We start from the raw sequence: 72,089 nt of genomic DNA, 5'->3' as shown, positions 1-72,089 counted from the left end.
TTAGTCTAGAGTTGAGCTTCTGTTTTCTGCACTTCAATGTTGTACGAGGCTTCTCCGCCAGAAGGAGTTTTTAAGTGAGCTTAATCTTCCTTGGATTAACAACCACATCGGTTATAACCAAGTAAACCTTTTGTATCTCGTCTTTTTAATGCTTTATTTATTTGCTCTGCTTTATTTATGCAAGTGTCAGCTTAAAGAGTTCGAGAAGGGTTGTTTTGTTTTTTATTTTATAGGACTATCAAACAACCCCCTTCTAGCCGGCCGCAACGGTCCTACAAGTGGTATCAGAGCTGAGACGCCTCAGAAGGACTAACCGTGGTCTGAAGTAACAAAACGATGGTCGGAGCTAGCGACTACCCACTAGCATTCGAGGGGGAGTTTTCTTCCTGGAAACAAAGAATGGAGGTATACCTAAACTCAGATATTGGTATTTTTCTAATAATGAAAATAGGTTATGAAGCACCAAAGAACACGAACGGAGAAAAAATCGACATACGCCTCTGGAACGAGAAGCAACGTGACGAGTCTATGGCAAATGCTTGGGCAGAGTTTCACATTCTAAGCGCAATACCAACTAAAGATTTTGACAGAGTCGGAGAGTATAAAAGCATGAAAGAACTTTGGGAAAAGTTCTTAAAGCTCTACGAAGAATCGGTTGAAGCTGTCTCCTCAATAGACATCGAGCCGTCATCAGAAGAATCTGAGATGGAAGAAATTACCGAGACAACCCCAACAAACTCAATGGTCGAATTCCATCCCGAAGCCACAGAAAGCCCATCCCAGCAACGATGAAGGGGGAGAGACTTCGGAAGAAAGCAACTCGACAGGGGGAGAATCAACTATCGAAAAGGTAAGTCAGGTATGGACTCGAACCTCTGATCAATTGGTTCAATCAATTGAAAAATTGCCTGAAGACATTTTTGAATCAGAAATTGAATCTTCGAAAAAGTTTTTTAGATTAAGAAATCTATTATTAATAGACTCCTGCAAATTAGAATTTTTGTTAAAAAATTCCTGCAAACTACAAAATATTTTTTCGAACAAATCTTGCACATTGCCGAAAGAATTTTTTATATCGTCGGAAAAATTTTTCGGATTAAAAAATCTTTTGTCAAACGAATCTTGTAAAATATAAAAATTGCCGAAAGATTTTTTACCTATTATTTTGCTGAAAGAATGTTGCCAAATAAAAGTATTGTCAAAAGAATCTTGCAAAGTTGAAACATGTTTGAAAGACCTTTTACCAAATATTTCGTCAAAAGAATTTTCTGCATGTTTAATATTTGTTGCTTTAAATCTGAATAAATGTGACTTAAGAAATTATGATAAATTTAAATGGAAATTTAAAACTCTTTGATAAAAGCATTAGAATAAAATATATAAATAAATAAATGCATAGAAAATTTCTTAATGTTATCAACTTTTCTTAAATTTTCTTGCATAAAGTTTTGGACTTAGAAAATTTTTCTTGATGGCAAAAACTTGGAAATATTTTTTTTGAAAATCATTGAAATAGATTTTTATAATTTTTCTAAGTGTCAACCCTCAGATTTCTCTTTCAACCCCATTTTTTTATGTGATCAAAGGGGGAGAATAAGAAGTATAAGTCTAGGGGAGGTAAAAAATGAAAATTGAAAATTAAAAATTTTAATTTTTTCTATCTTTTTGCACTGAATTGAAAATCAGTTAGTTTATTTTTTTTTATCTATGTTAACCCTAACTTAACTTGGGTTGATCACACCAAAAAGGGGGAGATTGTTGGAACCCCAAGATTATTTTGGTGTGATCAACAAGTTAAGTTAGGTCCTGTGTGTTTTAACCTTATATCTAAGTGTGCAGGAGCTTAGGAGCATAGATACTCGAGCGGAAGACGTAATTAGCGAGAAGGACGGCAGTCCGAGGGACGAGGTGCTGCGGAAGAGTACACCGGCGGACGAGAAGGAAGCGTGCGGTGGTTCCGAGGGACGAAAGTCGGAGCGGAAGATTGCTCGGGGAGCAAGAGACGTAGTTAGCGAGAAGGACGGCACGCGGTGCGTCCGAGGGACGAAGATTGTGGATGAGTACGCCGGCGGACGAGAAGGAAACACGCGGCGATTCCGAGGGATGAGAAGCCGGAGGGAAGCTCGCTCGAGAAGACCGGAAGTTGGGTTCGGGTGAGCCCTTTTCCGGATGGCAGAGATCACCCAAGCTAGCGGATCCGAAGGAGAAGAACCGGACCGAGGCGGGACTGGACCAGAGAAGAGGTCCCGGATGAAAAAGTCAATATCTGTTGACTTTGGGCTTCGGAACGTCCGGAGCCCTCCGGGGCGACCGAAACCCTCCGGGAGCCCGGACCGTGAAGTTTGACCAGATTGAGTCAATCTCGATCTGGACGTTGGAGGATAAAGTTTTATCCCCCCAGAGCTCCCGGAACCCTTCCAGGCGCCCCAACCAAGGCTACAAATATAGCTTTGGTCCAGAAGCTTTTTCAACGAACTCTGAATTGTAATTCCAACGCTTGTAAGCTTTAGTCTAGAGTTGAGCTTCTGTTTTCTGCACTTCAACGTTGTACGAGGCTTCTTCGCCAGAAGGAGTTTTTAAGTGAGCTTAATCTTCCTTGGATTAACAACCACATCGATTGTAACCAAGTAAACCTTTTGTGTCTCGTCTTTTTAATGCTTTATTTATTTGCTCTGCTTTATTTATGCAAGTGTTAGCTTAAAGAGTTCGAGAAGGGTTGTTTTATTTTTTATTTTACAGGACTATCCAACAACCCCCTTCTAGCCGGTCGCAACGGTCCTACAATATAGTCCTCTGTTGGAAGGCGCAGGACAACCTTTATGACGCGGCGTCCGCCTGGCGTCGTATGAGCGGACACCGAGGGACCAGACGGTTGGTCGGACGGTACTGAAAGTATGCCTGAGCGGCGAATCCTTGGAGGCACTGGAGGTAAGGAGTTGACCAGCACCGCCTCGAGGGGATCTGTCGGTACGTCCAGTTGAGAGGGTGTCCGGTTGGAGGAAAGGGCCTCAATTGATGGAGTCTTGCCTCTGGGAGAAAGATCCCCTGTCCGCTCGGGCACTTGTATGGCTGAGGTGGCTGAGCGCAGAGGTGCTTCCGTCCGGCGTCTCTTCCGGTTAAGGGGGAGATCGTCCTCTGGCTCGGAGTCCCCTTCCCGAGCGGCAGGCTCCCGGCTGGAGGTTGCTTCGCCCATTAACTCCATGGGAGAGGTTTGAGCGGCAAACTCCCCAACACCCGCCTCGCTCTCACCCTCGTGAGAGCCGACTGGAGCGATGTCCAGTCGCTCCATTTCTTTGGCCGCTGCTGCCTCAATCGCTTTGGCCTTCTTCTTCAAGATGCCGAACAACACAGATTCCATCACGATGCTAGCTGCGAAAGAAGAGAAAAAAAAATCAGTTAGACGCAAAGTAAAAAAACCAATAAATTCCTTACCAAAGCTATTCGGGAGTTTGGTTCGACTCGGGCTCAGACCGAACATGTACATGAAACCCTCCGGTAGTAGTTTGTTGATATCGAGCTTCAGGCCGGCCAGCATATTTGTGGCTTGGAGATAGTCCGGCCGGATCTTGTATCTCTTCAGCTCGAGAGAATTAGGGGGTCCGACCTGCCACTTCGCTCGGAAGGGAAGCCGCCCGGGGAGACGCAAGAAGAAGAAGTACTCCTTCCAATGTTTATTGGAGGAGAACATTTTCTCAAAAAACACTAAGCCGATCCGAGACTGGAACAGATAAGTGCTCAGCTCGGCCTGCTTGGGATAGTAGAAGTAGTAAAAGACCTCCGGATGGAGGGGAATGTTGTGGATCTTGAATAATACAACAACTCCACACAGGAGGCGGAAGGAATTCGGTACGAGCTGGGCGAGCGGATTGCCAAAGAAATTACAGACTTCAACGATGAAGGAGTGGAGAGGAAACCGTAGCCCGACCACAAACTGATTGCGGAAAAAATAAATCACGTCGCGCTGCGATTTGTGTGGGCGGTTGGAAGGCGAAGCCAAAATAAGTTCGAAGTCGGAAGGGAGGTCAAAGGCGTCGACCAGGCTCTCCGCGTCCCGCGTGTCGAACCGCGACTCCATGGTCGTGTACCATGGGCCAGGAGCGAGCTCAGGGGAATGAGAGGTACTGGCCATCGCCGGAACAGTAGGGAAAGCGAGGGTCAAAGAAAAACGGAATGGCCAACAAGGAAAACGATTAGAATAGTAGTAAGGTGCAAAGATGCAAAGAAAAACATGAGAGATCGCAGAACCGAAGAGGGGAGAGTTCTTACAGAGGAAGGGAGGATCGAAGAAGAAGGCGAGCGACTGGAATGTTGAGGAACAAGTTCGCCGGAGCACTGAACAGCATGAATGCGATGACGCGGAAGTGGCGGAGGAAAAGAAGACGGTCTTATAAAGGTTGGGCTCGACCGAGCGGAACCGTCCGATCCAGGTCACAGGATCCGAGGAGCAGATCCGACCATAGAATTCAAAAGGCCAAAAGTCACATCAACCTTGATAGCGTGAGTAAGCGGTGACGGCTGTATGCCCATGTGGTGTCGACTCATGGGTCGCATTTAATGACCCCCATTACGCCGGCGTGGTCGCATGCTCGGCCTTAATGGCGGAGATTTGCACACATTCCAAGGAGATTCTAAGGACCGGCAAGCAAAACTTTCCAAGGGCCAGCGGGTGTCATGCCGAGCGGCAGTGCCCATTCGCGAGGTGCCCGATCGAATAAGACATTTACATCAGTGACAGAACGGTCGTCGCGTCGCCAGGCCGATAGTCCAGTCAGTCGGACTTGCAGCCTCCTTCGACTAGACTTGAGGGGGAGGCACGTGATCCGGTGGTAAGAGTGGGGTCCCGTACGGGGAGTTATCAAGGACACGTGGAAGGCGGTCAACTCATGCTGGTGGTTGGGCGGAAGATCGCCTGGCCAATCGGGGATCAAACTTAGGTAGCGCCCGATCGGCGCGGAGATAGTCCGACCGCGGGTCGGGTTTTCGACGCTCTTGAGTTCGCATATGATGGGTGATACGCCGAGCGTCTGATCCGCTCGGCATAGCCGCGGAACAATGGAGTCCACATTTTGTCCGAGTATAGGGTCAAGCGGACTACTCGCTCGGTCCGATATGCGTGCCCCCCCCGGACGTCAGCATGGCCGAGTGGCTCTCCCGCTCGGCACGGTAGCAGACAAAAGATGCGGAAGAAGACAAAGGGGGCAGCCGAAGATGTCCTTCTCGAGACACACGCCGTCGACAAACAGCATGGTCAGCGGCCAGACCGGACAGAGGATCGTACTGTGGAAGTTTCCACTGTCACGTCAGGGATATGCTCGGACAATTGAGGTATGACATCAAGTGCACTTTTCTGACACGACCATTTCCAGGTATGCCTTAAGGGTCGTGCATGCCTTGGAGAGCATGCACGCGCCCTCGCGGAGCCCTATATAAGGGCCCTCAACCTTTGGTAGAGGTATGCATTCTCATCTACAGTAGTTCTTGGTCTCGTTGCTTTGCTTTAACTTCATCTTGCCGTTACCTAACTTGAGCGTCGGAGGGTCGTCGCTGGGAACCCCTTCCCGGCTCGGCTTTGTTGCAGGCTCACCGGAGGTCCACGTCGTCAGCTGGAGACAGCAGAGAGCGCCACATCCCCAGCGTCCGTCGACTCATCGCCCAGACAGGATCAAATTCATGTGATCCGGTGGTAAGAGTGGGGTCCCGTACGGGGAGTTATCGAGGACACGTGGAAGGCGGTCAAGGCGGTCAACTCATGCGGGTGGTCGGGCGGAAGATCGCCTGGCCAATCGGGGATCAAACTTGGGTAGCGCCCGATCGGCGCGGAGATAGTCCGACCGCGGGTTGGGCTTTCGACGCTCTTGAGTTTGCATATGATGGGTGATACGCCGAGCGTATGATCCGCTCGGCATAGCCGCGGAACAATGGAGCCCACATTTTGTCCGAGTATAGGGTCGAGCGGACTACCCGCTTGGTCCGGTATGCGTGCCCCCCCGGACGTCAGCATGGTCGAGTGGCTCTCCCGCTCGACACGGTGGCAGACAAAAGATGCGGAAGAAGACAAAGGGGACAACCGAAGATGTCCTTCTCGAGACACACGCCGCCTACAAACAGCATGGTCGGCGGTCGGACCGGACAGAGGATCGTACTGTGGAATTTTCCACTGTCACGTCAGGGATATACTCGGACAATTGAGGTATGGCATCAGGCACATTTTTCTGACACGACCATTTCCAGGTATGCCTTGAGGGGCGTGCACGCCTTGGAGAGCATGCACGCGCCCTCGCGGAGCCCTATATAAGGGCCCTCAACCTTTGGTAGAGGCATTCATTCTCATCTACAGTAGTTCTTGATCTCGTTGCTCTGCTTCTACTTCATCTTGCCATTGCCTAACTTGAGCGTCGGAGGGTCGTCACCGGGAACCCCTTCCTGGCTCGACTTTGTTGCAGGCTCACCGAAGGTCCACGTCATCAGCTGGAGACAACAGAGAGCGCCACATCCCAGCGTCCGTCAACTCATCGCTCAGACATGATCAGTTACGTTACAAAGATACGTTGAATATAAATGAATGGAGAAGAAGTAGAAAAGGGGAGAAGTTACATTATGAATAAGATTTTAGTTTCATATTACGAGTTTTAAGTTATTTTGGTTGGTTTATATTGATTCATATACTTTGATGATGTGAACAAATTCTTGGGAAAATGCTCTCTCTCACACGTGGGTGCGTAGGGGTGCAAATTCAGGTCTCGGATTGTACTGAACTAAGTTAACTCGTGTGCGAGCATGACCTATGCACGCCAAATGCCAGATCGGTCGAGGTAAAATTTGTCCAAGTAGAACCATCAACATTTTACCACATCCACGTAAATCTTTTTACTACTTGACGAATTCATTAAAGAAAGATTAATATAGCTTGGTCACAAGCAACAAGTTAAACGCTCAAAGAAAATGAAGTTCTCCACCTATGTTCCCTTTCTCCTCTGTCGTGCATTTTTTGCTCGGAGGAGTGCCCGTGATAGCACGGTTCAACGACCGTTGTATCTTGGGAGACAAACGACCCGAGAAATTCTTGAAGTATAGTCGGAGATAGGACGAATCTATTTTCAAGGAAATTATGTTCATCGCAGGCCTCGGTTCGCTTAGTGCGCTCGCGCGACCGCTCTCTCAGTGCGCTCGCCCAACCAATTTCTTTGCTTCCCCCGCCTGGTTGTTTCGTTCGTCCGGCCTCAAGCTCGCCCGATCGGCCTCTCTGCCCAGCCAGTCTCAAGCTTGCTCGGTCGGCCTCTAACCTGGCCACTCACTGATAGCCCGTTCGGCCGCTCGCATCACACGTCCGGTTGCAGCGCTCACCCGGACTCATCGTCCGCTTGGCCGCATAGCTCGGTCGGCCGCTCTCATCGCTCGCCCGGTTGTAGTGCCCGATTGGCCTCTCGCCCAGCCTTTCTGCTCGCCTAACCGACCACTCGCTCGGCATGCTCGCCTGACCTATCGTCCTCATTGCCCGGTCGGCTACTCTCTCCGGTCGAACTTGCTCGGCCTTACTACCCGGTGTCGTGCGACTCAGACGCGGGGTTGATCTTTCACTCGCTCGGTCTAATCGCCCGCTCGACCTATCTGTCCGGCCAGTCAATCTATTGCTTGCCCACCCGACCCTTTAATCTGCTCGGACTTGAAGCTCGCTCTACACTCAGTAATTAGCAGAAACCAACCTCTGCTGTCAGTATGAGATTATCTGCTCAAATCATTTCGACAGATAAGTAAAAACTTATTCAATCTAGCAAAAACTTATTTGTTGTTCATCCTAAGATTTTTTTTAAAACATAACATATTAGAACATATTAGGTTAAAATTAAACTAAGTTAGAATCGAATTAATAAATTTTTTTTTTCAAACTAACCGAATGGACCGAAATTTTAATAAAATTTGAGCAAATTAAACCAATAAAATATCAGTTAAAAATTTTAAAAAAATTAGTTAGATCTAAAAATTCAATTCGATTTAATAAAAATTAAAATTTGATATAAAAATTATAGTCTAATTGGATTTAAAAATTTGATTTACTCAGTCTATTCTACTTACCCAAATAAGGCCTTTTAAAATCGAATAATCCAATAAATTAATTTTTTAAAATAAAATTTCAAACAAATTGATTGAAATTTTTAACAGCTTAATCACACTTTTACTCACCCATACAGGTCGCGACAATTGTGATAGATAATTATCGTCATAATTGATCATTTGTGATGACAAAAAGAACCATTACAAATGTCATTTTATTGTAGTGGCTTAGTGTGACATGCATGTTGTGTTGCATTGAGTGCAATTGTAGAACAAAGCAAACGAGACTTCTTTTATAATTCAATTGTCTCTAGAACACTATCACTAATATCAACATTACAAACAATACAATCCGCTAACAATAAAACAAATACCCGCTAATGCACTAAGCCCATAACTAAAAATAGCCCACCTGTGCTAGTGAATCAGAATGAGGCAAATGATTCAAAAATATGTATGAGAGCCTACTATGGACGACAAAATGCATTTTTAACGTTTTAAAGAATAAAAACACCCTTTAATGTTTTCTATTTTTCATAAATAAATTAAAACAAATTATAAATGTAAACTGACATCCTGCAGAAACACACCGGATGGATAATGACAATCAAAATAGTTCAACTCATGTTGGAGATTCTGCTGGAGGGGAAACAAGCAAACAACATTTGCAATACAGGTTTTACAAGACCTGTTCAGATATTTCTGATACGAATGAAGGAATCCAGAAAAGACCACTTTAAAGAGCCAAAACTAAGTGGCGACATGTCATTATAGTGAGCAGATACATGATTCATTTGAACTTTCATTGAGTGCCCGTTTCTGGTTTGTCTCTATATATCATAGAGTCCTGGCAAATTCTGCGAAAAAAAATGTTCAATTGTTATAGTTGCAATGCTAATTCCCATCAGGCAATACTTCACTAAACCAGCTAAACACTGATACATTCACCAAAAAGATCAAGTATTCAAGAAAACTAAAAGACATTTTCGCATATACTTGATTTCCCTTAAACGAGATAATTCCTCCATAATTGTGATTAGCATGATAGAAGAAACACCATGATTAATAGGAGGTTTGGACACATGGTTTACCGTGGAAGAAATTCCATGATTACATGAACGGTTATAGGTCCACTCATTTCATTTTTAATCGCCCAAGTGTTAGCTCAACTAGAGCTAATACAAAATCAAAGAAGCTTTTCTAATTTGTTGACGTCTTCTTTAGTATTTGGTACTGATGCTAATTTATCTCAATCTACTTTGGCTTTGGCCATATCCATATATTCTTTCACATAATGTCCCTAGCAGATATTTTTAATTTGCTAATCATATACTTTGGGGACAAGTTAGATTGCCCCATCTCCAGCCTCCCCTCCACTCTCTCAATTAGAGCAGTATCTTAGGAACTACCCATGAAGCATGATGTGATTTGTGTACAGCTAATCACGAAACATGCCAGTGGAGGGAAAATTAGTGCTTTGAGAAGAAAAGAAAGACAAAGACAAGGGTATCATATCTATCAATCACCAATAACTATCCTCATATTCAACATGTCAACATTTTCTAAGTCTTTCAGCTAAAGAAACCAAATCAAAGATGGATGGTTACTATGAATGGGCATCTCGAACATAGAAAATGCAATTGGTAGATAAACTAAATTGACCAAAAGCATATAAAGATCAAAGTTTCTATAAGGGTATCATATTTATAGAAATCTTTAAACAAGCTTTTGGCTTCTGCATGATTTCTCCGTTATTAATAACCTGACTTCAAATTTAATATCCTTTCATATAGGTCATGAAATTTGCATGCTAATATCAACTAATCCACTCACAATTTGGTCATAATCTATTTGTTTCTTAAATTCTGAAGCCTTGAAGCAATCTATCACTTGATGTATTCTTTTCATTATTTTCTTTCTCAAAATTTTAAGAAAAAAAATTCAATATTACCATCAAGCACTTGATTTGCCAACAATATATTCGAGAATACTTTAACAAAACTTTCTTTTATTTCCAATAAAAATAGAATATGTAACCTTCTCTTTCTTGATGTAGCATGAGGTCTCATCCTCAGTAGTTTCGGTCAGAGGTAGATTGTGAGGTTGACACACGATATGCCAAATATTGGTAATCATGCCAAATTATCTTAGTTAGTAATGACTATTATCAAACCAAGGCATGTGCCCTGTTTTTTTAAAGAGAGTGTGCTTCAGAAAAGGGTTGGATGATTCAATAGGAACAATTTAGCTAATTCACCTAGTAAAAAAACTGTTTTGGAAAATACACGTTAAGATACAGTTTTTTTTTTTAAAAAAAGAATAATTAGAAATTTATCTACAAAAAAAAAACTTATTGAATCGGCTCAGTGTTTGTGCCCGTGTCGCATTCCATCTAGTGCCCAGACCAAGTTAACCATCAATGCACGTATGGTTAGCCAAGTTAACCATTACCATGCTTGCCTACATCTGTGCAAGAGGAACTTATAAGGGGTTGTTTATAAACCCATTCATTCCTCCTTAACTTGGGGAAGTGAGAGTAAAGAGCAAAAAAGCAAATATAAAGCTTAGTAGAAATCTCCAACAAAACCAACGTATTTCTTCTCAAATTATTGCCTAATCTTGAAATGTGAACCAGTCCATGGGAATATAGTACCCAGTTTCCACCAGCAGCGTGGCATGGACGAAGTGTTAGGGCTTAGATGGTGCGAAGGAAAGAAAGGGAAGGGCTTAGATTTCCTTGGTCGAGAAGCATATCATAAAGGATGAGGAAACCTATGCATCTACTTCCCTTCTTATCCATTTACAAATGCATGTTGTTATTCCTTTGAATAGGTGGGCTTCCATTTTACCTTCCCTCCTCTCCCCACCCCAGTACTTGCAAGCGATGCAACGATCGTTTTGACAAATCATTTGCTCATCGAGTAACATGAAGCAACAAACATAAATCAGACAAGTGAAAACAAACGAGAATCACCTTCGGAAAGCCATGTCCAACTTCCAGATCGGGCGGAGAGCATTGAAGTGAGCAATGCAGTGGCAGTAGCGCTGTGGAAGGGCATCAAAGACTGCGCACAACCCAATTCAATAGGCAACCTGCAGATCTTAATCGTTCAGTTATCCGCACAATTCCATCAGTTGATTGGGAAAAAAAAGACGAAAATACGAAGAAAAAGTAGAATTTCTGAACTCGCAGTCCAGTAACAAAAAAACAAACAAACGACCTCGAGATTCCGAAACGAAGCTTTCGGCGAGAGAGCCCAGCAAAGGCAGTAGCTGGAGAAGGAGAAGGAAAAGGCCTGGAAGAGGCGGAGAGAGGGAGCGAATGAGAAGCGACGCATCTGCTAGCAAAGGCCCTGCGTGCTCCCGCAATCGCCGCCGCCATGGCAACTATCTGGAATCGAAAACCACAGCGAAACACCGGAGCCAGCTTTTAACCCTTCAGACTTCTTTCAACGCAGTGCGAACTGAGCCAAGGGTCGAACCATGTTCTCGTGATGGTTATTTTGAAATATTATCGTGTTTAACTGTAAATTTGACTTATGAAATATTTATTTATTCTTTTGAAATAATCACTTTAAATTTAAAGGAAATAGTTGTTCTCTATTTAAAACTAAATTATTTTTATAAATTCATTCTTTCAAATAATATATTCAATTGAGTAAATCGAATTTACATGTTTGATGTGCGACTCGTGAGAGTAGGTCTCGAATAAGTGGTAAAAGATGAAATGCTCTCTTAGCATCACATAAGTTAATTTAAAGATGTTGGAAACAAACGTATTCATCTTTTGTCACAATAAATTTATTTAAGGATTAATATTAAATAGATAAATTATGATGACAGAGGAAATAAATAAAAAAAAGATAAGTTATATAGGATACAAGGATATATGTTTCATCAATCCTGAGATTCCATCCCTCGATTTTAAGTGACAAATCTTTATTTATTTATTACCTGAACTATGCTCGTGATAACAAGTTGGTCTCAGATACATTCTATAAAAGATAAAATTTATCATCCTAACAGTCTCTATGACTGTCTCATATCATTAGAAGAGAGTAAATCAGAAAATTGAAGTTAACCATCACATGCGAGAATAATTTCTCAATATTTATCAAGATTTGATTCTTATTCAATTTTATAAATTTATAATGTATTATCAATTCGGCCATACCCTAAGGCTAGTAAATCTAGTATAAGGCTAGATTAGTTGGTAGGTTGATGAGGGCAAATAAACTTCTCAAATTGAATGGATTAATCTAGTTCTATGGTTAATCTAGCTAGCCAAGTGGTACTTAACTATTAATTATATCTGTTTTTGGCTTAACAAAATAAGATTAATAAAAAATGAAATAAACAAGAATTTTTAAAAATTGATTACCTAGCATCCATGATGTTAAAATTCTATTTAGGAATAGATGTAAATGTTAGTGCAGTTTGTACTACCGGTTTAATTGAGGTTTTGATAAATGACAAGTGAGTTAAGTTAGGTATTTTGTGATCTAATTGCGTTACCAAGTGTGCAAGTATTGACAAGTCCAAAGGACTGGATACCAGACTGAAATCCAGCTAGATCTGCGGGACTGAATAGCTGATGAGAAGTCCAAATAGATCAATGGGCTGATCGGATATTTGGCAGGAAGTCTGGTTGGGTTCGCGGGACCGGACAACTAGCAGAAGTCTAGTTGTGTCTGCGAACTGGAAAACTAGCATGAAGATCTGGTGGGTCAGAAGACTAGTCAACCGACTACAAGATGGTAAGTAAAGGTGTGCAAGAATTGACAAGTCCAAAGGACCGGATACCAGACTGAAATCCAGCTAGGTCTGCGGGACTGAATAGCTGATGAGAAGTCCAAATAGATCAACGGGCCAATCGGATATTTGGCAGGAAGTCTGGTTGGGTTCGCGGGACCAGACAACTAGCAGAAGTCTAGTTGTGTCTGCAAACTGGAAAACTATCATGAAGATCTGGTGGGTCAGAAGACTAGTCAACCGACTACAAGATGGTAAGTAAATGTGAGTCACTAGAAGAAAGTGACTTTGTGAGAACGCGTCCTGGTTGAGGGACAGTAGGTGTCGGCCCAAGTTAGGTCCATTTTGAATCTCTAATCTGAGACCTTGAGTAGTTCTGGTCTTGGAAGGACAAGAGCTAATTACTACTTCTTATTTTCACTGTGTTAATCTTATTTTGCATGTTAGATATTTTAGTTTTGGACTAACACAACTTGCAAGGCTAAAGAAGCAAAAAGCCTTTAGATGAACAGTACCCGAAGACACCTTCAAGCAGTGGAAGGCACCTTCGCACTGTTCATGGAAGGCGCCTTCAATGGCTTGAAGGCGCCTTCCAAGAGATAAAATTTGGACATCGTCGCAGATAAGGCATGGCGACTTCGGGATCAAATTTGACCCATTGGAGGTGCCCTCAATGCCTATGGAAAGCGCCTTCCATGCCCTATTTAAGGTAGTCTCGATCAAGCTTGAATCAACAACTAATATATGAGCTACTACACGTCCATTCAAGGTTCCGACTACTTCGACATCCTGTTGCTAAGGTGCTGCGCTCGACTAATGCTCTAAGAACTTTCAATCGCGGTTGACACATCGATACTGACACTCGAGCGCTCTCACTTTGATTCATACATGTCAGTAACAAAAGCTATTTTTTTGTAATTAATTATCGCAAAAGAACAAGTTTAGGGTGTTACACTTGTTCTAACTTTTTTTTTACTTGATTACTGTTAGTTAGAGCCCTAGAGCCAATCATATGATGATTGTTGTATGGACTCATTGTATCATATTCTTATGTATACAAAGGTGTTTGTTTTGGTTATTATACTTACTTGTATTGGTGCCAAATAACTAAGTATAATAGCGTCCTTGAGTAGAAGGTTCTTATCTATATCAATCGATTGGTTGAATCGATAGTGAGATTGTATAGAGAACACTACTCTTAATCATTCCTAGTCAAGTATTAGCATTCAGGGACAATGTTAATGCGACGAGACTAGCATGTAGGTCAACTTGATGACTTGATCTCACAAGTCATGGATATAGAGATATCAAGTTGACACATGGGCATGCATTAGAGAATGTATACTGAATGACCCGCCATGAGAAAGTATCATGGATCGTTATATGAGTGTCATATACTTTTTCATGTTGCTATTAGTATGACTATTAGTCCTTGGACCTGAAGTCACCATGGTTCCCTACATAAGGAGTTACATACTTTGGCTTCGTCAAACGTCACCCGTAACTGGGTGGACTATATGTTGGTGCAACCTTAGGTCAAGGTTGACCTGACTCGAGTTGTGTTTTGATGTTTGACGATGTTTGACGAGAAGAGAGTTGTATTCTTGATGTTTGACAAGAATAGGTGTTTGGGAGATTGTAGGTGCAACCTTAGGTCAAGGTTGACCTGGTTGATCTGATTCGGGAAAAGTCCAAGCAGGGAGCTTGGCACGCGAAAAGTCCAAGTATGGAGACTTGGCACTGGAAAAGTCCAAGTACGGAGACTTGGCACGGGGAAAAGTTCAAGCAGGAGCTTGGCACGCGGAAAGTCCAAGTATGGAGGCTTGGCACGGGGAAAGTCCAAACAGGGAGTTTGGCACGGGGAAAAGTCCTGGTGAGTGAAGCCAGGCAGTCGGGAAATCCTGGTGAGTGAATCCAGGTGAAAATCCTAGTGAGTGAAGCTAGGTGAAGGTGAAAGTCCTGGTGAGTGAAGCCAGGCATTCGGGAAAATCCTGGTGAGTGAAGCCAGGTGAAAATCCTAGTGAGTGAAGCTAGGTGAATGAGAAAGTCCTAACTGGGATGTTAGGCGGTTGGAAAGTCCTGGTGAGTGAAGCCAGGCAGTTGGAAATCTGGTGAGTGAAGCGGTGAAAACCCTAGTGAGTGAAGCTAGGTGAAAGTCTTGGTGAGTGAAGCGGCAGGGAAAATCCAGATGGATCAAGGGTGATCGGACATCGGTGATGGGAAGTTCAAGTAGGTCATAGGAGTGACCGGACTTGGCACGGAGAGAAAGTCTAAGTGGGTCAAAGGATTGACCGGACACTTAGCGAGGAGTAGCAAGTCAAGGGTGACCGGATGCTAGGCGAATGTACCAACAGTCAAGATTGACCGGATGTTGGTTTGGACTTGGTTTGGGCGAAAACCATGAGTGGATCGATCGGTGATCGATCCGGTGATCTGAAATATTCGATCGATGCGGTGACCGATCGATAACACATCGATAGCATCGTGTGTTAACTGATCGATCGGTGACCGATCGAGTCGATCGAGCCGAGCGAGGCGGGCGCAGAGGGCGATCGGTCGGGGACCGATCAGGTCTCCTGATCGGTCCCGGACCGATCAGGAGGTTCCTGATCGGTCCATGGACCGATCAGGGACCAAACAGCGAAGGAGGAGGAATGGATCGGTCGTGGACCGATCCATAAACTGATCGGTCCGAGCCGATCGAGGCACTAACGTGCGACATAGCGGCTGATTTCTTCCGTGTTTCTTCATTTTCTTCGCAGGTTATAAAAGGGCTGCTGCTGCGAGCCTCTTTCTTCTTCTTCTTCTCTCTTCTTCTTGGTGCCGCTAAGCTTCATTGAGCTTTGTTGAGTGCTTTGAAGCTTGCGTGAGCTTCCATTGGGTCACCATTTGTTGTAGGCGCTTGGAAGCGGTTGCTTCTTCCAGTCGAAGAGAAGGCAAGAAAGTTTACATTTGTATTGTACTTTATTTCTTGTTCTCCTTGTACTCTTTTCTTGCTGTTGCAAGAAGTTTCTGTGGCGAGGTTTCTCCACCCAGAAGGAGAGTTTTTATTAGCCGATTTTCCGGGGACTCATCCACCGACGGATTGATTGGGTTCGTCCACCTTACGGACACGCCGAGGAGTAGGAGCATCATCTCCGAACCTCGTACATCGCTGTGTTAAGGTTTGATATTCTTCCTTTCGTTTCTAGTTTATTTTTCCGCTGCGCTAACGAATTGTAGGAAGAAACGAGCGATTTGGGGCGGCTATTCACACCCCCCCTCTCTAGCCGCGTACGAAGAGATCCTAACACTATAAAGGCGATTACTGAGTATGTAACAAATTATGCGGAGGGATGTGAGTGATGTAGATGAGATCTATCCCTCCTATATAACGGGAGTGACATCGTTATTTTTGATAGAGTGAGACCACTAAGTGCATGATCATGCCCAAATGAGTCAATATGAGATATTGAGCTCATTTGATTAGAGTGAGTCTACTTGGAGTTCAAGATTTATATTGATCAGAGGATGACACCGTCTATGCCTTAAATTGATCAATCTAGATGTCAAGGATAGAAGGACACTTTTCATATATTGTGAAAAATCACAATTAGTAGTCACAAGGTGATGTTGGATCTCAACATTCTTGTAACTTGGGTAGTAATGATGTGTTGCTAGATACCGCTTATTACTTATGCTTCTAAATGGGTTTAGGAGCATTGCCAACGTTACAAGAACCTATAGGGTCACACACAAAGGGCAATTAGATGGAGATTAGGTTCATTTGATGTACCTAGAGGATTAGGTTCATGTGATGAACCAAATTGGATTAAGAGTAATCCAAATTAGATTAATTGAGTAAAACTCGATTGAGTTAGACTTGAGTTAGACTCAAGTGAGGTTAGACTTGAGTTAGACTCAAGTGAGGTTAGACTTGAGTTAGACTCAAGTGAGGCTAGACTTGAGTTAGACTCAAGTGAGGCTTAATGATGATATTCATTGAATTTTGAATTCAATGATAAATGAAATTCAATTTGAATTTTAGATTCAAATTTCAAATGAGTTTCAAAATGGTCATTTAATGAAGAATATTAAATACTCATTAAGGCTCATTAATGATATTAATGAGCATTAAGTATTTTCATTAGATGAAAATACTTAAGCCATTTTTTACTCTTATTTTCATAATCGATCATCATTATTCCTCCTTGCTTCTTCTTCTCTCCCTCTCCTTCTCCTTGGCCGAACACCTTTAGAGTGCTAGCACACTCTAAGTGTTTTCTCCATCTCTATTGTTCATGTGGATACGTATAGAGGTGTGTCCACTTGAACACACTCGAGATCCGGCAACTTTTGGGCGAGCGGGATTCGCGAAGAGCTTCGCTACAAGGGTAATCTCTTAACCATGTAGATCTAATGTAGATCTAGGATAGAAAAACATGTACACAAAATTTTTGTTCTTTTAATTTTCGCACGGATCCGGTGGCATGGGATTTCGAGGTTTCCGCAACACAAAAAACGATTTTTACGGCTCGAAAATCCCAACAATTACCTCTTTCGAAGGTACCGGAAGAGGCATTTTAGTGGATTACCCATCAATAGGTTCACGGGACCTGGATCTTGGAGTAGGAGTCGCTGAAGGCTTTGAACCAAGTAAAACTGACTGTGTTTCCTTATGCTCTCAATTTTTTGCTGCGTACTTAAATTTTGAAAAAAAAAAAGTTTTCAAAACCATGTGATCCCCCCCCCCCCCCCCCCCCCCCCCGCCTTCTCACGTGCGACTCGATCCAACAACAGAGCATGTTCTGCTCTAAATTGGTGCAACCACCAATCAAGATAGGGGGAATTCTTTTATTTTCTCTTCAAATTTTTGTTCTTCGTATTCAATTTGAATTAGTAGAACTTACCTTTTTAAATAACGATTTCTCATTTGTTTTTTAACTCGAAGAGTGCAACACCACTTGAGTCCTTCGAAATTTCTTATTCTTCTTCTCAAACTCTACTAATCCAATACCTAGTCTTGGTACCTTTCTTTAGTTTTCCATCTATAGCTCTAAAATAGCCCAAAATGAAGGGTACAACACCGTTCGTCCCCCACTCTTCAATGGAGATGATTTCCCATACTGGAAAAAGCGGATGGAGATGTATCTAGAAACTGACTTCGACCAATGGTTCAACGTCACCAAAGGGTACAAGGCGCCAATTGACAACGTCGAAATTCCAATAGACCTAGAAAATTGGAATCCAGAAATGAAGAAGAAAGCTCAGATTGATTTCAAGTCCCTCAACACAATCTAGTGTGGGTTAACAAAGGAGGAGTTGAATCGCATCGGCCCACACGAAAACGCCAAGGAGCTATGGGACAAGCTCATAGAACTACACGAGGGAACCAACGACGCAAAGGTAATGAAAAGAGATCTATATTTAAATAAATTATTTAATATAAAAATACATGAAGGTGAGACTGCTAGTCAGCTGCACGCAAGAATAAAAGATATCCTCAATGGACTTCACACAATCGACTACTAGATGGAGAACCAGGATCTTATTGTTAGAGTGTATACTAAAAGCCTAAGCTTTTGTAAACATTTATTTTGAATAAAGAATCACATTTGGTCAAATTATCTACATTTTTTTTGTAGTTGTTCAATTAATTTATATTGTAGATAACATAGTATGTGGTGTCACATACAGAAGATAATGTTATCAGTATCTTATAAATTATAAACAGTAGCTCACGACCAAAATGGAAAGGAACAAACCATTGGAAGGTCGTAGTGTAATTAGGTATTAGTTTATCTTAACTATATAATTACATTAGTACACTTAGAGTGTATTGAGTAGAACCATCAGAGGTCGTTTCTTTTATACTGACTTTATAAAGGAACAAAGACCTCAGTTATTATGGAAGTGTGTGCTCTTAATCCTAATATAATAACAAGCACATATATTTGATATTTATTTCTTTAATTTATCAATGGGTGAGATTTAGTTCGATAAATCAATAAGCCCGATAAGTTGAGAAATGATATCACTTATAGTGTGTGTTGTTGATTATAGAAGGAAATTGTGTCCTAGTAATCTATGTTGATAATGTCCCCAAGAGGAGCTCATAAGGATTGTCATGTTAAACCCTACAGGTGGACTTAGTCCGACATGATGATAAGGTTGAGTGGTACTACTCTTGGACTAAGATATTAATTAAATGAGTTGTCAGTAACTCACTTAATTAGTGGACATTCGATATCTTAAACACAGGGAGACTAACACACTCATAATAAGAAGGAGCCCAAAAATATAATTTGGGATTCGTGCGGTAGTTCAATAACAGTTCTCTAGTGGAATGAATTGTTATTGATAAAATTAAGTTGTGTGTTCGGGGCGAACACAGGATGCTTAATTTTATCGGGAGACTAAAACCAATTCCTCCTCTCGGTCCCTATCGTAGCCTCTTATTTATAGAGTACTATACCCACCTATACCCACCTTTATACCCATGTTGTAGGGGCAGGCCAAGCTAGCTTGAGGACCAAGCTAGGGCCGGCCAAGCCTTGATCCATGGGTGGCCGACCCTAGCTTGAACCCAAGCTTAGGTGGCCGGCCCTATTAAATTAGAAAAGAATTTTATTTTTAAAATTTTCTTATGTGAAAGATATAATTTATTGGAGAGATTAAAAATTAAAATATATCTTTTATAAGCTTCTACAAAAGATTAAAGAAAGAGATTAAATCTCTTTCCTTATTTGTAGATTGGAAGGATATTTTATTTTTCTTCTTTGTAAATTATTCACATGTTGAAAAATTTAAATTATAGAAATTTCTTTTTATCAACAATGAAGGGATTTTAAAGGGAAATTTTATTTTTTAAAATTTCCGAAAACAAATAAGGAATTTTAATTGTTGATTGAAAATTACCTTGTTTGCTCTCCATGAGGTGGCCGACCATGATATGATTTAATAGAAAATTTTATTTAATTTTTCTTAATTAATTCATGTCAAGGAAAGTTAAGGAAATTTTATTGTAATTAAATTTCCTTATTTGCCAAAGCTAAGGATTATAAAAGAGGGGGTTTTGGGAGCCTTCAAGGTGAACAACCTCTATTATTTTCTCCCTCTTTTCTTCCTTGGTGTGGCCGGCACTTCCCTTTCTCTTCTCTCCATCCTTGTGGCCGAAACTCCCTTCACTCTTGGAGATCAAGTGGTGGCCGGATTCTAGCTTGGAGAAGAAGGAGAGAAAGCTTGCATCCCTTGGAGCTTGGTTGGTGGAATCTCTTCATCCTTGGAGGTGCTCTTGTTGTGGTCGAACCTTACAAGGAGAAGAAGAAGGTGCTTTGGTGGTATCTCATCTCGGAAGATCGTTGCCCACACAACGTCCGAGGTTAGAAGAGGAATACGGTAGAAGACTTAGAGGTTTTTGCTTGCAAAAGAAAAGGTATACTAGTATTTAATTTCCGCATCATACTAGTTTTGTCTTCATGTAAAAATACCAAATACAAGAGGCATGCGATTCTAGTATTTCGAATTAGTTTTCGATGTTGTGTTCTTTTATTTTTCTTTTCCTTGTGATTTGATTGTTCTTTTTGGTTGACCTAAAGTTATTTAAGGAAATTAAATATTAGCTTTCCTTAAAAGGCTTTGCCTAGGCGGTGGTGGTTGTTCCCATATCCAAGAAGGTCATGTGCCTCGCCATGCAGTCCTGGAAGCCAATTCTGGAAATTAATATTTAATGGAATTAATAACCTAGGTGATTTGGATCGAACGTGTTAAGTTCTGCAGGAGATCCAAGTCTAAACCTAAAAGAACAAGTAAATTAAACTTTGAATCAAACGTGTTAAGTTCCGCAGGTGATCCAAGTTTAATTTAAAAGAACACATGGTAGCTAGGAAAGGTTCAGACCTTTGTACAAAATTTTTGTACAGTGGAACCGTTAGGTTTTCCGAGTAGCAACCAACAATTGGTATCAGAGCTAGGGTTTTGCCTCTGTGTATTTGGTATTAGTTTAATTATGCACATGTCATACATAATTTAGGCAGGTTAATAGTAGGATGTGCTAACTTTGTGGATGCAGGATCCAACTATTATGGCTTATAGTTATTATGTATGTGATTGGACCCTTGGACATGTCAAGGGCATTTTATTGTGTGTGCATGATTGTATTATAAAATATAGCAGGAGCTGTATTTAGTTTTATTAGGATTTTATTTTTGGATCTAGTTACATGTACATTCCTTTTATGGAATATAGGATCGATGGATGTAAATTTTATTTTATGTTCGATCTAGTTTACATGTACATTCTTTCGAGGAATATAGGATCGAAAAATGTAAAATTCTATTTATGTCGCGGATCGAATCTTGTAAGGCGTGGAACCTTTTGAGGACCAGAGGCGCAGCGGAACAAGGAGCAAGATGGATGCGACAACTAGACCCGGTGGCGGTGGCCAAAGATGGCAGCAGCTAGGGTTGGCGACACACAAAGGACAATAATAGATAAAAGTCATAATAGTTGAAAATTAGTTTTTCTATTTATTGCTTTTATACTGTGCTGTGTGTGCATGTTAGTATACATGTTTAGTAAGCTAGCATAGTCAAAATTCCTCATTTTAAATAACTAAGTGGGAGAGGGATTTTAAATAAATCTCATGGTCTCCATTACTGGTTTGTAAGTGATACAAACAAACTTGCGCGTTGGCTCTGAGTGCCTTCCTCCATATCGGATGAGTTTGTTTGTGGATCACTAGAACAAACTTCCATTTTGGATTACTATAGGAAGTTAATTAAGAGCGTGTAATCTTCCCCATCGGAAGGGGCACAATCTTTTTAATGGACTTAGTGTCAAGTAATGGTATACACTTAGGCACATCTAATAGTATCCTCCCCATCGGAGTCACTGCTATTATTCATGTGACCAAAGAAAACTAACTATTAATTTTATTTGTCAAAAAGTTAGGTTGACAAGATAATAAAATTAATGGGTTAAACCCTCCTTTTACAAATGTTGAATTTGTATACGTCCACACTATCGTGGCGTACAAAATTCACGGTATTTTGAGGTGTTGGTTAATTTAAAATAGTATTGTTTGAGGAATCAATATTATTCTAAATTTAGAAGTTTTGACCAAAAGTTATTTGTGATTCTTAGGATGACTTTCAACCCACTGGCCATCATACTAAAAGAGAACAGACTTACTGGTCCTAACTACATAGATTGGAAAAGGAACCTAGACATTGTTCTTACTGCTGAAAGCTATAAGTTTGTACTGACTGAGCCTTGCCCTGATATACCCAATGGTGAATCTACCCAAGAGGAGATTGGTATCATAGGAAATGGGTAAAAGCAGATGAGATGGCGCGGTGTTACATTTTGGCTTCAATGTCAAATGTATTGCAACATTAGCATCAAGATTTACCAACAGCCAATGATATTATGAACAATCTCAAGGAACTCTTTGGTCACCAGGATCGGGCCTCTAGGCAAGAAGCCATGAGAAAGATAATGACGGCCACCATGCAAGAGGGTACTCCTGTGAGGGATCATATCCTAAAGATGATGGCTTATCTGAATGAAATACAAATCCTTGGAGGAGAAATTGATGGGGAAACCCAGATCGATATGATCCTCCAAACGCTACCTAGAAGTTTTGAGCAATTCCGCCTGAATTACAATATGAATAAAAGGGTATATTCATTGGCGGAACTACTGACAGAACTTCAGGATATAGCAAGCATATAGCAAGCATATAATAAGCACTGACTGCATGAAAAATGCTCTACCAAAGATTGTCCCATAACTAGTCAGGATAAGCGAATAATCACTATCTGCGGCAACTCCCTACCATGTATAATCTAGTGGGCAAATGTGTAGGGATCTAGCGCGGTAAACATGCGAAAGGCACAACAAAAAATTTATTAGATCCTCTCCAAAAGATTCATCGAAGGAAGGAAACAACATATACTAAGTTTCATAATCATAGGGAGTTATACCTTTCATGTGTGTATACGAACTCCCGACAGCTTGAATCTCAGCACGATCACACGTCCGTGCCTCTAATGGTATCCACACGAACAAACCTTTGTTTTTCTCATAGACTCACGAAGTGGAGAAGAAAACAACCTTTGGTTGTGCTAGCAACCACAAGGTGAGTTTCGGCCAAGAGAAGGAAGAAGAAGAGGAGGAGGAATCTCAATGGACACAGTAAGTTTTCATCTCTAGAAAATTTCATTCATAAATCATATTTATATCCATCTAACGAATACCAAAGGGTTTTGCCCTTTAGTCCTCCTCTCTTCAATCTAATGGTTTAAAATTAACCATTCAATCCAATGGATCAAAATTGACCATTCATCTTCTTTGATGAACTCAAGTTCACCCAATAAGTCTAATTCATTGAACCTTATCAATCCTAATTGACTCCATGAACATCAATCCAAATTTACTCCATGAATCTAATTCGAATTAGATTTAATCCAATAATTTGATCTAATTGAGTCTAACTCAATGAATCTAATTCGAATTAGATTTAATTCAATAATCCATCATATGAACTCATCTCCAAATCAACTTGCTCTTTATGTGTAACCCAATAGGTTCTCATAATGTTGGCAATGTATCCAAATCAATATTTTAGATATATAAACAATGAGTGGCATCTAACAAGTCATTATTGCTATCCAAGTGACGAGAATGTCGAGATCCGACTTAACCTTTCCGTATCTATTATCTTGTAGATTGATCAATGAGGCATAGATCATGTCATCCTCTTATCAATCTTTGTGTTTTTTAATCTCTAAGTAGACACACTCAATCAAATAAGCCTCATATTGACTCATTTGAACATGGGCATATTTTCTTGTGTCCTACTAATCAAGGGGCCCACAAATATCACTTCCGTCATATGGAAGGGATAGATCTCATCTACATCACTCACATTCCTTCGCATAAGTTATTGCATGCCCAGTGATCGACTTTATAATCCACCCTGTTATAGGTGACGTTTGCCGATACCAAAGTATACAACGTCTTATGTAGGAAATTGTAGTGACTTCAGGTCTAAGGACTATTCATACCAATAGTTACATAAGAATATTTATGACACTCATATAACAATTCATAAAATATTCTCATGGCGGGTCATTCAGTATATATTCTCTAATATATACCCATGTGTTAACCAAATATCGTATATCCATGACTTATGAGATTAAGTCATCCGTTGACCTACATGCTAGTCTCAGCAGATTAATATTGTCCTTATATATTAATGTTTAACTAAGAATAGTTAAGAGTAGTATTCTATGTATATCTACAATATCTCACTATCAATTCAACTAATTGATATATATTGTAGATTAGAACCTACTACCCTAGGACATCATTATACTTATTCATTCGACACTGAACTGAAATAAATATAATAACCAACTTTGTCTTTTATTAATAATGAAATATGATACAAAAGGAGCCCCTTTATAACCATCTCATAATTGGTACTAGAGCTAATACTAACAAAATAGAGTATATACGTAGCTATCTAGCTACAGACTACACTTAAACTTGCTACCATGAATATCTTGTGGGCAATCATATGTATCATAATCGTTGATGACTCTCTCAATCACAATTGGGTGACAATGGTTGACGGGATATACCAATAGTTGTTGATTATTTTCTCAACCACGAATAAGAGGCAATGGTAAACAGGATATACCAACGATCACTAACAATTCTCTCAACCATAAATGAGAGACAATAGTCATTAGGATATAACAACAGTTGCTATCAACTCTCTCAACCATGAATGGAAGACAATGGTCGATATGATATACCAACGGTTGCTGATGACTCTCTCAACCATGAGTGGGAGATAATGGTTGATAGGGTATAGCAATGTAATGATACACAGGAGAGTCTAACCTCACTAGCATGAACCTGAATAATAAAGAAAAGTCTAGTAGGGTGCTCAATATCCTACACTATGATACGATCTTATTAGTAGATAGGGATGAGCCTAAATAACAAATAAAGATCTAGTAGGATATTCGATATCCTACACTATGGTATAATCTTACTGGTGGATAGGCATGAGCATAAATAACAAACAAAGGTCTAGTAGGATACTCGATATCCTACACTACTGTATCGCTACATAAAGGCACAAGTATAAATAGCATGGATAGCAATGAGACTACATGAATATTAAATTGATCAAACTAAGTACAAGTAATTAAGTATCAACTCAGGAAATAACTAGAGTAGAGTCATGGTATGCAAGTAAATGCTACCTAGTCGATATATAACAATAAATAATCATGTACTAAGATCAAAGAAACTATAGAGATTAAAAAAAGGAACTACCCATCTCAAATTGTAGAACATCTTAACCATCTTCAAGTAAAAGGGTTCACCTCAAGCTCGAATCCTATAAGTACAAGATATGAAGCAAATCTAAGCATCTATAATATATATAAAAATCAATCTACCCGATCCGTTCAGTAATTCCATTGAATATTAATTAAGTAGTCAAATAATTCTTCATTGATATCAATTATCAATTTGATTAATAACTTTATTACTACTCAGTTAATTAATTAAATCAACAAATAACTAATCTATTTATTGATTATTTGATTCCTCATTTTAACTCGATTATTCTATACATTAACTATTAATTATGTTAGAATTTGAGGGATGTCTTAAGGCAATCACCTTACGATTTTTTATATTTATTTGATAAGTATAGATTCATTATTTGAGTGCATATTATATGTTTGATTGTCTTAAACTCATTTACTGAATGCCCGTAATATAATTCATAACATGAGAGAATTTGTGATTGGATCGCAATTAGTGATTATCTATACATGTACAATTATGAATATATTGAAATTTCCCTAGTCGTCGAATTGATGCATTCATACATTATCAATTCTATAAGACTAGCACGAGTTATACTCCTTGGTTTAGCCAAGCAACTGTTTTCTCACTGGCTGGAGACATTGGGATGTCGAGAGTTAAACGTGGATGTTGGTTATGGTAACTAGTTCATTGAAGTGACTCGCTGTAAGACTTCATATGATTCTCTACATCTATATAGATATATCTGTGAAGTTCTTACTGCAGTATGAGTGCAAGTTTCCTTCGACTTGAGATATACAAGTCATCTTGGTCATGGAGACTTAAACTTTCACATCTTAAGCAAGCATCTCATTAAGATGTGGACCCGGGATGATTGGGTATAAGTTGAAGTGCCCGAAGGTGTTTGGATAGCCCATAGAGGATTCATCACTCCTTGCGAAGAGACGTATACCCTATGACCACTCGTTAGGATTATTACTCAAAGTCTTTGGCTAAAACATCGCATGTTAAGAGTGTGAGACTCTTGTACACATGTACGAGTAATTTGAATCCATAGAACGAGAAAGTATTACTTAGACTAAGTGTGATGTAGTCAGCATAGTGGGGACAAGATACATAGACCATGTCCTGAACCAAGTGGGTATAAGACGAGTGAAAGAAATGAGACACGACTCACTGTAGCTGCTGAAGGGTTTAGAATTAATTCTAAGATCAATTATGATTTTTCGACTACTTGGGGATCATGATGTACTACTAGATGTCACTCATGATTATTCTATAATTGAATATGTAATTATGGACGGCCAAGATAAACCGGGAACCTATTGGGTCACACGCACTAACAAGTCTCTAAAAGACATAAAACAAGTTAAAAAAATAGGATTCTTAGATCAAGAGATAAATATTTTGTTGGACCATACATAAGATAAATATGGAAATATTTGTCGCAATGAAAATGCGGATGGGCCACATCTCTTATGGAAGAGTTGGATCATATTTGGTTTAATCATGAATTAATCATGAACCAACTTGGTTTAGTTGTGAACTAAACCAAGGGGTTAATGAGTTAATTTTTGGTTAAGGAATAATGGGTTGGATTTGAGTTTTCTAATCCAACTCATTAATGAGGGTTATATATTAATATGGTTGAGAGAAGATTATACATAGGAGATCATTAATTGGCTTGTAAGGTTTTTGAAAAACCTTAACTCAATTTCTCTTCTCCTCTCTCTCTCTCCCCTATCTCTTTGCCGCCGCCAACCAGGCGAAGCCCTTCCCTTTATTGTCGTGACCACCACAAGGGAGAAAACTCTCTCTTGTGTGCTTCTCTTCCTCTTCCTCTTCCTCTTGATCCCTCTTCTTCGCTCGTGGCTAGTAACTTCCGAATGAGAGGCTTGTACTCAAGAAGTTATTTTGAGGAGCTCGGCATGGATACGAATAGAGGTGTGCTTCGACAACGTTGCTACGGTTAATGCCCTTCTCGTTACAGGTCATCCGTAAGGTACACCTAGCGTAAATTTACTTTCCGTAAAAATTTAATTATGCAATCATATTTGGCATGTTGTATCCTTGTATGTGTGTGGATCATGTGATGTAATAATTTAAGAATTATTATTATTTTATTTTCCGCTACGCATGTTTATGAAACATATTTTAGCACACATAACATCGGGCATATCCCAACAAATCAATCATCAAATTAACTAATAGATGTGTTAATAACTTAGATCATTAACATTAAATCCTAATTACACCCAAGTTAATTAAATTAATCTCCTAATTAATTGATTAATCCATTAACAATAATTAATATATTATTATCAACTAATCAAAACCAATTAAATAAGTTAACTAAGAATTAATTGTAATCATTGATTAATCTATGAATTAATTTGATTAATCAATTAATACATTTCCGATTAAGCTAGTAATTCAATTAACCATTTAATTAACTCATTAATCAAATAGGTTATATATATATATATATATATATATATATATATATATATATATATAATCCTGTCCGAGTGTCGAGTTGATGGACGTTGGGGATGTGGCGCTCCTGTTGACTATCGAAGACTCCCAAGATGTAGCTCCTTTGCCGTTGTGAACCTGCAAACACAACGCCAAGCTGGGGAAGGGTTCCCGGCAACGGGCCTCCGACGCTCAAGTCAAATCTCCGGCAAAAAGATGTAGAACAAAGAAGCGAGAACTGTAGCTACAGTAATGAAGTAAACATACCTCCGTCGAAGTCTGGGGATCCTTATATAGGGCTCCCCAGAGGCGTGTGCACACTCCCCGAGGTGTACACGCTCCTCAAAGCATACCTGGAATGGATGTGTCAGAAAAGCATGTCCGACACCCTACCTTAATAGTACGAGCATATCTCTGACGTGACAGTGGAAGCTTCCACCGTACGATTCTCTGTCCGACCAGGCCGTTGGCCATGCCTCTTGTCAGCGACACTGGTTCCCAGGAAGATCTCGCCACCTGCTCCCTTTGTCCTTTACCGGGTCGAGCGGAGGAACCGCTCGGCTAGCGCCTTTCCCGGGCCGAGTGGAGTAACCGCTCGGCTAGTACTTTTCCCAGGCCGAACGGAGGCCCGTCGGCTAACTGCCCTCAGGCGGGTGCCCCGCTCTTCCGAAAGCTACGTCTACTGTTAGCCGAGCGGGATGGACGCTCGGCTTCCGTTTCTTCCTGCTTTGCCTTGTGAGCGTCGGAAACTCAGCGTCAAACCGAGCTGTTGAAATGTCGGGTCGGCTATTCCTCCTGCCGATCAGGAAGGTAATCCGCCCGGTCGAACGGTTGCCGAGTGCCGGGCGGGTCCCCCCTTAACCACCTGATCACATGTCTTCCCTTCAATTCTAGTCGAAGGAGGCTGAAAGTCTAACTGACTGGACGAATAGCCTGGCGAGTAGTTTGTCGGTCGGCTGATAGATGGGTTGGATCTTGCTCGGTTCCTGTAGGATTGTTCTTCCCCGGTCGGGGCTTCGTGTCTTTATGCTTAGTATCTCGGATACTTTTCCCCGCCGATTTCAAAGGGGTGCGAGCCGGTCAACTAATGCTGACGCCTTCCGAATCTCCTCGTGATGCATGCAGATCAATTCCATTAAGGCCAAGCACGCATCCATTAAATGCTAACTTGTGGGACGACGCCATGTGTCGCTGGCGCAGTCGGCGAACGTCCGAGTTGACAACTACTGATGTGACGTTTGGCGGTTCGAATTCAATGGTCGGATGTGTGCTTCGATTTCTGTGACCTAGATCGGACGGCCCTGATCGGCCGCGCCTATCTTTATAAAGCTTCAGCGTCGCCACTTTTTTCTCCGCGTTCTACCTCTGCTCTTCGACTATTTGCTCCGGCGACTTCGCTTGCTTCCAGCGTTCCGGTGATTCTCAGCTTTCTTCTCTGCCACTCCTTTTTCCTATAAGCTCTAACTTCTATTTCCTTGTCTTTTCTCCTGGCCTTTACCAATTTCCGGTGTTCTGTCGCCCCGTTTAACGAGCCTCTCATCGATCCTTTTTTGTTTTTCCGTCGATCCCCTTAGCAAATCCCTTTGTTTCTATTTTCTGACTATGGCCAATTCCTCCCAACCAGTCGACCCGACCCCTGGTCCCTGGTACACCACCATGGAGACCAGGTTTGATGCGGGCGACTTAGCACATCTCATCAACGCTTTTGACCTCCCGCCCAATCACAAGATTGTCCTGGCCGGACCGTCCGATCGGCCACATAACCCGCCGATCGACACTATTTGTTTCTTTCGAGACCAGTTTATGGTCCGCCTTCGATTTCCCATCCATCCATTCATTACCGAAGTTTGCAATTTCTTTCGTATCCTGCTCACCCAGCTCGTCTCCAATTCCTTCCGCTTGTTATGTGGTGTAGTTGTGTTATTTAAAGTGCACAACATCCCACTGACCCCTCGGGTCTTCCGCTACTTCTACTACCCTAAATAGTCCGAGCTGGGCACCTACCTATTCCAATCTCTCATCGGCCTAGTCTTCTTCGACAGGATGCCCACCTCTAACAAGCAATGGAAGGAGTATTTCTTCTACATCAGACTCCCCGAGCGACCAAGCTTCCGGACCAATTGGCAGGTCAAACTTCCCCCTCAGCCGAATTTGAAGAAATATAAGACCCGGCCGGACTATCTTCATGCTGCCAACATGCTGGCCGGCTTGAAGTTCGATATTCACAAATTGCTACCAGAGGGCGTAATGTACATCTTTGGGTTGAGTCCGAGTCGAGTGCAGCTCCCGAGCAGCCTAGGTATAAGATTTCTTTATCCTCCTTCCTTTGAGTCTAACTGATTCTGTTCTTCTTTTGCAGCTGACATCATGATGCGCGCCCGAGCTGCCGGGATAATGAAGGCCAAGCAGGCCAAGATCGAGGCTACTGCCGCCAAGGAGATGGAGCTGCTCGGCTTGACCCCGGTCAGCTCGCAAGAGGGCACGGCTGGGGAAACTGTAACAGCTAGAGAAAACACAACTACGGGCGATGGGACCGCCGAACGGACGCCCAGCGTGGGAGTGGCAACCGAGCCAAGTTCGGTTCGCTACGTGCCGCCCGTCATTCCCGCTGAGGGATTGGGATCCTCGGGCAATGAAGTTCCGCTCTCCCGCAAGAGGCGTCGAACGAAGGCGTCGTCCCGATCCACAACTTCAGCCATTCAAGCCTCTGCGGAGGGAGGCGTCCCGTCCCCAACCCCCGTAACAGTGTTGGCTACTTCCTCGGATCAGACTCCGTCCGTGGCTGAACTACAAGAGCTGCTAGTCATTCAGCCACTCACCTCCCTTCCTCCGGCCGGGCGGAAGATAACCCGCTCAGCCATTCTTCTCGTTCGTCCTGCCCAATTCTCCGGTCCGTCTGCCTCTGCCCAATCGGCGCCGGGCGAGAGACAATTTGTAACCGCCACCCTCCGTCTACCAATCGAGGATCTTCGCGGCCCGGGTGACCAGGCCGAATCTCCCCAACATCAAGTCTACATCCGGGGTCGGCTCGGCCGTGTCTAGGAGGAGGCGAGGGCGCGAGCGGCCTTGGAACCCCCGGGCGCGTTGGCCGACAGTCATCTGGAGATGTCCACCGGGGTTAGTACTTTTGGTTATCACTTCATAAGTTATCTCCGATTGGCACTAATGCTCGTTTTGCAGTACTGGGTGGAAAGCATCGCCATGTGCTAGCGGCCGGCACAGGTGGAGGATAAGCTGAAGAAGCTCAAACTTTTGGGAGAAGGCTCTTCCTCCCGGGTGTCGTCACCCGCTCGGCTGAAGGCAGAGTTGGAACTAGCTGTCAACGCCACGATCATCCAGCTGAAGCCGAACGACCACCTCCCTGAAGCTTTCACCGACCGGGATGTTGACCGCATCCAGCTTCTTGAGGGTATTCCCGACGAGGCTTTTGATTGTATTGAATGAGCGAGGAGTCGATAGTGTCCTTCATGAGTCTTGTTTTTTGTGAACCTTAACTGTATCCCTACCGTCCGACAGCGTCTATTAATGAAATCCCTTTGCATCTTTTTCACATGTTGCTTGCTTGCCAAGTATTTGGCTATGAAGTCCCGATTGGCTGTGGCGCCTATGCTAATATTGAAATATTCGCTCAGGATCGTACCTCTGGGGTTTATAGTCACCGCTCGACTTTAACTGTAGCGTCTATACTAGACGATTTTCTAAGGCTGGGATTTAACGTCGCTGCTCAACGGTCGTCAGAACGGATGTTTATAGTCGCCGCTCGACTCTAGGGTTTAACGTCGCCGCTCGACGGTCATCAGCGCCGGGTATTTATGGTCGCCGCTCCGACTCTGGGGTTTAGCGTCGCCGCTCGATGGTCATCAGCGCGGGGTATTTATGGTCGCCGCTCCGACCCTGGGGTTTAACGTTGCCACTCGACGGTCTTCCGAGCGGGGTTTTTATAGTCAACGCTTCGACTCTGGGGTTTAACGTCGCCGCTCGACGATATTTCGAGCGGGGATTTTATAGTTGTCGCTTTGACTCTGGGGTTTAATGACGACGCTCGATGGTCTTCCGAGCAGGATTTTTATAGTCGCCGCTTCGACTCTGGGGTTTAACGTCGCCGCTTGACAGTCTTCAGCGCGGGGTATTTATGGTCGTCGCTCCAACCTTGAGGTTTAACGTCGCCGCTCGACGGTCTTCGATTTTAAGCTTGCCGTTCGGTAGCAATTTTTATTACCTTTGCCTTTGATTCAATCCTGCAATTTGAAAGGGACAGGAACATAGGAGACATGACATTAATTACATCAGCACACCTTTCAGCCGGCTCGGTACGGCTGGAGATGGTTCGCGCTCCAAGCGGGTTCGAGCCGTCGTCCATCCTCGTCCTCCAGGTAATAAGCGTCTGAGCGGAGCTTCTCCACAACTTTAAAAGGTCTGGCCCATGGAGCCTCCAGCTTGGTGACGTCGCCGACCCACTTCACCTTCTTCCATACGAGATCGCCTACCAGAAAGGATCTAGGTATCACTCGTTGATTGTAGTTCTGATGCATCCTTTGTCGGTAGGATGTCAGCCGTACGGCAGCCCTGGCGCGTGCTTCGTCCACCAAGTCCAACTCCAGCTGTCTTCGCTCGACATTGTCCCCATCGTAGTGCTGCACCCGATCGGACTCCACCCCCACCTCAACCGGGACGACTGCTTCTCCTCCATACACCAAGTGGAACGGGGTTACTCCCGTTCCCTCCTTTGGAGTCGTGCGAATCGCCCATAGGACTCCCGGGAGCTCGTCCACCCAACTGCCTCCTACATGGTCGAGCCACACTCGGAGGATCCGTAAGATCTCCCGATTGGCGACTTCCACTTGTCCGTTGCTCTAGGGGTATGCTACGAAGGTGAAGGCCTGATGGATATCATACCCTTTGCACCATTCTTTGAGTTGCTGGCCAACGAACTACCTTCCGGTGTCCGAGACGAGCCAACGCGGGATGCCGAACCGACGGATGATGTGTTGCCAAATGAACTTTTTGATCATCTGCTCGGTTATCCTTGCCACCGACTCAGCCTCGACCCACTTGGAGAAGTAGTCGACTGCCACAAGCAGGAATTTCCATTGTCCGATCGCCATTGGGAATGGTCCTACGATGTCCATTCCCCACTGGTCGAACGGGCAGACACCACGGACGACTTCATCTCTTCCGTAGGCCGGTGAGAAGAGTTATGGTACCTTTGGCAGGATAGACAGGTTGCCACTATCCGAGCGGCGTCTTCCTGGAGAGTCGGCCAGAAGTATCCTACCAACAGAATCTTCCGTGCCAATGAACGGTCGCCCGGATTGTCACGCCCCAGAGGAGTCACTGTCCGAAGAAATTTTGGCAGCATCTGTTGGATCGAGATCGTGCTAGAGGGGGGGTGAATAGCACTCGTGGCTAAAATCGTTCGATTATCGGAATCATAAAACGTAAGAGTTAATGCAGCGGAAATTAAAAGAGACACAGACACAAAGGAGTTACTTCGTTCGGAGCCTAAGGCGACTCCTACTCGAAGGCCCGCGATCCTTGATCGCTTTCGGTGGGCAACAACTATAAGTTCGAAAGTATACAAAGATGAATTACAAGTAATGCAGTAAATAATCTTATACCGACAATGGAAAATACTAAATTGAAGCTTCGGGTTGTCGGTGTCGAGTTGCAGCACTTCGGGACGAGTTCGTTAGCAGCTAAATGCAGAAGGAAGACTTGGATGTTCTATTTTTTAGCTGCTGGTCGAATCCCCTTTATAAACAGTGTTCAAGGCGCCTTAAACCCCTCCAAGGCGCCTCCAGGCTGGCCGCATCACCCGCGTGGATCAGAACCGACCTGGTCGAATTCTATCCTGTTCAAGGCGCCTCCAACCTCTCCAAGGCGCCTTCATCAACTTGTTCAAGGCGCCTTAAGCCTATCCAAGGCGCCTTGAAGCTTGCTTCGCAGCCAGCTTATGTTTTGCACCCGAGGCGCCTCCAAGCCCCATGGAGGCGCCTCGGACACTGTTCATCCGAGAGTAATTGTGCACTTTTGCCCCTGCAAGATATGTTAATCCCAAAAATACCCTGCATGATAAAGAATATTATGACAGTCTCCGGACTGTCCGAGTCTGACTTCGGATTTCTAACCGGAAACCCTAGGTCGACCCGACGCCTACTGTTCCCTCTACGGGGAACGCGTCCTCACCTACTCCCCTCAGGAGAGATTACCTGATGCCAGTTCGATCCTCCAGATCGACTGGACTTTTGCTCGGCACTCGAGGCTCCCGGACTTTCTGCTGGACATCCGCTTCCCGGCTAGTCCAGTCTTTCACCTGGTTCGTGACACCAGGACTTTCCACCTAGGGTTACCACCCCCTAGGACTTTTGCCTGAAGCCCTCGACCTGCCAAGACTTTCCGCATAGGGTTACCACCCCCTATGACCTAGGGTTACCACCCCCTAGGGTTTTCACCTTGCCTAACCGCAGTTAGGACTTTTCTCCACCTAGGGTTACCACCCCCTAGGACCTAGGGTTACCACCCCCTAGGGTTTTCACCTGCCTAACCGTAGTTAGGACTTTTGCCTAAGTATCACTTAGGACTTTCCTGCAAGCTCCATGAACTTTGTTAGATAACACCACCACTTAACTTTGAGCCCTTTGCCATAATCAAAACTCAGGTTCGATCATCTGGTGCTCACTGCACCAACAGCATCTTCCCTGTATGGGTGACAATCTGAAGTATTACTACATACAAAATATACCTCAGCCACACTCGGCTGGAATATATATACAAAATATAAATAATATAACACGCAGTTTAATAAGCCTACACGGTTGAACGTAAACACACAGCAGCGGAAGACATAAAATGATACGAACGTAAAACTAACCACAACACTAACAAAAATACCTGTCATCACAGACTTGACCCAAAATTCACATTGACTTATTGAAAAATAAAATACACAAAATCAATATACCACCCCAAACGATAACAAAACCAAAACGAAAACTATTCCCGAGTGTGACGTAGGACCCAGGACTGGCAGCCAGCATCTCTCCAAGCATCCATGACTCATCTACCTGTTACATGGCGAAAGAAAACCATTTTGTGGGGTGGTGAGTATTGGAACTCAGCGGGTAAGGAAAGAGATAGTGCATGAACATAACATGTAAGTAGAGAGTGTCAACAGGAATACAGTCTCATAAGGAAAGTAGCGGATACTAAAATAGAACCATAATAAATACTCATACCTGAAACCATATCCTAGGCTAGGTATAGTAAATCAGAACTGGTACTAATCTGCTACAGTACCGCTCATAACTACAGAGGTAATAAGCAAGGTATATACAACTTTCCAATGAATAAACCAATATCTAAACATCTACAATGAGAGTATATCTCAACATAAGTAAGCATATCAGCACAAGTGAACAACAGCAGTAAGCAATAACAGCATATATAAACAGCAGCTGCCATAGCAATATAATAACAACAGTGTATGCACGGATGGTCACTCCCACCCTGCACCATGACCCCTGTATGGTCGAGAGGCGGGGTCAGTGACAGACTGTACACCACTCCAGCTACCACTCACACGAGTGGCCAAGGGGACAGTTGCATAGTAGCTAACTAGCTACATTTGCGACGGGGTCCTTGCTGCTCGTAACTCCAGCTACCACTCTCCATGAGTGGCCGAGTGCGGCACGACAGGACAAGCGGCATCGACTCCAGCTACCACTCTCTCGAGTGGCCGAGGATGCGGCCCCTTTTTAACGACTCTCTCGACCGCAAGGGAGAATTGGTCGTTGACATGTATGCCATGATAGGATGCGAACAATGCAACAGTCATCATATATATATATAAGCAGAAACATGTATGCTACATGAAGCCAGCATGCTTAATACCGTACATAATTAAGCAACAGTCAAAGCATACAAACATGGTATTTAGTATCTGCTACTGATCATGGACAACAACAAGAGACTGTATAGATATGGAACGAATTTCTCAAAGATTGCGTGGAAGTATCAAGCGTAGGAAAGTAAGAGTGGAGTCAAGGTAAACAGTCCTTATCCAAAATAATTCATGCACTAAGGTCAAAGTACTAAAAGAAAACAAAGCAAGAAGTACCCGCCTTTATACGTAGGTCATGCATCCAACATTTTCCACCCGTTAAGTGTCTCATCGTAAATCAAAGCCCTGTAACAACATATATAATTAAGCTATTCCCCATGTATCCAAAATAAACTTGCACTCCTATTTAGGACCGAAATTCGGTTATTAATTCAGTTAACTATAAGCCTCGGAGCTAATCTAACCCTAGATTAAACCCAACATTTTATCTTAATCATTTCAAACAACCACCTGGAATAATTATCCCTAATCATATCAGCAACAATTCGATTCTAGGCTACAACCCAGTACACAAGAAACCATCTAGCAAAGGAAGAACCAACGTCAAGGCCAGGACATGTACACCACAACCCACAACTAAATACATAAAACAGAATTCATCATAAAAATAGAAAACCAACCTGGAAAATCTTATCCGAATTCATCCCAGACTATAGCCATCACCAAACAAGACCATGAACCAATCTAGAGAATCACCACTGAACCTACCCTAATCCACAACCCCCACATCAAGCTTGAAAATGAGAACAGGAACTTATTGAGTCCGAATCACTTTGATTGAAACCGATCGACAACCCACAATCACCTTAGGGTAAGGCGAAATAAAATCAAAATAATGATTCTGTTAGATAACCCTTTCCCAAATCCAACTTTGCCATCTACACGAACTAATCAAAATAGGGCAGAAACTTTAATCATCAAGAAGAATCCAGGTAACCCAAATTCAATCATCAATTCCCAAATCCGTTGCAGAAACTTTAGAGGAGACATAGGGCAGAGCAAGGAAAAACACAGAAATTTGGATTCGCAGCTCATTCAACTAGAAAACCAATCATACTCGACAATCACCATAAATCTAAGCATCTACCCCTTACTTCATGGAGTTTATACCAATACAGGATGTACCTGCTGGCCAGCTCTCGTCGTGGCCGGAGGTGGTAGTGGATCGGGCGGCTGGCGCTAGGGCAGAGAGGGATGGAGCAGCATCAAGGTTGAGGGGAAACCGGCGGCTCACCCTAGTGACATCAAGGGCGACGGCTGTGGTCCGAGGTGCTCGTGCAAGGGAGAAGGATTGTCGCTGTGCTGTCCGCGTGAGGAGGAAAAACCGGCGGTTGGGGCTCGTCGTGACCGGCGCTGATGCGGCGTCTTTGGTGTTGGCGGAAGAAGGGTCGACGGCGTCCGGGGGTGCCCGTGCAAGGGAGAATGAAGAAGGCAGGAATTCGGCAGAGGGAGAGGTTCGGCGGCGCGAGGAGAGGGCGCGGGACGAAGGTGGAATCGGGAGAGGGAGTTCGGGCGACGGTGTTGGCTAGGGCACGAGGAGGATTAAAATAAATGGTTTTAAACTTAGGTCTGTTTAACTAAGGCCTAAGTTCTTTTCTCAATCAACTCCTAACTAAAATAGGTATTCTAAACAGGCTTTTTTACAGCCCATTAATTGATCCCCTTAAAACGTATCATAAGAGCTCCGATTAAATCTCTGAAAATTTCTAAAATTTTTAAAAAATTCCAATAAGATTATTTGTCAAATAATCCTATTTTTAAATTATTATTTTGTTGCCATATTTTACACGGATGCCCTCCACATGACCCTTGGTGCACTTCTTGCAGTATGTAGTCGTTGTTCTCCGACCCGACGCACTTAAGCAGCGGTCGAGAGAATGCTTTCTTGTATAGTTGTTCCCTGATCAGTGTGAACCGACTCGCCCTTCTTTTCAGCCAATGGGCCTCTTCCCGGTCGGGCGGCGTCGCTCCGGATTGCAGAAACTCTATCAACGAGGTCCTCCAGTCATTCGGGAAGGTGAGCCCCTCCATTTGGTCGATGTGTGCCACCAGGGAGACCTGCTCGATCGGCTGCTGGATGATGACCGACGATATGGAGCTGGCCAGCTTTGCCAGTTCATCCGCCACTTGGTTTTCCGCCCGGGGTATCTTCTGTATAACCACCTCCCGGAAGTTACCCTTCAATTTCTCAAAGGCCTTGGCATAATGTCTGAGCCTCGAGTTGTTGATCTCGAATGCCCCAGTAAGTTATTGTGCGACCAGCTAGGAATCTGAGTGAATCAAAACCTTGATAGCTCCGACATGCCAGGCGGCCTGCAGGCTGGCTATGAGCGCCTCGTACTCGGCTTCGTTGTTGGTTGCTCGGTACTCCAGCCGAACGGACAAATGCATTCGCCCTTCTTGGGGGGAGATTAGCAGCACCCCAACTCCACTTTCTTGCCGAGTGGATGATTCGTCCATGTATATCTTCCAAGCGGCCTCTGGTTCGGGAGTCTGCACCTCAGTGACGAAGTCGACCAAGGACTGCGCCCTGATGGTCGTTCGAGGCTGATACTGGATGTCGAATTCGCTGAGCTCCGTCGTCCACTTGATCAGCCGCCCTGACGCTTCTAGATTGAGGACTCTCCCCAGAGGGTTGTTGGTCATTACAATGATCATGTGCGTGAGGAAGTATGGGCGAAACCTCTTAGCGGCGAGTACCAGTGCGAAAGCAAGTTTCTCGAGACCAGTATAGCGGGATTCAACATCTTTTAAATTATGGCTCAAGAAATACATCGGCTGCTCCTCGCCGTTCAGCCTTACAAGGGTCGAGCCGACCGCGTGCTCGGTCGAAGACAGATAGATCCCGAGGGGCTCTTCGGCGACTGGCTTGGCTAGTACCGGTAGTGAATTGAGATAGGCTTTGAGCTCTTCGAATGCTCGATCGCACTCCTCGTCCCACTGGAACTTGGTGGCTCGGCACAAGATCTTGAAGAAAGGTAGACTCCGGTCGGCCGTCTTGGAGATGAATCGGGATAAGGCCGTTATCCGATCGGTGAGGCACTGAACTTTCTTCAAATTCTTTGGAGGCGGCATGTCCTGTAGCGCTTTTACTTTGCTAGGGTTCGCCTCGATACTCCGCTCGGTAACTATATAGCCCAAAAATTTCCCGCTCTTCACGCTGAACAGATACTTGTCCGGGTTCAACTTCATTCTATACGCTTGGAGTGTTCGGCAGGTTTCTTTGATGTCTGCGCAGAGGTCAGTAGCTTGGAAGGATTTAATAAGTATGTCATCGACGTATACCTCCATATTCTGTCTGATCTACTTCCTGAATACTTTGTTCATGAGCCGTTGGTACGTGGCCCCAACGTTCTTTAAGCCGAATGGCAATACGTTGTAGCAATAGGTGTTGTCCGCCGTGATGAAGCTCACCTTCTCCTGATCTTCCCGGGCGAGAGGCACCTAATGGTATCCCTGGTACGCATCCAGCATGCATATCAGCTCACACCCGGCGGTCAAGTCCACCATCTGATCGATTCTGGGTAGAGAATAGAAGTCCTTCGGGCATGCTTTGTTTAGATCCTGAAAGTCGATGCATACCCTCCACTTATTGTTCGGTTTGGAGACGAGTACTATGTTTGCTAGCCAGCTCGGGAACTGGACCTCCCGTATGTGGCTGACTTCCAATAGCTTCTCGACCTCCACCCGGATAATCTGATTCTGCTCGATGCTAAAATCCCTCTTTTTTGCTTTACTGGCCGGGCATCCGATCGGACATGAAGCTCATGTTGCGCGACGCTAGGGGAGATGCCGGACAGCTCGTGTGTTGACCATGCGAAGACATTGTGGTTCTGTTAGAGGCAGCTGATCAGCTCAGCTTTCTGATCGGCTCCCAGATCAGATGCTATGAAAGTCGTCGCCTCTGGTCGGCAAGGATGTATCTGCACTTCCTCCTTTTTTCATAAACTGAGGTAGGAGGCTTCTCGGTTATGGTGTTTACCTCGATCCGGGGGGCCTTTCGGGCTGACTTACCCTCCGCCTTTACCATCACGACGTAACAGCGCCGAGCAGCCAGTTGATCCCCTTTGACTTCTCCAACCTGATCTTCAACTGGGAATTTAATTTTTTGGCAAAATGTCGAGACGACTGCTCGGAACTCATTAAGGGCTGGTCGACCCAATATGACGTTGTAAGAGGACGAGACGTCTATAACGATGAAGGTAGTCGTCCTTGTTCTCCGGAGCGGCTCTTCTCCGAGGGATATGGCCACCTTTATCTGACTAATCGGCTGGACCTCATTACCAGTAAACCCGTACAGTGGAGTCGTCATCGGCAGTAGCTCGGCCCGGTCTATCTGGAGTTGGTCGAATGTCTTCTTGAAAATGATGCTGACCGAACTCCCTGTATCAATAAATATGCGATGGATTGTGTAATTAGCAATTACCGCTCGGATAATGAGGGTGTCGTCATGCGGTACTTCGATTCCTTCTAAATCTCTGGGACCGAAGCTGATCTCTGGTCCGCTCGTCCTTTCTTGGCTGCAGCCTACTGCATGGATTTCCAAACGCCGCGGGTACGTCTTGCGGGTTCGGTTGGAATCACCGCTGGTGGGCCCACCGGCGATGATGTTGATCTCTCCCAGAGCGACATTGTTCCTGTTCTCCTCCTCCCGAGCCGAGTGCCCGACTTGTCCGCATGAAGCTGGGGCGCGGTCGTTTTGACGCTGATGCCGCCGCTCGGGTGACCGCCTGATCCCCCCTCGCCGTTCGGCACTCGGCCGCCTATATCGTAGTTCGGGGGAAGACGATCGGAGGCGATAACTCCTGGGAGTCGGCTGAGCGACTGCGGGGACTCCGTGGCAGCCTCGAGTGTTGTGGGTTGCGGATTGATGGAAGGTGCAGAATATAGGAGTCCATACCTTTCCCTTGGGTCTTGGTCGTTCGGCTGCCACATGTTGGACAGCGTGTGGCTTTGTTTTTTGATGTGGTCGCGCTACCTCGGCTCGAGGTCCTCGCGGAGGCTGGTGGCTGGTCGGCGGCCTGCGTTCGGCGTGCACCGACGGTTCTGATGGCGCTTCTTTCCTTCGGGCTGCCTGAGCTTCTTCCACGTTGATATATTCACTGGCCTTCCTCAGCATGTGGTCGTAATCGCGGGGCGGCTTCCTGATGAGCAAGCGGAAGAAGTCCTCGTCGATGAGCCCTTGGGTGAAGGCATGCATCATGGTCTCTGAGGAGACAGTGGGGATGTCCATGGTCGCTTGGTTAAAGCGTTGAATGTAGGTCCGAAGAATCTCTCTCGACCCTTGCTTCATAAAGAACAGACTGACGCTGGTCTTTTGATAGCGCCTGCTGCTCGCGAAATGGTGGAGGAAGGTCGTCCTGAAGTCCTTGAAACTTTGAATCGATCCGTCCGACAACCTTCGAAACCAACGTTGGGTTGAGCCGGACAAAGTAGTGAGGAAGACTCGGCACTTAACTCCATCCGTGTACTGATGAAGGGTTGCCGCATTGTCGAACTTGCCGAGGTGATCGTCTGGGTCTGTCGATCCGTTGTACTCGCCGATCGCCAAGGGTGCGTAGTGCCTCGGTAGAGGATCCTGCAGAATTACTTCAGAGAATTAGCGGTTGATCCGCTCGGGTGATGAGTCAGATTGGGGCGCTTTGCCCTTTCTTGCATCCCGAGCGGGAGCTTCGTCTGAGGAAGACCGGTCTCGATTCGTTTGCGCGATCTCAGAGGGCATTTAGAACAAGGCCCGATGGTAGAGGATCGGGGCGGGCGACGCCTCTGCTTGTGTGCCAGTCGGACCTTTGTTTTGACCCCATATCGAGAGCTGCTTCGCCCGATCTTCGTGCATCGCTCGGCCTCCAGATGTTGAAGTTCCTTACTGCGCCAGCCGCTCAACTAGTGCCTTCTGTTGTTGCTCTATCATCTTGGCTGCCCGCGCCTGCACGAGCGCGTCAAGTTCCTCTTGAGAGAGCGTCACAGTGTGTTGGCGTCCAGCTTCTTCCATCTCCTTGGCTCGAATTTAGGTGCGTTCCCGCAGACGACGCCAATTTGATCTTATCCGAGTGTTGAGTCGATGGACGCTGGAGATGTGGCGCTCCTGTTGACTAGTCGAAGACTCCCAAGATGTAGCTCCTCTGCCGCCGTGAACCTGCAAACACAACGCCGAGCCGGGGAGGGGTTCTCGGTAACGACCCTCCGACGCTCAAGTCAAATCTCTAGCAGAAAGATGTAGAACAAAGAAGCAAGAACTGTAGCTATAGTAATGAAGTGAACATACCTCCGTCGAAGTCTGAGGGTCCTTATATAGGGCTCCCCAGAGGCGCGTGCACACTCCCCGAGGCATGCACGTTCCTCAAAGCATACCTGGAATGAATGTGTCAGAAAAGCATGTCTGACACCCTACCTTAATAGCACGAGCATATCTCTGACGTGACAGTGGAAGCTTCCACCGTACGATTCTCTGTCCGACCAGGCCGCTGGCCATGCCTCTTGTCAGCGACACTGGTTCCCAGGAAGATCTCGCCATCTGCTCCCTTTGTCCTTTGCCGGATCTCGCCTTGGCGCAATGGTAAAGTTGTTACTTTGTGACCAAAAGGTCACGAGTTCAAATCCTGGAAACAATCTCTTGCAAAAAAAGCAGAGTAAGGCTGCGTACAATGGATCCTTCCCCGGGACCCCGCATAGTGGGAGCTTCGTGCACTGGGCTGCCCTTTTTTTTTACTTGTATAAAAAGAAATAAGGAACTAATTAATAAAAGGAAGAGACTTAGAAATTTATTTGGTTTGCAATCAGAATATTACTAATCGAAGACTATGAAAAGCTCACTTAGAATTCTTGTTCGGACGGAGTAGCCTCTTACAATGTTAATAGCTCACAATTAAAATAGTAGAACAAAAAATGAATTTGTATACAAGTGATTGTCTGAATTACTGAGAGTAGGGCTCTATTTATAGCCTGTTGGCCGAATATGACCATTTGCTGATGTAGCAGCTCCGAGCGCTTGGAAGGGTTCTGGGCGCCTAGGTGTTGATAAAACTTTATCCACGTTGCAATGGCTTGATCAGGGTTAAACTTATGTGGTCTGGGAGCCTGGAATTGCCCCAGGTGCCTGGAGCAGTCAACCTTTGTTGACTGCTCGTTTCTCCTCAGTTCTGGCTCCGTTCGCTTGAGTGATTTCGGTCATCCGGAATAGGGCTCACCCGAACCCATTTTCTGGCCTTCTCCTAGAGCAAGCTTCCGCTATAGCTTTTCATCCCTCAGAAACACTGCACGCTTCCTTCTTGTCTGCTAGCACACTCTTCCATAGCACCTCGTCCGTCGGACGCACCAAACCTGTCGACTCTCCCCTGTGCCATCTTTCTTGCTAGCTGCGTCTTTCGCTTGATTTCTTGTGTTCCTAAGTTCCTGCACACTTAGACACAAAGTATCAAATATACACATGACCTAACTTAACTTAAGACCACATCATAACTACTCGAGGTACCTACAATCTCCCCCTTTTTAATATGGATCAATCCGAGTTAGAGTTAAGGTAAAAACATAGAACTAATAAAATATAAATTAAAATTAGAATTTTTCTAACTCCAAAATTACAAACATAACCTCCCCCTAGACTTAACCTTTCATCTTTCATACTCCCTCTTTGATCATAGAAAATAAAGTCGAGGAAAAAAGGAAGTTAGATAAAAAAAAATATGAAACTTGTTCTAAGGGTTAAGAAAACAGAATTCAAAGTAAAAACAAAATTATAAAGTATTTTTCTAAAAATATGAATTTCCAAGATTTTTTATTAGATCTAAAGAATTTCTTAAATTTCCTTACCATATATGATGATTCGTCATCGTCGAGGGAGGTGTCGATGTCTGATTCATCCTTCTTGACTTTTAGGACAATGTTGTTAGATTTTTTCTATTTCTTGATTATCTACATAGCGAGATTCATGAAGTTCAAAAGTAAAAAATAAGCTTTCAAGAGCACTTGTCTCAAGGTCCTTAGAGATGTAGTAAGTATCTACTAAGGATGACCAATCTTGAGTTCTTGGAAAGGTGTTAAGTGCGTACCTTAAAGAGTCACGATTTGTTACCTTTTCTTCGAGGTTGTTAAGTTGGGTGATCAAATCTTTGATCCTTGCATGGAGTTGGACTACCTTTTCTCCCTTGTTCATTCGGAGGTTCGTCAGTTGGCTTCGGAGGATGTCTCGCTTTGCTGGTTTAGCTTCCGAAGTACCCTTATGAAGATCCAGAAATTTTTCCCAAATATCTTTAGTGAAGTCGTAGCTTCCAATCCGGTTGACCTCCTAGGGCGGAAGAACACTAAGTAGATGGAACTCTGCTTTTTTGTTAGCTACAAAGTCAGCTTGTTCTTTCTTGGTCCACGTGTACTCTTCTTTCTCGGCTATGTGATGATCCTTAGGTGCTACTGTTGGGACCAAAATGAAGCTAGAGGGGAGGGGGGGTGAATAGCTCTTCGCGTGCTTCGTGGTTGGCATTGCTTGTTTCTTCATAGATAAGCAGCGGAAATACAAGAAACAAAAACACACAACGCTAACAAGGATGGTTTACTTGGTATCCACCTCACAAGAGGTGACTAGTCCAAGGATCCACACCTACTCACGCACCCTCCACTAATAAAACACTCCTTTATGGTTACTACCAAGGGCGGAGAAGCCCTACAAGACTCTCAATACAAGAAGAAAGGGAAAGGTAATGAATTACAAGCACAAGCTTATAGTTGAGTACAAAAGCCCTAACCCTAGCTTCTTCTTCTTGTAGTAGTCACGCCTCTTGACTTGGAAGAACCTCCAAGATCCTTCAAGAACTGGCGTTGAGAGTGGAAGATCGCTGTGGAGAAGCTGCTGTCGATCCGTGATGAATCGTGTCAAGTTCTACTGAAAGAAACGCTCGCCTGCAGCTAAATACGACGCCAACGGTCAGATCCCGATCGATTGGATTGCTCCCAATCGATCAGGGAGGCTTTGGATCGATCAACCGATCGATCCAGAGTGCCTTTGTGCTCTTTGGAATAGCCTGGATCGATCGGCTGATCGATCCAGGGCTTATCGCGCACAAACAGCAGCTCCCAATCGATCCACTGATTGATTGGGGCCTCTGGATCGATCCACGGATCTATCCAAAGGGGTTCTGTTTGTGGGGACTCACCCGATCGATCAGCTGATCGATTGGGCATGATCCAATCGATCGGATGATCGATCCAGATCTACTGGATCAATCAGCTGATCAATCCAGATATTGGTTTTTGCCCAAAAGCAAGTCCAAAGCCCCCTAAACCAACATCCAGTCAACCGTGACTTGTTGGTACATAAAACCTAGCATCCGGTCACCCTTGACCAGCTAAGACTCTCTCACCAAGTGTCTGGTCAATCCCTTTGACCCACTTGGACTTTTCTCCTCTTGCCAAGTATCCGGTCAATCCCTTTGACCTACTTGGACTTTCACCAGATGTCTGGTCAACCTTGACCCATCTGGATTTCACCATGCCTGGCTTCACTCACCAGGACTTCCCTTCTGCCTAGCTTCACTCACTAGGACTTTCACCTGGCTTCACTCACCAGGATTTCCCTTCTGCCTAGCTTCACTCACTAGGACTTTCACCTGGCTTCACTCACCAGGATTTCCCTTCTGCATAGCTTCACTCACTAGGTCTTCTCATCTGCCTAGCTTCACTCACCAGGACTTTCACCTAGCTTCACTCACTAGGGTTTTCTTCTGCCTGGCTTCACTCACTAGGACCTTCACCTAGCTTCATTCACTAGGATTTTCAGTCAAGTATCTAGTCAACCTTGACCTACTTGACTTTCCTTCACAATCTCCCCACATGAACAATTGCACCTGCAATATTCATGTGTTGTCTACAAGTATTGTCAAACATCGAAACCAAATCATCAAGACTCGAGCTTGACTCACTTCAAGCCCAGTCAAACAGGTCAACCTTGACCTAGGGAATATTGCACCAACAGCTACAAAACTGTATTTTATAATTAATAAGATTTTAAAATTGGTCTTGAAGAATGCCTCCATGCACTTTTTCCATGTTGCGAAGTCTCTCTCAAATTTCGACGGGTAGATGTTGGATCTGGTCATTTCTTTTGTTTCGAATAACGATTAGTCCTTTTGAAGCGAGCCTGACTCTGATACTAATTGATGGACTTAAGTCGACCTACAAGACGGGGTGAATTATCCTAAAAAAATAAACAGACCTTTCTCAATTTTTTGAAATAATTTAGACAAAACACTTATATAAAAAAGAAATAAGGAATTAATTAATAAAAGAAAGAGGCACATAAATTTACTTGGTCTGTAATCAGAAGAGTGCTAATCTAAGACTATGAAAAGCTCACTTAGAATTTTCCTTCAGACGGAGTAGCCTCTTACAATATTGACAACTCACAATTAAAGTAGTAGAATAGAAAATGAACTAGTGTACAAGTAATTGTCTGAACTACTGAGACTAGAGCTCTATTTATAGTCTGCTGATTGAATCTAACCGTTTGCTGACATGGCAACTCTGGGCAATTGGAAGGGCTCCGGGCACCTGAGTGTGAATAAAACTTTATCCACGTCACAACGACTCGATCAGGATCAAACTTATGTGGTCCGGGCACCTGGAGCACCTCCGGGCACCCGGACCATGCTGGCGTGGCCCGTTCAAAGCTCTCCAAGGGAGGCACCTTGGGGTTGTCCCAGGCAATCCGGGCGTCCGGAGCACCTTCGGGCACTCAGAGCATCCGGGCACCTGGAATTGCTCAGGCGCTTGGACAATTAACCTTTGTTGACTGCTCACTTCTCCTCTATTCCGGCTTCTTTCGCTTGGATGATTTCCGCCATCCGGAATAAGGTTCACCCAAATTTATTTTTCGGGCTTCTCCTCGAGCAAGCTTCTGCTTTGGCTTCTCATCCCTTGGAAATGTAGCACGCTTTCTTCTCATCCGCCAGCGTACTCTTCCGCAGCACTTCGTCCTTTGGATGCACCAAGCCTATTGACTCTCTCCCGTGTCATCATTCTCGCTAGCTGCGTCTTTCGCTAGACTTCTTGTGCTCCTAAGTTCTTGAACACTTAGACACAAGGCATAAAAAATGCACATACAGAACCTAACTTAAGTCGGTTGACCATATCAAAACTATCTCAGGGTACCTATACAACCTAGGTGGTTGTTAATCCAAGCAAAATAAAAGCACTATAAAATCTCCTTCGTTAAAGGTGGAGAAGCTTCTTACACTCATTGAATGCTCAGAATTATGCTAGGAAATGAATACAGGAGTTGTTAAATTAATTTATTATAATCGTGATATTAATCTGAGTTGAAAGATCGGGAAAGGATTATTTTTTTATTTTACAAGCAATTCACCCCCTCTTGCCGGTCTACCTGCTCCAATAATTGGTATTAAACCCCGGACTGTCAGAAGGTCTAACTGTCGACTGTGCATAAGAGCTATGGTCTAATCGAGTCATGTGAGTAGAATATTGACCTCAAAAAATAAAAGTGGGGGCTCTCGTGTCCAGATCAAGAGGACCAGATACCAGGCAGGAAGTCCTAGTTGCGACTAGGCAAGGAAGTCCTAATAGCTCGGGTGGACCGAGGGGCAGGAAGACCTGGTGGATCGAGGATCGGACGTGGAAAGTCTGTGGTCCTTCATTCGGGGGAAGGGGATTGTTGGATTGCAAAATTACAAACAAAGTCCCATATTAATTAAAAATATACGGGAAATATCATGAGTGTATAAGCAAAAAATATCTCTATTGGTATTAGGCCTTTTGGATAGAAGATAAAAATAAAATTTTGAGGGCTTAGACCCAAAGTGGGAATATCATCTCATTGTGAAAATATCTAAATTCCTTTTGGTCTTTGACCATCACCTCAGCTTGATTTTGATTGTCACGTAATCTTTAGATCAGCTCGCAATATCCCATATCAACATTTATCCTCATAAAATATCTAAACATTTATTTTAAAAATTTAAAAAATCTAATAAATTTTATATATTCCTATAAATGTATTTCTTTATTAATTATCAGTTATTATATTATTGTTTTTTTAAATAAATTTAATTATCTCAAATATTAATCATTTTAATCCTTATATACCAGTTTTGATAAATTACAATAGTTACACTTCATAGTTAATATAATATGGGTTGATAAATTGTATTAAATTCAAGTATTCCGAGTCAATAATAGAGTAGCTAATTGGTACAATGTTTTAATAATTATAAAGTAGTTTAAATATAGATATTTAGTTTGAATTGGCAAGGAGAGAGAGTTTTATTATCAAAAGTAAGATAGAACGTGCCTTTCATAATTACTATAAAAAAAACACCCATTTGACCATTTTAATAAAAAGGACATTTTTTATATTTGTTATACAATATTTTTTTTCAAAAATTAATTCATTTGAAGGCGATGAGAGGGTAATTTCCCTTTCCATCACCTCAGCAAGTCACCTTGACAGGTGGCAGATGCTGGGCTGCGGTGGGAGTGGTTGCGTTCAGGGTATCTTTTGCTGTTCCTCCTCATTATTAAAAGTCGCTGACAACAATTTACTTAATTAACTACTAATTTCCTTTTCTTGCATGTACCTACTTCCTTTTAATTAGTCCTACTTCGAGACTTGTTACCTGCTTCGCAGGGTCGACGCCAGGTCCAAATCCCTATCGACAGAGCTCGGAAGATGGCCAAGGCGAAGGCTGCGAGCAGAGGAGAGCAGCAAAGGCTCCGGTCGGCACTCCTCGGAGGATGCTTCCTGCTCTCCGTTATCCTCCTCGTGGTCTACACTTGCTATGTCGTCTCCTTCTCCGGCTGTGAGCTCCTTTTTCTTGACCCTCCTTCGTGTTAATCGATCTGTTTAATTTCCTTCAAATTTCCGCTGTTTTGGTTGCGCAGTGACCTTCTGGCGCTCAAATCGAGCGGTTCCTCCCGTTGCCGACGCAAAAGAAAAGATAACTGAAGATAAGGTAGCAAGTACCCCTCAGGAAGGTAAAGCTTACTTATTATCACGTAACTGTGAAATCGTTTTTGTTTTTTTTTTTTGATGGTGACGCAAATTTCTTGGAGAAGCAACCCCAACCCAGTTACCCTAAAGTTTAAATTTGTGCATCTAGTGGTAGAGTAAGAATCAAAACCAGCTGTATGCATTCAGATCCATAAATCTATGTCTTGCTAAGTGAAGGTATCTTCTTCTCTGCTACCAGCGCCATCTTTTGCATCTTCTAGGCATTCTAGCTTTCACTACTACTGCTAGTTTCTCAGAATTCTGAAGCTTTCTGTTCTATTCTATTAAAATTTGATAAAGTATTTGTGTGTCAAATTGTAATGGCTGATTCCAATCTGAGACATAGATTTTAAAATAATGATAACATTTCAAAAATGTCTTTCAGTGAAGGACAAAAGGAGGATGTGCTTTAATCAGTTAAAAGTCAGACAGTAGTTTTGGATTTCTGTAAATAACATCATTTTTTGTGGATTTTTCTCTTTGTATTTTTTTTGGAATAAGTTTTTCTGATAATATCTGAGTTTCATATGGAATAGACTAAGGTCGTTGATATTCTTTCCGTTGTTTGGCATCATTGTCAATCCTGTCCTCTTTTGGAAGAAAATTTTCTTACTGTTAAGGGCATCTTAACTTTAACCTCAAGGACTACAGCTCCATGATAGAAGACGGGAAAAAAATGAGAGACCATCGCACCTTGAAATGTCAAGCACCATAAGTTTAAGGGTATCAATGGGTATGGATGAATTTACTCCTTAGGGCAATTGCACGAGCACCACCAAATTGTTAACATGATGGATAAATTTTTAAACTTCACTCTGATGCTAATCCAACATTATAGAAATGTGCTTTTTAATCAAATGAATTGCTCTTCTAGTGAAAGTAGTAATGATAACACTCGTCATAACCTATTGTCCACATCGAGAATCATTCCTAGTTTGTGTTTATGCGCATTAGCATGACTTTCATGGGAATCTGTATTTTCATAATAAACAATATCAGATCGACTTTCTCCTCTCTTTTAAAAGCCCTTTTTTTCCATGCCAAAAGAATTGGTGGCAATGGCACATGAGAAATTCTATGGATACTGTTGGTTAAAAATGTTCATTTTTTGCAGCAAAGCTTTTCTTCTGATATCATTTCCATTGAAGGTTGAGTGAATTGAAACACTTTAATATGCACCATAGTAGTCTTGCCACAATAGAGCACAAAGACGAAAATTATTTCTGCCTTGTAGTAATAAACAGCACCAGTTCATTCTACAGATAATTGGAGTGAAGGTATAACTTTGAATCATGATATACAATTCACTCATGTTATTTAAACACACTTGGCATCTTTATTCTACAAACATAGCAAAGTGTCCAAATAGATGTAATGCTTGACTTACTGATGCTTTGATTTCCTCTGTGAATTTATTGCAAACTATTTATGAACTATGTTTGGGAACCTATTGGGATGAAATATTACACCTTTTTTGTTGCATCTCTAATAATGCTTCTACTTCTAACAAACATCTCGAATTTTGTAGTAGCAATGTCTTAACTTTTCTGTTTACAAATTGTTGATGAAGACCAAGCAAACAATAAATTCATTTGCCTAAACAAACCAAAGTTAAGATAAAATTGCCATGCCAAGTTATTCTTTTGAAAAACTTTTCTCTCTGGTAAGTTGGTTAGTTTTAGATGCAGTTAGTTTTATTTTTAAGAGAAGGTATAAGCCTAAAATTCTAACCTGAAAACTAACAACTGTAGCTAAGCATATCAATTTAACTTCAAGCTAATAAATTTTGTGCAGATGTTAGGCGCCAAGAAGAGAAATTACCAAGCAATCCTTTTTGTGATTATTCAAACAGAAGAAATGATTATTGTGAAATGAAGGGTGATATTAGGATCCATGGAAACTCTTCCTCCATTTTCGTTGCTATATCCTCCACTAATACTACCAAATTACAAGAATCATGGAAGTTAAAGCCTCATCCTCGGAAAGGAGATTCCAGAGCAATGGCTCGTGTCACAGAAATGTCAGTGAAAACTATATCCAGTCGCAATGGTCCCGTATGTGCGGTACATAACTCAGTTCCAGCAATAATCTTCTCAACCGGCGGTTACATGGGCAACTTTTTTCACGACTTCACTGATATACTTATCCCTATCTTTACGACTTCCCAACAATTCAATGGAGAAGTTCAGTTTCTCATAAGTGAGATTCTCCCATGGTGGAATGAGAAGTACAAAAAGCTAATACAACCACTCACCAACTATGAAATCATTGACTTCAACCAGGACCAAACAGTTCGCTGCTATCCTCGCGTTATTGTTGGTCTTAAATTCCACAAGGAGATGAGCATTGATCCCTATGCGTCCCCTTATGGTTTGTCAATGGTTGACTTTGGACGACATGCCAGGAAATCTCTTGCTCTGGAGCGTGATACAACAATTAAACTAGGACCAGCTCAAGATAAGAAGCCTAGACTTCTTATCGTTGCTAGGAAGTTTACAAGAAGATTTGCCAATGTCGACGAAATAGTGAGAAAGGTAGAAGAATATGGCTTTGAACCTGTTGTTGCGGAGGCAAAGTATCATGACTTGGCTGAATTTGCCCAAATAGTTAACTCATGTGATGTGATGCTGGGAGTTCATGGTGCTGGAATAACTAATCTTGTCTTCCTTCCAACTAATGCGGTCGTGATCCAAGTCATTCCCTTGGGTGGATTGGAAGGGATAAGTTGGATTGACTTTGGACTTGGTACCATAAGCATGAAGATGCACTATTTGCAGTATACTATAAGTCTCGAAGAGAGCACACTGACGGAGCAGTATGCGAGAGGAGATCCAGTGCTTTCGGATCAAAAGGAAGCTTACAGAAAACATGGGTGGGCTCATATGATTGAGTTGTACTTTTTCAAACAAGGCGTGAATCTTGATATGGCAAGGTTTGGCAGTACTTTATTGCAAGCTCTCGAGCTTCTTCGTCAACAGTAAATATCGGTGCTACTTCAAAGTTCGCTCTGTTAATCTGTTGACAACAGACAATATTATCATTATGATTAGAAGTGCCTAGTTAATTATTTTCAAGTCGATTGACTTTATAAGCTATGAAGTTCATTCAGTATACTTCTAGAGGAATATGCTAGATTGTTTGCATTTGTTTCAAACCAAAAGGTTCTTAATGCTCATAAAATCAAATTCCAATGTCACATTGTATGCACTCATTTGATGTCAGATTGCTGGAAATAAAAATGGTTAACATTTGTGTAAGAACTTTTGGTGTTTGATGAAGACACGAGGAAAAAATTTGCAGCTTTGACCGAATCTTGTAGATAAGTTTCTAAAATACTTCACGTATCATAATTTTAATTAAAACTATTAAATAACGTATCTACTTTATGTTTTATCATCGACTTCAGATCAATTCAATTAGAAAAATAAATCAATACATTGATTTTTTTTTAGTCGAATCTGAAATCAATTCTGTTTGATAAATTCATTTCAATTAAAATTGGCCAATGAATTTAAAAATTAATTGGCCAATGAATTTAAAAATTGGCTAATGAAATTAGAGACTTCGGAATAATTTGAAATCAATATGATATGAAATTAATTTATATATGTTCACCTAATTTTTTCGATTATAAAAATTTATCAAATATTAATTTGACATAGTAGTGATTTTTTAAACATGAATTAATTTTTTTATATACATTCGTATTAAAAAAATTTACTGTTTTTAATATATTTAATATATTGAATTAAATTAATGTTCGATAACATTTTAATAATCAAGAGAACTAGATCAACATATAATAACTACCTTCATATTATTCTGAGGACTTTAAATCCATCAGTCGGTTTTGGCTAAAATTAATTAATAGACCTAGAGATCTTGAATGATTAAACTTGTTTCTATGTGTTCGTCTGATTCTCCTGATTCTAAAAATACTATCAAATATCAATTTGACCGAATATATTGAGAGCAGTAATTTTTTTAAACACAAATTAGTTTTTTGGATACATTCGTCTTTAAAAAATTACTGCTCTCAATATATTAAGTTAAATTGATGTTTTATAGTATTTTTACAATCAAGAGAATCAGACGAACATAAGAACTGGTTCATGTCATTTCGAGCTCTCTAAATCGATCAATCAGTTTTGGCTAAAATCGAGTGATGAATTTTTTCAAACATAAACAAAAATTGATTTTTTTTTTCAGTCGAATTGATTTGAATGTGAGGGTGAAACGAGAAATGGGTATTTGATTTAGTAATTTTAAAATTATGATTTACTGGGTTTTGTAAAAACGTTTGAAAATTTTGCATGTTTTCTGCATCGATATTGAGACTAAAAATTAGATAAAATTGAACACCTGTGAATCTCACATTGTATATGCATGAATTCTTTTAAAAAAAAAAAAAAATCTGTGAAGTAGATTGAAGATTGAATGAGCAATTGATCTATGATTTTTTAGTAACTGGAGCAGTTATAATGGGTTATCAATTGCATGAAAAGGTGAAATTTGTCGTCCTCCCTTTTCTCATGATCCTCCTACATCATTCATTCATTCATTCGAATGAATTCGAAGGGCGTAAATCAAGTATTGAGTAAGTTAACATGTGAATTTTTTATTAATATCATTAGAATTCAATCCTTATTTTATTCTATAAATCTATCGTATAATTATCGACACAATTAGGATACATAGATGGGTTATCAAGCATCGTGTGTCCGGTTAGATGACTTGAGTGCCAAGTAAACAAAGCTAGTCAAGTAAGCAAGATAATGATTATATAAGATGGAGTAAATTTTTTTTGTGTGCGTTCAGGAACCAATTTATATAATAGGATGCTGTATTTTTTTTCCCTTACACTATTGGATTTTTATTGGAAAGTATACAATGAATAATAAAAGGAAGTGTAGTAAATATCTAAAATAAGTGTTCATGTGTAGATTTTTTTTTATTTCTCCTATTTATTATTTTTATTATGTTATTATATGAGAGTTTTTTTTAAAAATTTTGTTTCCTTTTTTAAATTTTTATTGTGTTGAAAAACTATTTTATTCTCATTTTGTAAAAAATAATATTAACGGTGTGTTTAATTAAATAGTAAAAAATGCGGCATTTCACACTCTAACACATATATTTTGATCATTTCAACGTTTTAAGTAGCAATTTTAGAAAAATGCATAAATCTCGGGAATGAAGTGAAAGTTTCCTGAAGAATAAAGAATTCGGCGACCCCTTTTTCTCCTTCCCTATCGCGGTTTCTCCCTCCGCTTCGTGGGAGAAAGGGAGCGAGACGGAAGCCATGGATTTGTTGAGGCGCGAGCTCGAGAAGAAGAGGAAGAACGTGCAAGCAGACTTCGGCGGCCGTAAGTTCCTCAAGCGCTCCGAGATCGACCAGAAGGCGATGCAAAAGCTCCGCGAGGAGGAACAGCGGAGCCTTATCTCCAAATCCCACCGCTCCAACCCTAACACCACAGCCACCACAACCATCTCCTCTTCCTCCTCCGCCGCCTCCTCTTCCCTCGAGGCAAAACCCACCTCCAACCTCCCCCCTGCCCTCGCCTCAGCCGCCGCTGCCTCCAAGAAGCCCCTCGAGATCCTGTCCGAAGAGCAACGCATCGATGATCTCGTCCTCCCCCGCCAGGAAGTCATCCGCCGACTCCGCATCCTCAAGCAGCCCATCACTCTTTTTGGGGAGGACGACGACGCTCGTCTTGACCGCCTCAAGCTCACGCTCAAATCGGGCACCCTGGAGATCGACAGCGACATGACGGAGGGTCAGACCAATGACTTTCTTCGAGATATTTATGAACTCCGTAAGAGGCAGAAGTCTGGCTCTGCGTCTTCGTTCTTGCGTGACCGGGCAAAGAGCAAGAGGGGTGATGGGGATAGGTTGGAGGATGATGGTGTCGACGCAGACGTGGATAAAAATCTGAGTGAGGATGGAGGATCTTCCGGGTTGGACACTGACAAGGACCTGAAGCGCATGAAAGCCAAGTTCGAGGATCTCTGCACTGAGGACAAGATTCTTGTTTTCTTCAAGAGACTGCTGAATGAATGGAACCAGGAACTGGATGAGATGCCAGAGGCAGAGAAAAGAACAGCCAAAGGGAAGTCGATGGTTGCAACTTGTAAGCAGTGCGCTCGTTATCTGAATCCATTGTTCAAGTTCTGCAGGAAGAAGGTATGTCGTTGGTTTTCCAATAATAGTACAATTTGCATCTTGCTTGGTTCCTCTTCGTATATTTGCTGCTGTAAGGAGCTCACAATCCCTTTGGTCTGAACTCTCCATCTCTTTGATTCTTAATGTTTTGGTTCTTTCTTCCTTCTCTGATTCTATTGCTAATACACTATCTGATGCAAATTAGGAATCTTATTTTAATTTTTAAAATTTTCAGACAATTATTATTATTATTATTTTTACGCAGATTCTTCATTTCAGTAGAATACATTATTTAAGATAATGTTTTAAATTTGCGATTGTTCTGTTTTATGATAATAGGTTATTTTTCATGGATATTAAAATTGATACTGTGGAATTTTTTGTGGCTACCAAAATTGTTACACTACTGGAATAAAAAAAATTTAAATATCGGTCATATTGGATTACTAAGATCAATGAAATCAAAATTGTTAGAAAAAATAGTTCAATATACCAGATGCAAATTATGTTCAGTCATAATAAGGATGTAGATTATGTTTTATCTAGTACCATATATTTAACAAGTATATAAATAATAAAAAGTAGGTCTGATAAAGTTAGATTGGTAATACATAGTAGATTATAACAATATTAGTAATGACATTATTATCATGATCAAGTTGATAATATCATACTTTTGTTTTTATTTGATAAAAAACATACTTTAAAACTATAGGTAATAGTAGATCGCTAATATAAATCTCTATGTACAATATCCTTAATACACAACAAATCATGTCTATCAATATGAAAGTAATAAACAACAAATTTATGATGTTATAATTAATAAAATAAAAATGTATTATGACAAATGCTAAAATGTTCTTTATTATTGTGAATTTAATAGTATTGTGTTGTTAATATTATTTGATAATGTAGAGTTTTATTTAATATTTATTATAGGGCTTAGTTAGAAAGGGAGCCTTGGCACACTAGTAAAGTTGTTGTCGTGTGACCTTATGGTCACGAGTTCGAGTCGCGGAAACAACCTCTTGTAATGTTGGTATGACTGCATACGAGCTTCCCCAGGATCCCGTATTGGCGGAAGATTTGTGCATCGGGTTGTCTCCTTTGTAAGGCTTAGTTGGGAACCTAAATCACATTCAAATTTGATCTCTAAGATTTCTCCCAATTAACAATAATTTCTCTCAATCATCTCATGAAAAGAGATGAGGCATTTGGTTAGGCTCGTGGCAATTCATGATTAGTAGCAAGGATAAATTATCAATCTCATGAGCAATCTCGAGTTATTAAGAGGTTGAGAAACCTAAGTTGGAAAGACTCTTGCCATATGCAAGGTTGAGAAACCTAATTCATCCAAGTTTCAACTTATCTCATTCATTTTCGCCCTCAATTTGACCAAATTATTGTCTTTTCTTCCTTATTTTTTAGTTGAGTCTAATTCTGTAATTCATTTCTAGGCAATTTCTTCAGATACTATTTTAAAATTTCTCAATGATCTATTGATCTTTATGAGATAATTGATTTCTCAGAAAAGATTGATTGGCTTTTGCCGATATCAATCTAACTTGGAATCTTTATTGGTATCTATTGATCTTGACAACTATGATATTTATTGAATAAGTTTCTTTATCATACAATTTTGTTTTTGTTCCTTTCCAAGTTTGTTTCTTCCCATTAGATTGAGAGTTTTACTAAGCTTGCATGAAAGAGATACATAATTACATACTTCAGGAATGAATTTATGCCGAGTAATAATTATTATAAAGTGTATGATAATACAGTAAAGTGTCTCATTGTATTTATAAACTTGAATTGTCTGATAAACTCTTTTAAGAGTTGTCTTGTTCACTTTATTCAGCTATTTTATGTGACTAGTGATCTTAATGCTTATTTATATAAACTCATTTACATATTTAGGCAATAGTTTGATTTTTAAATTAGAGATTTGCTACTTTTAAGGAGACATTTGAGCCTCTTCCCTTTCATGGTGACTTTGTCATAGGTTATACAACTTTAATTTTTTAGCCCATGCTCATGATCCTCAACAGTAGTATTTCTACACATTAAGATATGATTAGTCACAATGTTTTTCTTATTCTTTAAAAGGGATGATTGAAAAGAAAAGAGGGTCAATAAAATAAAAGCTATCTCTAAGGATAAGAGGGAACATAAAGATGCATTTTTTCCTTATTAGAAGCAGAGACTAAAAAAATGCAAAAATTGTGTTCCTTGAAGATCATTACTTAGATGTTGTTGCGATAATTTCGTACTCTTTAAAAATGGTGTTAAATTTAGACACTGACAATTCACCAGGAGTTGAGTACATTTTTGTAATAGAGAATGGTGCAAGGATTTTTTAAGACCTTATTTGTTTATTTTGATAGATCCTCCTGTTTAGGGTTAAAGTAATTTTTTTTTTTAATTGATAAGGGGAATAGGGTATATTGGCATACAATATGATTTTATTTTGGCTTGTTCTCAAGTTTGTTTGAATATACTTGCATTGGATAATATAGTGTAAACTTATTCTGACCTTTCTTCTATATCCTAAATGAATTGTGTAGTTTTAATCCATTCTCTAACCAGTTAGTTGGAGCGGCCTTTTACTTCTTGAATTTTGGAGATTATGATGTTAGATGATGTGCCCTATGGAAATATGAGTTTTTGATTCTTCAATGTCATTTGTAGTCAATTCTAGTTATGTAAGAATGACCTCATGTAATTAATGAAATCCTGGTAAAATTAACTGCAATTCATCAAATTCACCTAGTCTGAGTTTACTTGGATGAAAAGATAGGAGGGGGAAGGAAATTTTAAGGAAAACCTCACAGAATCACTCATATTTTTATATCACTTTTCCTCTCTGCCTCCTTCGCCCCCTATCTTTCTACCCAAGTAAACTAAGCCCCGGATTTAAGTGAAAGTTGGACCTAGAGCAAGGAGAAAGTTCCAATGTAGTTGCAATGTAGGTGGATTTGTTCATTTCAACCAAGTAAAAATAGTTCTATTATATTAATTATTCAATTCCATGTGGTCATTTGAAAGAACCCTCTGTGCCCCAAATTTTCTAGCTCTGTTGAAGATTATAATTGCAATAGACCTCTAATGATTTAAGTTGGATATATTGACTTTCCCAAAGACGAGATTAGCTGGTGTAGAGGTTACTCACAAACACTAGATTGTTTTTTTTAAAGATTCTTTTTACCACAGTCGTTTTCTCAAGTCATTTATTTGTTTTTGTTCTTTATATTTATTTTGAACCGTCTGTCCAGTTTGTCTTGATCATTGATGTTCAGTGTTTTTCATCTTTTTTTTATCAGATCCATCTCAACAAGTCCAGCATTTTTCTGATTGTTTTAAATGACGAATAGTGTACAATGTTGGTATGGATTTTTTCTCTCACCCCATACCCATTTTGGTTTTTCTTGCACCATCTTAATCCATACCTGTTCCCATTATGTACAGTCATTAACTATTTCTGTCTCTATGTTTGCTGATCCTAGGTATCATAATTCTCATAATTCATTCATTACCCTTCCCTTCTTTTTATCTCTTGGCTTTTAAGTCATAATAAGAAAAGTATCTTGTGAATTTGCTCCATAACATTGTAGGAGAAAAAGATGGTATGCCTAACTGTTTCCTAACTGTATGCCTAACTGTTTCCTAACTATTGTCTTGTTTCCTTTGGAGTGAAAAGATCAAGTGAAAATTTTCTAGAAGGAATTAAATCCTCCGAATCAGCCAAAACCCACCTGGCCAAAATGACCAGAATTTTTTTTGGTTTCACTTTTCCTATGTGGCTGTTCGTGGATGTTGACCACTTATTCCAAGAGATTTTCTACCCTTCATAGGGAACACAAGCTAGGAGTGGAGTTTAGAGGACAGTGGCAATGAAAAATAAAGAATAGTTGCAGAAGACATCTCATAGGAAGCAAATAAAAAAAAAAAGATTAACCAGGCTGGGTAACGTTGAGCCTGGGGTAACCGGCCCGACCCCACGGAAGTTTCCCACTTGCCACCAGGGTAAATCGGGAAGCACTCGCAGCGGGCAGCCCAGGAGCCCAGCATCCTTTAGTTGTGTGCCCCATTTGGAGGAAAACTTCCTGCAAATTCGCCATAGTTGGGGCTCGAACCACGGGTGCTTGGGTGACAACCTGGATGCCCTGCCACTGCACCATAGCCCCATTTGGAAGAATTCATTGGATGTGGTCATGAGGAAACAGTATTCTAACTACTATCCAATTATTAATCATGTCGAACAGCTTTTCCTTATAAAACAGGAACTGGTATAAACATGAAGCTACAAAACAAAGTCAAATCATGCCAAAACAAGGAAATAGTCATCTCTTATTCTCTTTTCCTAGAAGCTAAGATTTTATAGATCTTACTTATTTATCAATTGAAAGATGGCAAATACTTTCCTTTCTACAAATAGATATAAAAATGAGTTTCTACACCAAATAAACAAGGTACAAGTCAAAGCCATGAATCCAAATTTTTTAGTTTGACCAGACGAAGTATTACTTGCCTGATTTTGCCACTTTTTTGCTTTGGAATTTATTAGTGGCTTGAAATGTAGAATTAATGAATCTGAAATCAGCTTGGTATATACATAACACTTACCCTTCCATGCTATGCTCTTGTTAAAAGTTCTAGGGTTAATAGATAATGTAGTAACTTTAGTTCACATTAGTATTTGATATTCAAAATAGTATCAGAGCCATCTTTTAGACTTAGGTTTCCAAGGGTATTCTTTAAAGGGCTGCAACCTCCCCTCTCCATTCCTTCGGCTTTCTCTCTCCGATTTGATTGGGATATCTCTTATCTACCATAAATCTTATGTCACCTCTTGCCACATTGCCTTAAACAATGACATGAAACCATCGATGACTCTTCTTTTGTTGTCATTGTCAAATTGAAGGCTAAGTCAAAAGCCCAAGATATCTGCTTTGCTTTTCCTTCATGAATTCCAGTACAATCGATCTAGCCATAGGCTCCTCTAAGTGAGATGGAAAAAAATATGCTTTCGCCTTCATTCTTTAACCTTGTATACCAGGCAACTGGTCATCCTTCCTAGGCATTTCAATTTGTAGCCACAGGGCAAGTCCACTCTCATGCCTACGTGTATTCCCTGTCAAATTTAATCTTTTTTTTTTTTATCGATTCTCATTGTTACAGAAAAATAAATGCTGATTGTAGATATGTTAATTGCACTGATATAAAGTTTTTTTACAGGAGCTTCCCAGTGACATTCGTCAAGCATTGTTGGTAGTTGTGAAGTGTTGCATGAAAAGAGATTATCTGGCTGCAATGGATCAGTACATCAAGATGGCAATCGGAAATGCTCCATGGCCAATTGGTGTAACTATGGTTGGCATTCACGAGCGCTCTGCTCGTGAGAAGATCTACACAAATAGCGTGGCTCATGTCATGAATGATGAGACCACCCGTAAATATTTGCAGTCAGTGAAGAGGCTTATGACATTTTGCCAACGGCGTTATCCAGCAGATCCATCCAAATCAGTAGAGTTCAATAGTTTAGCAAATGGAAGTGACTTACTTTCTCTTCTATCTGAGGAAAGACATACTGGAAACGGATCCTCAGAAGAGAGGCTAAAATTGTTGCCTGCACCAAAGGAATGATCTGATGAGTTCAAATCTGGCACCAACCCTTAATCCGTATCGGATATCTTTACATGTATGTCTGTCTTTATTACCATGTCAACTCTTAGTTAATATTGCTTGGTTGAGACAAAATTCTATTTACGTTGATGCATGACAGACTTTGCAGGGACTTGCCCTTATCTTCTGGTTCTTTTGTCTATTTGTAGTCTTATCATTTGAACGTAATTGCTTTGAATGGTAACTAAGTGTCATTCGAAGTTGCTATGCAATCGACTGTGCGCTGACAAAGATTATAAAATTGTAAGGTTGCTAGATATAGATTTCCTATGGCCATCGGTTTATGCTATTCTAAACATTTTTTGCATTGTAAGTCGTTATAAAGGGTGAAATTGGAATACTCATAGAAATTTCAAACTGAATAACTATTCCTGAGTGCTTGACTGAGATTTCCATTGTGGTTTTGGAGCTACGAGAAATTCATTCATGCCTTCACTTTTACATTTTAAGTTTGTATTATTATTATTATTATTATTTTATAATATAGGTATCTGAGCAGTTCCTTGCCAAAGTTTTAACCATCAATGTCTCATAGATAGCCTGGAATCTGTCGTAGTTGAAATTTGAACTTCAGATGCGTGGATAATTTATTAACTGCCTTAAGCTGTATCATGCCCCATGGGCTTTGTTTTATTTTCACCCCAGCGTAGATTCTTCAATTGTACTTATTATTCTATTATTTTTTATTGCTTTTATCAATAATCTTTCTAATTTGGGATCCATTTTTAGTGTCTGACCTCTCTAATAAAAAATGTTTTTCGTGATTTATTTGTTTATATCTTATTATAGGACTAATGATAATAAACCGTTTACGATAGTTAAAATTCACTATTACTCGATGAACTCAATTAATTGACTACCTAATTAATTTGGCACCAAACATAGATTAAGGCCTGATAATTACTTGGTCCATTCATTATCTTCATCTGACGATTGCATGCCTTGCTTAACGAGGGTTAATATAAGTCTCACCTAAATCATTTTTTTTTCTTGACTTTATCAAGTTGCTCGTCTCCTCTTCTCTTCGTTGCCATGTTTGCTGAAAGTTCGGATGTCCTTACTGTTGCACTCTCGCTCCTTTGCTTAACATATATTGATACGACTGGTCCGAAAATAATATGGAGTCAATCAAATCAAAGTGAGATAGTAGAAAAAGTCTGGATATATATATATCCAAATGAATCATCTTTTCTGTGTAAGTTTTTTTTTTAGCATACCGCTGGTGAGGTCCTAGAGCTGGTAAGATATACGAGATTCAGATCCTCATTTTTTCTGTATAACTCTCAGTATATACCCAGACGTAGATCCGACCCCAGGTTGGGTTTGATCTGGACCCGGCCCGGGCTCGTAACCGGGTCAACTGGCCGATTGTCCGTTGATCCGGTTCGACAGGTCGAACCGAAACCAGCCCGGCAAGTTGTCGGCCCGGTTCCAGTTCCGTTGGTGCAAAACCGACGGGCCACTGGTTAACCGCCGATTCAACATTTTTTTTTTTACCAGCTTGAACAGTCGGTGGGAGAAGGGGGGGATTTGGGTATTTTTTTTCAATGGTTAGGATCATTTGACCTTTTTTAATCAATGACTATGATTTAGTGTCCGTTACTATCAAAACTTTATAAATAGAGCACTTATTTCATCATTTTTACCCACATCTTCTCTACTCTTAATCTCAATTTCATATACTCTACACGCTTTCGTTTCCAATTTTCAATTACAATGGAAGGAGGCCGCGGAGGTGCGTCATCTCGAGCTCGGAAGGAAAAGGAAATAATGAATCCACGGGAGGACCCCAACATTCAATCCACCGATGATTATATCGAGCATCTTTCGAATCCGACACCCGAAACATAAGGAAGTACCGATGCAATTACTTCTAAGGTTCAAGAACTTCTTCCTATAAAGTCTTCTATTTTCACTAAACATTTTGAGAAGGTCACTCTTTCGTCGGGAGAAATACATGCAAAATATATGCACCGCAATGCTTCCTACAAATTTCAAGCCGGTGACGACTATGGGTCGTTGAAACGACATGTAAAAAAGAAGCACCCGACGGAATTTAGACTCGACCGTTCTCAAACACAATTATCAAGATTTTCTTCAACTAGCGGTAGTACCGATTTCGGTTTATTTTTATATTTAGATAATAAATTAAGAGAATCGTTAGCTAAATTTGTTTCCGTAGAACATCTTTTTTTTAGTTTTGGATCTAAATGCACATTTAAAGATTTTTGTAAAGAATCTCTTAATCCATGTGCTAAACGTGTTCCTAAACTACACTTACTCATACAATTAAAAACTTAGTAAAACAAGGAAAAAAGAATTTAATTGATGAATTTAGTAAATTAGATAATAAAGTTTCTTTATGTTATGATATTTGGAGTGATCATTGACAAACACATTCGTATATGGGTGTGACTTGTCATTGGATCGATAACTCTTGAAATCTCCAAAAAAAATTGTTAGCTTATAGAGTTTTTGATGAATCACATAATGTTCATAACATCGCACAATTATTATGTTTAATTTAGAAGAATATGACTTAACTCATAAAATATTTTCAATATCATTAGATAATGCTAGTTCCAATACCGCTTGTATAGATGATCTAAAATTTGTTTGTCAACCTATTATTGGCGGTTTATTTTTTCATATTCGTTGTGTATGTCATGTTTTAAATTTATGTGTTTAAAATGGTTTAGAAATTTTAGAAAGTTATATTAAACCAATTAGAATTGTAATTTCTTATTTATGGTCTCATCCATCTATAATGAAACAATGGGGTATGTTTTGTAAAACTAATGGAATGAGACCTAAAAAATTTCCACATGATGTACCAACATGTTGGAATTCAACATACCAATTATTACAAGATTCATTTGAATATAAAGAATTATTATGTTCATTTTTTTGCACAAAATACTAATACTAATATATATTTATTTTCACAACAATAGAATATTTGTAGTAGTATTTGTGAAATTTTAAAAATATTTAATGATGCAACTGAACAACTTTCCGGTATTTATTATCCCGCTGCTCAATTAATTTTAGAAAAATGTTCTAATATATTATTAGTTTTAAATGAACATATTAATAATGAATCTTTATCTCCTTGCATCTTAGCTATGAAAACTAAATGGGAAAAATATTTTTATTTTATTCCTGAAATTTATTTAATTGCATTTGCTTTAGATCCTAGATTTAAATTAGAAGTTTTATAAGAAATGTTAACTTTATATTACGACGCTTTAATTCCAATTAAAGATTCTTCTTCTCCTTATCTAGTTAATATTATATATAATGTTAGAATTTATTTATATGATATTTATAATCAATATTATGCAAAATATGGAACACAAATTAATATTTTTGAATTACAACAAACTACTAGTAGTAATTTAAAACTTACAAAAGCACAACTTTTATTAAAAGAACGAACAAAACGTCCACGAGGATCCTCAAGTTACACACAGGAACTTGAAAATTATTTTACAACTTCTTTTGATTTTAATGAAGCAGATAGCGAAAATTTCGATATCTTAAAGTGGTGGTCACAGAAGGCTCAAAGCTTTCCCGTCCTCTCCGTGATCGCTAAAGAAATTTTTGCTTGTCTAGTGTCAATTGTTACTGTGGAGCAGACGTTCAGTGACGGCGGCAACATATTAGATGAACGACGATCAACATTGTCTCCCGACTCATTGGAAGCCCAAACATTACTGGACGATTGGACCAGAGCGGAGAAAAGAATCCAAGGAATGCAACTTTCAGATGACGAAGTTGAAGATTTTGATACTGAAGGAACGAATACGACAGGAACAGAAAATGGAAGTGAGTGAAAATGTAAAAGAATAAAATGTAAAAGAACTACGTGAGCTTTGATTCCCCTAAGGGGATACATAGACAACTTAAATAAGTGCAAGCCCTTTTTTTCAATAAATTTTAATTTGTAATTTGTAATGTTTAGTTTATAATTTTTAATTTTTAATTTTTTTAACATAATAATCTTGAACTGTGGCGAACCGTGACGAACCATGAACCGAACTGTGAATCGACGGTTCCGAACCATGAACCGTAACCGTCTTAGGCGGTTAAGGGTCAACTTGCCTGGAACAGTTGAACCGGCGGTTCTAAACCGTGGTTAGGTCTACCCGGCGGTTACAAGTCTGTCAACATACAACCGATCAGGTCCTAGAGCCGGCCGGGCATACGAGACTTAGCTCCTAACTTCTTTTGTGCAAGTCTCTCAGCATACAGTCGGTGAGATCCTAAAGCCGGTCGAACATACGGGGCTTAGATCCCCACTACTTTTGTGCAAATCTCTAAGTATACATCTGAGCGGCCTTATAGCCAGCCGAGCATACGGGGCTCAACTCCCCACTTCTCATTGCAAGTCTCTCAGCATACAACAAATCGGGTCCTAGAGTCGACCGGACATATGAGACTCAGCTCTCCACTTCTCTTGTGCAAGTCTCTCAGTATACACGGGGCTCATCTTCCCACTTCTCCTTGCAACTCTCTCAGCAGCCGGTCAAGCATACGGGACTCAGCTTTCAACTTCTCCTGTGTAAGTCTCTTAGCATACACCAGCATACAACCGATCGGGTCATAGAGCCAGCCGGACATATGGGGCTTAGCTCCCCATTTCTCTGATGCAAGTCTCTTAACATACACTCGGACGACACTAGAGTTGGTTGGACATATGGGGTTTAGCTCTCCACTTCTCATGTGCAAGTCTCTCAACATACATCCGTCCGGACCTAGAACCGGTCGGATCTCCTCTAGGAGATAACATTGTTAGGGAATCATAAAAGCTTGTCAGAGAATAACAATTACTCACCAGAGAATATTCCCTTATTTTGACATATACATGCAATTAAACCTTCCTCTGCCTAAGGACGGACTGCTGTACATACTCCATCATCCGATATATTCTGACACCAGATATTCTCTACCGCCTCATTATTACGGAGGTCATTAGAGGGGTATAAAAGGGTGTCCTCTCTGTTTGCTAGGTAGGCGGATGCATCCAAAGACACTCAAGTTCCATTGTTCTACTGTTCTACTGATCATCTTCTTCTCCTTTTTTGCTCAACTACTATTCTGACTTGAGTGTCGGAGTACCTGCGTCAAGGAGCTCTTTCCTGGTTCTCGGTTTAATGTTCTCATTGGCTCTATCTGTTGTATGCGTAGGTCCTCAACTCCCAACTCGAAGTCTCTCCTCCGATAACATTCCAGCCACATCATCAGCCCCTTCATCTACTCAACTTCCGGACAGGATCGAATTTGAGATCGTCTGTGGGAATCTTTGCCTGTTTTGGAATGTAAAGACAGATGCAGCTGGTACAATCAACATTGCCATGACTCTGTCTGACATTGACAAATGCATTGCTGCTACAGTGCAAGAGTGGTGAACTGGAATTTCCTAATCCCTCCCCGACTCCGTGAATATTGGGAATTGAGAAATCGGGACAAATATTTCACATCACAGTACAATTTGATCCGATCGACAACCCCCATCAAAGATGAAATTAAATTTAAACCTGAGCATATTCATCCAAGCTCTAAATGACAGTTCAATCATCCCGAGCAGCTCATTCGTCATGCCTAGTAACTTGAGGTTTCTGCTCAAGTCATCTCGACAGATAAGTCTAAAACTTGAATTTTAGATTTTAAATTTAAACTATATCCTTATACTTATCAGGTAGGACAGTCTTCTATCAATGGCCACTCGACGGCTGTTATTTCTAAATGGCCACTCGACCGGGAGCTCCAAATGGCCACACGACCGGTAGCTCCAAATGGCCACACTATCGATATTTCTAAATGGTCACTTGGCCAATATCTCTAAATGGTCACACGGTTGGTATTTCTAAATGACCACTTGACTAGTATATTCAAATAACCACATGGTTGGTATTTCTAAATGGTCACTTGGCTAGTATCTCCGAATGGCCACACGATTGGTATTTCTAAATGATCACTCGACTCATATCTCCAAATGGTGACACGGTCAATATTTCTAAATGACCACTTGGCTAGTATCTCCAAATAGTCACACTGTCGATATTCTAAATGGCCACTTGGCCAGTATCTCCAAATGACCACATGACTAATATCTCCAAATGGCTACTCGGTTGGTATCTTTAAATGGCTATATGGTCGGTATTTCTATATGGCAACTCGACCCATAAAAAGGTAAATTTTAAATCAATGGTCATCTGTATTCTCATTATAGTCAAAATAAGAAAGGTTAAATTATTTATGGAAATGAAAGTGATAGTGGCTGACCAAATCCAAGAAATTCCTATCAAAATTAACTTAAGCTTAAATCGATCGTTCAATAGTTCAATCAATAGTGTTTAAAAGCTTTATCAATATCAATTAGCAATTCTTAGTTAACAAATTTTGACTGCTAGTTATAAGCAAGCAAGACTCTCACACCCAACGATCATCCGGTTGGTCATCTCATACTCTCTCCCTAGTTACGAGTTATAAGCGAGCAAGGCTCTCGCACCTAACGACCATCCGGTCGATCCTCCCAGACTCTCGCCCCAGCTGCAAGTTATAAACGAGCAAGGCTCTCTCGCCTAACGACCATCCGGTCGGTCATCCTAGACTCTCATCCTAGCTACGAGTTATAAGTGAGCAATTCTCTCGTGCCCAACAATCATCCGGTCGACCATCCCAGACTCTCACCCCCAATTGCAAGTTATAAACGAATAAGATTCTCGTGCCCAACGATCATCTGGTCGGCCATTCCAGACTCTCACCCTAGCTGCGAGTTATAAGCGAGTCTGCCCTCGCACCAATGTCGCAGACTCTCACGCCGCCCGATCGAGTTATAAGCAAGCTTGACCTCATGCCAATGTCCTAGACTCTCACGTCGCCTAGTCGAGTTATAAGCAAGCATACCTTCATGCCTATGTCTCAAACTCTCGAGCCGCCCGGGTGAGTTATAGTGAGTTTTCCCTCGTGCCAATATCCCAGACTCTCGAGCAACTCGACCAAGCTATAAGTGAGACTTCCCTCGTGCCTATGTCCTAGATTATCACGCTACCTAGTCGAGTTATAAGCGAGCATGCCCTTGTATTAATGTCCCAGACTCTCACACATTTCGGCCAAGTTATAAACTAGTCTGCCCTCATGCCTATGTCTCAAACTCTCACGCCGCCTGACCGAGTTATAAGCGAGTTTGCCCTCACGCCTATATCCAAACTCTCGTGTTGCCCGGTCGTCGCGCTTATGTCCCAGACTCTTGCGCCGCCCGACCAAGTTATAAGCGAGCATGCCCTTGTGCCTATGTCCCAAACTCTTTCGCCGTATAGTCGAGTTATAAGTGAGTTTGCCCTCGCGCCTATATCCTAGATTTTCATGTTGCTCGACCAAGTTATAAGCAAACCTGCCCTCGCGCCTTTGTCCCATACTCTCGTACCGCTCGGTCGAGTTATAAGCAAGTTTGCCCTCACGCTTATGTCCCAGACTCTCACTTTGCTTGACCAAATTATAAGCGTGCATGATTCATGCGAATTATTCACTTGGGCATGATTCCTAGCGCTAACTGTTGGTTGCTACTCGGAAAGCCTATAGGTTCCATTGTACAAAAATTTTGTACAAAGGTCTGAACCTTTTCCTAGCTACCATGTGTTCTTTTAAATTAAATTTTGGATCTCCTGCGGAACTTAACACGTTTGATCCAAAACTTAATCTATTTGTTCTTTTAGGTTTTGACTTGGATCTCCTGCGGAACTTAACACGTTCGACCCAAGTCTCCTTAAGTTATTAATTCCATTAAATATCAATTTCCATAAAAGGTTCCCAGTACTGACGTGGCGAGGCACATGGCCTTCTTGGATATGGGAGCAACCACCACCGACTAGACAAAACCTTTAATAGAAAGCTAATATTTAATTTCCTAAAATAACTTTAGGTTAACCAAAGAGAACAATCAAATCACAAGGAAAAGAAAGAAACAAAAGAACACAACTTGAAAAACATATTCGAAATACTAGAACGTAAGCCTCTTGTATTTGGTATTATTTCCATAAATAACTAGCATGATGCGGAAATAGAAATTACTAGTTATACCTTGTAGAAAAACCTCTTGATCTTCTACCGTATTCCTCTTCTAACCTCGGACGTTGTGTGGGCAACGATCTTCCAAGATGAGAAACCACCAACCACCTTCTTCTCCTCCAAGCAAGGTTCGGCCACAAAGGGAAACTTCACCAAGGAGGAAAAACAAAATACTAACCAAGCTCCAAGAGATGCTAGCTTTCTCTCCTTCTTCTTCTTCTTCTCCGAGTAGTATCCGGCCACCACAAGAACTCCAAGGGAGAGGGAGAGGTTCGGCCACCACAAGAGGAAGAGAAAGAGAGGTTGGCCGGCCACACCAAGGAACAAAAGAGGGAGAGGAATAATAGATGTTGTGTCTTGTGAAGGCACCCTCACCCCTTCTTTTATATTCCTTGGCCTAGGTAAATTAGGAAATTTAATTACAACAAATTTTCCTTAATTTCCTTGACATGATTTAATTAAGAAAAATAAAATAATATTTCCCCAATTAAACAATGATGGTCGGCCACATCAAGAGGAAACAAATTGGACAAGTTTTAATCAACAATTAAAACTTTCCTTATTTGTTTCCAGAAATTTTAAAATAAAATTTCTCTTTAAAAATCTTTTCATGGTTAATAAAAGGAAATATCTATAATTTTAATTTTATTAACATGTGAATAATTTTAAAGAGAAAATAAAACTCTCCAATCTACAAATAAGGAAAGAGATCTAATCTCTTTCTTTAATCTTTGTAAAACTTTTACAAGAGAGATATTTTAATTTTAATTCTCTTTAAAATATATCTTCCACATAATAATAAAATCTAAAATTAAATTTCTTTTTATTTAATTATGGCCGGCCCTACTAGCTTGGGTTCAGCTAGGGCCGCCACCTTAAACCCAAGCTCAGGCCCTAGCTTGGTTCCCAAGCTAGCTTGGCCGGCCCCTTTAGGTGGGTATAAAAGGTGGGTATATGTGGGTATAGTACTCTATAAATAAGAGGCTACGATAGGGACCGAGAGGAGGAATTGGTTTTGGTCTCCGATAAAATTAAGCATCCCGTGTTCGCCCAACACACAACTTAATTTTATCAATGATAATTCATTCCACTAGAGAACTATCATTGAATTACCGCACCAATCCCAAATTACATTTTGGGCTCCTTCTTATTATGAGTGTGTTAGTCTCCGTGTTTAAGATATCGAATGTCCACTAATTAAGTGAGTTCGACAACTCATTTAATTAATATCTAAGTCCAAGAGTAGTACCACTCAACCTTATTATCATGTCGGACTAAGTCCACCGCAGGGTTTAACATGACAATCTTTATGAGCTCCTCTTGAGGACATTATCAACCTAGTATCACTAGGACACGGTTTCCTTCTATAATCAACAACACACACTATGGGTGATACCATTTCCCAATTTATCGGGTTTATTGATTCATCGAACTAAATCTCACCCATTGATAAATTAAAGAAATAAATATCAAACATATGTGCTTGTTATTATATTAGGATTAAGAGCACACACTTCCATAATAAGCGAGGTCTTTGTTCCTTTATAAAGTCAGTATAAAAGGAACGACCTCAAATGGTCCTACTCAATACACTCGAGTGTACTAGTGTAATTATATAGTCAAGATAAACTAATACCTAATTACACTACGACTTTCTAATGGTTTGTTCCTTTCCATTCTGGTCGTGAGCTACTGTTTATAATTTATAAGGTACTGATAACATCATCTTCTGCATGTGACACCACATACTATGTTATCTACCATATAAATTAAATGAACGACTGCAAACAGATGTAGTTAATTAGACCAAATGTTGTTGTTTATTCATAATGAATGTTTACAAAGCTTAGGCTCTCAATATACACTCCAACAATCTCCCATTCTAATGACTAGCTCTCACCATATGATTCATTCCTCCCTACAGCTAGTCAAATTGCAAGGAAGGGCCTTAGTGAAAGGATCTGCCAAGTTATTTGCTGATGCAATCTTGGCGACAACAACTTCTCCTCGCTTGACGATGTCTCGTATCTGGTGGTACTTGCGCTCTATATGTTTACTTTCCTTATGGGCTCGTGGTTCCTTCGAGTTTGAAACTGCACCGCTATTATCACAATAAATTGTGATGATTTTGGGCAAACCAGGAATCACATCTAAGTCCATTAGAAAGTTCCTGAGCCATACTGCTTCTTTAGCTGCCTCAGAGGCTGCTACATACTCAGCTTCCATGGTTGAGTCCGAAACGCATTTCTGCTTAACACTCCTCCATGAAATGGCTCCACCTCCTAAAGTAAACACATAGCCTGATGTAGACTTACTATTGTCCCTATCTGATTGAAAATCTGAATCCGTGTAACCCACAGGGAGCAAATCATCTGCTTGGTAAACTAGCATATAATCCCTAGTCCTTCTCAGGTACTTTAATATATGCTTTACCGCAGTCCAATGTCCTTATCCAGGATTACTCTGATATCTGCTGACCATGCCTACGGCAAAACAGATATCAGGTCTCGTACATAGCATTGCATACATTAGGCTTCCTACAACATAAGGAACTGCTTTCATGTCCTCTATCTCTTGTGATGTCTTTGGAGACATCTCTTTAGATAGAGCTACTCCATGTCTAAAAGGTAAGAAACCTTTCTTGGAGTCTTGCATGCTAAAACGAGCAAGGATTGTATCTATATGAAGCTTGGGATAGACACAACATTCTTTTCTTGCGATCCCTTATAACTTTGATCCCAAGAATGTGTGCACATTCTCCTAAGTCCTTCATATCAAATTGTTTGGACAACCATACCCTTACGTCTGATAATACCTTGACATTGTTGCCAATTAACAAAATATCATCTACGTATAGTACAAGAAATACCACCACGTTTCCGTTACACTTCTTATATACACAAGACTCATCCGGACTTTGAATAAATCCATATGACTGGATTACTTCATTAAACCGGATGTTCCAAGATCTTGAAGCTTGCTTCAGTCCATAAATGGACCGATTGAGCTTGCACACTAGATGCTCTTTGCCTTTTTCAATGAACCCTTCTGGTTGCTTCATATGGATGTTCTCTTCAAGACTTCCATTAAGGAAAGTTGTCTTGACATCCATTTGCCAAATCTCATAATCCATATGAGCAGAAATGGATAAGAGTATCCGGATAGACTTAAGCATGGCTACCGGTGAAAAGGTTTCCTCATAATCAATTCCTCTTTCGAGTGTACCCTTTCGCAACAAGCCTAGCTTTGAAGGTTTCTACCTTCCGTCATCCCTCTTTTCCTTTTGTAAATCCACTTGCATCCAACGGCTTTTACACCATCGGTGGTTCTACAAGCTCCGACCTTATTAGAGTACATGGACTCTATTTCGAATTCATTGCCTTTTGCCAAGATCTCATCTATATCTTGGAGTGCTTCGTCATATGACCGGATCAGGTTCATGTTTACCGGATCAAGTCCAAGACTCTCCCAAAACATGAATCTTCAGTGCATTACAACCCTCCCACTACGACGAGGCATGTGTGGTTGTGTATCATGTGACACGTGTTGCGGTCTCTTGTGGTACTTCATCTTGTCCTGTTGCTGAAGTAGACATGTCCTCTCTAAGTTCTTCTAAAACAACTTTACTCGGGCTTGTGATCCATTATATAGTCTTCTTC

At 41.4% G+C, this 72,089-nt stretch overlaps 4 protein-coding genes across 4 annotated transcripts; 2 read left to right on the top strand and 2 right to left on the bottom strand.

Moving 5' to 3' along the window:
• Positions 1–8,629: 8,629 nt before the first annotated feature.
• On the bottom strand, positions 8,630–11,510 carry LOC122016328 (protein NUCLEAR FUSION DEFECTIVE 6, mitochondrial-like). The gene is made up of 3 exons (XM_042573586.1): positions 11,274–11,510; positions 11,027–11,145; positions 8,630–8,909 (listed from the first exon to the last, which is right to left on the bottom strand). Exons 1-3 carry the CDS (start codon positions 11,432–11,434, stop codon positions 8,890–8,892), a joined length of 300 nt encoding a protein of 99 aa, XP_042429520.1. The 5' UTR covers positions 11,435–11,510; the 3' UTR covers positions 8,630–8,889.
• Positions 11,511–39,401: 27,891 nt separating this feature from the next.
• LOC122013897 lies at positions 39,402–40,748 on the bottom strand. The gene has a single exon (XM_042570110.1). It carries the CDS (start codon positions 40,746–40,748, stop codon positions 39,402–39,404), a length of 1,347 nt encoding a protein of 448 aa, XP_042426044.1.
• Positions 40,749–48,107: 7,359 nt separating this feature from the next.
• LOC122015098 (alpha-1,3-arabinosyltransferase XAT2-like) lies at positions 48,108–51,705 on the top strand. The gene is made up of 3 exons (XM_042571783.1): positions 48,108–48,318; positions 48,401–48,493; positions 50,304–51,705. Exons 1-3 carry the CDS (start codon positions 48,189–48,191, stop codon positions 51,488–51,490), a joined length of 1,410 nt encoding a protein of 469 aa, XP_042427717.1. The 5' UTR covers positions 48,108–48,188; the 3' UTR covers positions 51,491–51,705.
• Positions 51,706–53,706: 2,001 nt separating this feature from the next.
• On the top strand, positions 53,707–60,479 carry LOC122015229 (pre-mRNA-splicing factor 18-like). The gene is made up of 2 exons (XM_042572001.1): positions 53,707–54,693; positions 59,911–60,479. Exons 1-2 carry the CDS (start codon positions 53,812–53,814, stop codon positions 60,316–60,318), a joined length of 1,290 nt encoding a protein of 429 aa, XP_042427935.1. The 5' UTR covers positions 53,707–53,811; the 3' UTR covers positions 60,319–60,479.
• The last annotated feature ends 11,610 nt before the right edge of the window (positions 60,480–72,089 follow it).

The sequence above is a fragment of the Zingiber officinale genome, chromosome 8B (genome assembly GCF_018446385.1).
Source record: "Zingiber officinale cultivar Zhangliang chromosome 8B, Zo_v1.1, whole genome shotgun sequence".
In the NCBI taxonomy this organism is placed as follows: Eukaryota; Viridiplantae; Streptophyta; class Magnoliopsida; order Zingiberales; family Zingiberaceae; genus Zingiber; species Zingiber officinale.
This window is presented reverse-complemented; position numbering and strand designations above follow the sequence as displayed.

Coding starts and splice junctions, on each gene's coding strand:
- LOC122015098 (XM_042571783.1), top strand. CDS start 48,189: ATGGCCAAGGCGAAGGCTGCGAGCAGAGGAGAGCAGCAAAGGCTCCGG. Junction 48,319..48,400: donor TGTCGTCTCCTTCTCCGGCT/GTGAGCTCCTTT, acceptor TTGGTTGCGCAG/TGACCTTCTGGCGCTCAAAT. Junction 48,494..50,303: donor AGCAAGTACCCCTCAGGAAG/GTAAAGCTTACT, acceptor AATTTTGTGCAG/ATGTTAGGCGCCAAGAAGAG.
- LOC122016328 (XM_042573586.1), bottom strand. CDS start 11,434: ATGGCGGCGGCGATTGCGGGAGCACGCAGGGCCTTTGCTAGCAGATGC. Junction 11,146..11,273: donor CTTCGTTTCGGAATCTCGAG/GTCGTTTGTTTG, acceptor TAAGATCTGCAG/GTTGCCTATTGAATTGGGTT. Junction 8,910..11,026: donor TTGGACATGGCTTTCCGAAG/GTGATTCTCGTT, acceptor TTTTTTTCGCAG/AATTTGCCAGGACTCTATGA.
- LOC122015229 (XM_042572001.1), top strand. CDS start 53,812: ATGGATTTGTTGAGGCGCGAGCTCGAGAAGAAGAGGAAGAACGTGCAA. Junction 54,694..59,910: donor TCAAGTTCTGCAGGAAGAAG/GTATGTCGTTGG, acceptor GTTTTTTTACAG/GAGCTTCCCAGTGACATTCG.
- LOC122013897 (XM_042570110.1), bottom strand. CDS start 40,748: ATGGACATCCCCACTGTCTCCTCAGAGACCATGATGCATGCCTTCACC.